Here is a 72089-nt window from a genome sequence, read left to right on the forward strand (position 1 = left end):
ACATAAATACATAATATCAGTACAAAATAATATTGCAATTTTAAACAAATCACTTCGCCTCGAATATGGACCGCCTTCCCTTTTCCCTTCCTTCTGATTCATGATTTTGTCTATAAATTAATGAACATCTTGTAGTAAGTAGCACGTGATATTGATTGACTAAACACTACAAACGCCTTGTTTAATGCCTAAATAATCCGAAATATGTTATTTATAAAATATTAGTTACACTAGATCAGGTATGTTGTAAAGTTGTGACAAAAGTTTTACAAAAACTTCACAATAATTGAATCTTGATTTTTTTTCTCTTAGATTAAATGATATCATAGATTTCTGCGTTATCAGCGTTGACGTCCCACTTTAGCCTAAACATTGCTGCTCAATAGAGACGTTTTCCTGTTCTGTGCAGCACTGTTGATTTGAAACTATTTCAAAATACAATTAAAGTCATTACTTAACGTTCCTCTATTTCGGAATAAAAGTATTGTCGACACAAGATGGAGCTATTAGCAATAAACAATCTGCGCAATTTTTATCATTATAATAATATTATTATATTGAAATAGAATTGCAACAAAAATCATGATTCTGATATAACTTATAAGAAATTTAAAAGATCGTTATAAACTTAGGCTGCCTTTCTAAATTTCTAAAAATATATAGTTTTTGCGTAACAACGACATCTTGTGATCTCATACCTAAAGTTTCACTGTTTTGTTATTGTGCTACTGTTGTCGCAAGATGAAGTTATTAGCAACAAGCAAACTGCGCTTTTTTATTATTATATAATCATAATAACAATATCCTGTAGTAAAATAGTATTCATAGAAAATCATGGTTATGATATAATTTTTAAGGAACTTTATATTTTATTTAAAACCTAGTTAAATTAAAATTTCTAGAAATTAGTTTTTTTTTGTAACACTGACATCTTGCGATCTCATATCTAAAGTTCCTATTTTGTAATCGTGATATGGTCGTCGCAAGATGAAGCTATTAGCAACGAGCAAACTGCCCTTTATTATTATTATAGAATGATAATAACTTAGATGAAAATAGTTATTGCTACAAATAATCATGATTATGATATAGAACTCTTAAGTCCTCTAAGACATTAAACATTTTAATTTAAATACAATGCCTTTCCCGCCGTGACATCTACAATCTACAGCTACAATCACTGCGAGGCCAGATTTGTTCCAATAAGAGAAAACCAGGTAACTATGGCGATTGTACTACCAAAACTTATACAAGGATACTAGGACATCATACAAATCACCGACAACGAGTGCCCTGAAGAAAATTAAAATAAACAAATCAGCAGAAAGAGTAGAGTACTTTCGCTGAAGATCTAAAAAACCTAGGAAAAATATATCTTCGGGCGAGTGGCCAAAGGACTGGACAGAATGGCTGCTAATACCGCAACACAAGACAGTTATAAAGAAACGCAACTCATAGAAAAAAACCAAGCCAAGCAAACAAGCTATTCCAATTCTACATTCCCATGATTATGTGTTTTCTTGATTATTCCAAGGCTTTCAATTGCGTAAGGTGGGATAGCTTATAGAAAATCTTTAGAGATTTCATATCTCCTGTTATTCCAGAACACTGAGAGGAACCGATGCCGGTCAGCGAGAGTCCACGGCGTTCAAACCGCAAGTATGGGTTTGACAGGGATCATCTCGTTCCTATTCTGTTAAATACTTATGACGAATATATCATGAAGGTAGCGCTGGAAGAATAGGATGACGGTTGCCTTTGGAGGCAACAAAATCAGCAGCCTTCGATACGCTGATGACGCTACGTTATTTTACTTCACAGAACGGGAAATTGCGGAACTGAGTTGAGCAAACAAGTGAAATGGTCGGTCTTTATATTAAAAGGGGGAAGACAATTATGAGGATGTTACAAGGGAATCAGTAACCAAATTACAACAGCAATGAGTAAACTCACCACCATGGCAAAATAGAAACGTGTCGAATACTACCAAGAGCTGCAGCTCGTCATAATTATAGTATTTTCCATATTTTAAAGACAGAGGCATTCGAGATGCAGTGTTAGGGGAGACTGTTGCGGATGGACTGCAATAAGAACCAACTAACCTCGTCCCAATCAACTAAGTATCACAAGACTGTTAACTTTCATTTACAAACTGGTGCTTAGCTAGATTATCTATATTGCCATGAGGATATGCTCAACAACCTGGTAACAATAGGAAGGAGTGAGAGCAGGAGAGGCTTAACCGAATTAAGACAATTGTAGGTCTCAACATCCCTAACGCCCTGAGCCAAGCAGAGGATAGAGCAATGTGGAGCAAGTCTACGTATTGGATTGGGCTTTTCAAACGCGCTCGACCTTCAGTACACAATATACAAAATCTCCAGCTTAACCACTGGAAGGCTCCAGGCCTGCTTAGACTGGTCGAAGATCCTCCCATTAAATTGGAGAAAATGCACATTACTCTTCTTCCACATGTCTAACCATGTAAACGGATGACTGCTTTCTTTAGATTTCCCTTGAACTGCTGACACACCTCACATGGTTGTTTCAATTTTAATAGCCGAAGATGCAGGACATACCAACCAGCTAACGAAAGTAATTTTAATATGTGTTGAAGTAGTATTTAAGATGTTGTTTTATAACAATAAATCAGATTAAAATATTGCTCTGTCTCTTTCCTCTTTCGCTTCCTCTCAAAGTAGTGAAGACTCCTTCAAGCTCTTAAAAATCGTGGCGAGCTTTCCCGATAAATTTGAGATAATCCCACCAACTTGAACCTCTGAATGGTGCCTTAGGGTTCCGTCTGTTACCTTAGGTTTCTTGGCGCAGACATTCCGTACTTGTGTATATATATATATATTGTGTATAGATATTCACTATTTATGTGTTAGGGTAAATCTGTAGGGCGTAGGGTCGATATGTTCTTAGTTTTAAGATATCCGATATCCTCTTATATATTTAGTTATTCAGTGCAGCTTGTCATATACACTACACATAGTCCTGACATTTATTTAATTTAAACACACATTTCACTGTATACTGTATATAGGTGATAATTGGATTTTCTCATTATGAAATAAAACAACATTTCTATGACCATACATTTACTTATTAGACACTTAAATACAGTTACATTATCGAGTATACAATGGATTGATAAGTATTTGAAACACCAAAAAATTACCTAGGTCACCATATTGATTATGTCGAAAAAAAATTAAGAATATTAACAAGAATAGTGTACTAGAACTACTAGTACTAACTAATAGTTTACTAGTGTACTAGAACGAAGTTAAGGTTAAATCTTAATTACATATTATTACCTATTTTAAAGTACAAATAATTTCGTACAGTAAAACTAATTGCCACTAAAAAAATGGTAAGCAATTGAACATATTCTGAAATGTAATAAAACAAAAATAGCAATTTAATCTCCATAGTAGGTATAGTTTAAAAAAAGAACATTATTTTCGAAGTACCTTCGAAATTTAAAATGTGCATTAAGCATAATAATATCAGACTATTTTATATTAAGAAGGGATAGCGTCCATAGAACATTAACTACAATTTAAAAGATTATAATATGTTAATCAAATTAAAAATGTATTTATTATAATTAAGTTAGTTTTACCTATTTTTTAAAAGAAATAAAGTTAAATAGGGTTCTAAGGTTCATTGATTATAATTTGCGTTAAATTAAATTATGTATCTACTACTGTTATTATAAGTATATTAAAAGCTTAATATAATTCTAGATATGCTAAAATTTATAAATCCGTAAGTCAGTATTTTAAGAATGTACTTTTTTGTAAGTACTTACGACAGCTAATGATAATATCGAAATTTATATCTATGATATTTTTTTTATTATTATTGGGTTAATATTATATTTTATTAAATACTGTATGATTTTGAATGTTTATTACCAATATAATAGAGACAATTCTGTATGTAAACTTGAATGGATCTGAAAGCAGAAGATAGACCAGTGGTCAATGCAATAGTAAATTCGACAGTCAAGATTTGATAAATAAAAAATTATATAACCACTATGATAATAAGCGATATTTGCTGAACGTCGAAATAAGACTTATTTATTTATACTAATAAAGGAGTACAAGCATTTTATGAAATATTATCGTTACATGAACTGCTGATCTTATATTTAGGGCCCGTGTTTTTATATCCAGAAACCAGTCGTAATTGGTAGGATATAAACAGACCATATGGTAAGTACGACTTATTAAATAACATCAATATTCTACAACAAGTATTTAAGAGTTGAGATTCATAAATGAGAAGTCTTAGAGCTAAGTCGAACTATGACTTCGGTATGTCAAAACGCTAGATCTCACTCCTGAATTTTACCCTACCTATTATTTATTGATAAAAGTGATATTTATTCTAAGACGTTTAAACTATTACGCTCTACGCTAGAAAGAAGAGAAACAGTTCCCTCTTAATTTGAGAACTGGCAGTAAAAGCAAATGAATGATCGACCCGATAAAATCCGAGACCGATATCGATCAAATATAATATTCTAATGGAGAAAAATTGTGCCGATAAAATGCAATAAAAATTAAAGTTATTTATCCTGAAAACGATTTCAAATCATTTTACACCTTGATGATTAAGGTCGGTTCACAGACGGTGGAGGTATTGAACATAAACAACAAGTATTTATGATATACTGTACGTAGCATAAGGGTATAACGTACATTATATAGATTTAATAAGAAATATAGTAAAAAGGAATTTAAACCTAAACCATTTGACGTATGGTACTATTTTAAATGGCAGAGACAATTGAGACGCAAACAAATTGAAGCCGTAATTTCGAAGATTCACAATTATGAAACAGTATTTTTGTGAAACTCGTACTAATGCTTACGAAATACAGATAATAAGTCGTTAGACGCAGGAGTCGCTTAATCTGAATCCGCATGTAGTATGCGCGACCTTTCCGTTACGTGTTTGTATTATTTTACTTGTGTTTCCGAGAGAGCCCTTTACAACAGTTAATATTATAATATTAATAAAATAAAATTACACGCTAAATATTTAAGAACTAAATATTATTACGCTAAAGAATATTTTATCACGTTTTAATCTTTAGTTGTAGAAATTTCAATATTCCGGAGGAATAACGAACTTCAATGGTGTCAATTAAGGACAGCAAATTTTAAATGAAACCTCAAAATCAATTATTATTGTAACAAAATAAATATACATTTCAATATCCCGGAGTAATTACGAACTCAATTGGTGTCGATTAAGGACAACAAATTTTGTCGCGAAAAGAATAATATAAGCTTAAAGTAAACGTAGCCTTACTGTTTGGGGCTTTTCTTTGATTATAAAACCGTAATATATACGATCCGGGCTTATGTTTTTGTTTCAGGGCTTTAAAGTTGAAAGAGGTCGATGTTGTTTGGCTGCTTTGTGATAGACGGACGGCGGCTGGAAACGCCGCTTTTCTCGGATCAGACATGCGTGAAACTGGCATGTACAGCATCGTCCTGGGAGATCTGGTTTCCAGCCGGGAAGTACTGAAAATTTATATGTTTTTAACCACAGCTTCCGAGAACCTGTTACATTAGTATGGGATACACACGTAACATATACAATGTCTTGCAGACAGCGCCTACAAATTATTTACTAGCAAAATCCTATCTATATTATTGCTTTTCTTATTTCGATAAAGTTCAAGGCATAAACAGAAATATTTTATAAATTTATTGGAGAAGATGTTGTGTATGAGTGAGTTCCAGGTCTGTTTACAAAATAATTAAAAAAAAACCGTCTTTTGTTTTGTAAAAACAAAACACCTTGAATCTAAGTGTGGGCGTTAATCCTGGACTAACCCAAGAGCTATAGAACCGGCCTTCTATTAGATAAACATGTCATCAATATTGTCGTAAGATATGGGAGAACTTATTAATGTTATATAACCTAACCAAAATATAATTCTATCATTGCACAAGGTTTCAAAGTTGTTCCTATAACGAAGTAATAATTTGCATATGTGGTCGCTTATTTAAGCAAATAAATATCAATTAACCGTACCGAGAGGTAAATAATAGACATTAATATTCAATGAATTTATAATTAGGACATCTAGTTGTATATTAAATTATTACATACAATAATAATAACACAGTTGTTTTAGACTGATTTCATTTGTCGTCTATTATTGGGCGTCTTACATTATTTTTATATATTATTTGCACATAAAAAGCTCTTGAAGCAGGAAGGTTCAGACGTACGACTTAAGTATGTCGCACACTGAACCACGAGCTTATTCGAAGTACCAGAGTGTATATTTTTTTTATAAAACATTGCATACAATAAATTATTAGGGAACTAAGTTTTTGAATTATTATTTAAATATATAAGTAGTTATTATGAGGAAAAAAGGGCAGTTATTTTTTTAATCTCTGGTTGGTAAATATGTGCGACAATAAAACATAAATAATAATAAACAAAGGGCCAGTTATTTTGTCAGGTCAGATTAGGTTTAGGATGACCCACTCGTAACTGCCCATTTAGTTATTTCACTGCTTAGTCTTAATTATATGTTCTTTAAATTTTTTACGATTCATTTTTATTTATTTTACTGCTAAGTTTTAACTGCCGAATTAAATATGCATTTTGTAATTTTCAACTTACAAAAACTACTAACTAGTCTGGCCATAAATACTGTTACATTAAAACTTTTCATCTTATTAACTTTTTAAATTATGAATTTAGAACACGTACTACCTACATTAATTTTAATAACTGCTTTCCTTTTTGCGCCGTTTCACATATTTTTTCGTGTTCATTTTCAAATTACAATATTGAATGGGGTGTTAAAGAAAATAGGATTACACTGATCGCCTTGCACAAAGTGGGTCCGGGTTATATTCTAGATACTTCAAAAGATTGGTATCAGCCGTATTTTTGTTCATCGTACTATCAACTGATACAACAACACTTCGTCTGTCAAAGCCCAGAAAAGATCGGGGCGGCTGCGTGCTTTTAGGACTACAAAGGCTGTTAAAGCCAGAATTCGTCGGAACCTCGGACTCTTTCGCGTATTATAAAACAAGACCTGAAGTTCAGTGCTTATCGTCGCTGTACTTAGAGGACATACCCTATCATATAATCAATCTTTACAATTTCAGAGAGTGGATCGATCAAAACGCCATCAGTCGCGATACACAGATGAAAACCACAGAAATATCCTATCAGCAATAATATAATCCTTTTTTTTTAAATGTACCGCGGATTTTCTATCAGGATTCTGCACCTGGTCACAAGTGCAGTTGAAACCAACGTTACAGACTTTATAAGAGCTGAAGACTGGCCCTCACCAGCCAGACCAGACCTGGCCCAGACCTCAACCCTATAGACTTCAAATTATCGTCAGTTTTCGAGGACGTGACCTGCTCTAAACGACACGGTGACATTGCGTCTCTTTAAAAATCTTTGGAGCAAGCAGTGGCGAAATTTCACTTGGAAACAGTGCGTATATCCTTAGTTGGTGGTAAATTTCGAATAGAATTAAAGTAGAATAGAATAGAATTAAACTTTAATAAATATGTAGGTGAATATTATAAAATTTTACTTTACTTCATAAAAAAAAACCATTTTCATATGTAACAGAACTTATGGCTGGACTATTTATATACTCGTTCTCAATCAGAGCCTATTTATTATATTAATTTTATTTCCAATCGCTTAGAGGGTAGGGCTTAAAATAAGGGCGACACAATTACACTGGGTTCGACACACATTGAAAGGGAACATACATAACTTACGACGTGGCACTAAAATAATTTCCGATGAGTGTTTCCCGCCAAATCTCTTCCTAGTAGGAAGTCAGTGTACTATAAGTGCACAAATTGTATTAGAATTATTTAGTATACCCTAACCAAAAAATAATAATTGTGTTATATAAAAAATAAAAAAGTTTTTCAACTCCTACGACATCTTAACAATAACGGAGGTTTCATTATTATGATTGACATTATTTAGTAATCGTATTAGTAAAAGTGTATTCAAACTATTAATTAAATCCCAGAATACAAGTGACCTGGAGCCAGTGTGGGCCAGCAGTTTTGGAAAGGGCGTCCTAAATATACCTATCTACTAAATATTAATATTGAGCATAATGTGTTTGTGTGACAGTAATATTTTCTTTCGTTCGTTTGACCACTTTAAGTTAAATATTCAACAGCAATTCTCCAATCTACGACATTTTATACGGTTATATTATCACTTCGAGAAAGAGTTACTCAAAGAATACGGATCTTACAATGACATTATCTAAGAAATAATATATGTCGGAGGAATGGCGCTAATACTTCGTTTAATCGATTTGCCAATATTACCAATATTGCTAATATTATTTAAAAATTAATGACTGTTATTAACGGGTTTGAAACAAAACAAATAGTATGCAATACTTACACCACCAAACGCAGCGCCATTCCATCCAAGCCTGTCCTGGTCCCGGGACCTTTGAGGTGTCTTCCTCTCAGTACGCGTCGGCGCCTTTGTTTTAGCCTTCAGTGCAGCGCTTAAAGACACGTTACTGCGCACCGCCTCGCTACGTCCATGGTGACAGAACTCCAATAACGCGACGCCAAGTGCTAAAGCCAGCCCACCGACTAGCACGTAAAATATTCCCGCAACTTGACTTAGTGACATCTCTGATATTTCCGAATCCTGAAAATGTTTTATGCCTTGTTACGAAAACACGTCTTAAAATAACTTCATATCGTTTGTTAGTGACAAGTAATTATACAAATTCTATTTTTAATTCAATTAGCAAATAAACATTTATAATTTCAAAGCGCTTCTCTAGACAAAATGGCGTCGCACCATTTCATGTAAACACGTAAAAAAACGTCGTGTTTTTTGTTATTTTTAATTGTCATTTTAAATCACATAATATATTTAGATTAAAAACAGGCTCCGACGAAATTAAACTTCAATGCTGCTATGCTGCTTCAATGCGATGCTATTAGGGTTACACGGGCAATATTTATAAGGAAGCGCGTTGTCGGCGTTTCCACTAATCTTGACTTTGGCAATAACAAAGATTCTTCTCAATATCACTTTTTCTAATACTGTCATATGGCCTATTGATAATGCAGGCTTGCAATGATTCAACCTAATTTTATTTGTCGAACTTTGTTTTTATTAAATGTCATATTATGTGACCCATTGACTTGTGAAATGTGTATTTTATTTTATATGTTTTATTTATGTATGTTAGTGCCAGGAGTATTTGTGTAATTTGTGTGTAAATGTAGTGTAGGAAAGCTGCCCTAAATAACTAAATACGTTTATAATAATACAACGGTATACTAATGTTCAAAGGAAATGTTTAGATTGAAACTGTTACATATAATATTTATTTATCAAGAGACAGCTGATATGTATTCCTTTAAAAGTTTTGTGCTAATTCACAAATTCCCTTCTTTTTTTTACTTGCCTTATCGTCGTTGTTTTCACATAGGGGTTTGTTAATATACAACAACCATTTATGCCAAAGCTTCATGATGACTCCATCATTTTTCAATTCGACTATGACGAGGTTCAGTGACTCCCTGAAATTATAGTTTTCATTCATAATTATTAGTTCTGTATAAGCCCCTACATAAGGCGTCTAAAATGGGCTAACTTAGATAACCCACCCCCCCATGTACCCCCATCAATTACTTGGATTAATTAAATGTCGATAGAACTATGATGATTGTCAAAATAACTTTACTAATAACTAAACTCCTTTCATACATTTTATTAGTTGCGGTATCGCTGCTATAGTGATTGTCAAGTTATTTAGAATTTCATAGGATATCTATATAACAATCTTTGTGGTCCGGGCCTCGGATTTCTGTATCTGTTTCGTTATCATTTGTTTTTTTGTCTAAAAGGCAAGTAGGTAATCAGCCTGTGCCTGACACACACCGTCGACTCTTTGGGTAAACGCCGGCCATGTTAAGTGCGCATATAGACAGAAAATACATAATTGCAAAGCCGGGGATCGAACCTATGACCTCAGGAATAAGAGTCGTACGTTGAAACCACTATACAAATACTGCTATATCATATTCCCATTACTATATTGAATTGAGAAAAATGATATTTGAGAGACATTTAATTCCATATAATTATTTCATTATTTTTGTAATATTTGCAATGCGGTAAACGTGGACGTGGGAACTATCTGTAGACAAAAATGAAAGTATATGGATCAGGAACCAAGTTGGTATGAACAATTATAAACACTATTAATGTTTCTAATACTATCGAGCCATAAATAGTAAAACCTAAATAAATAAAACACGCATTATTATTAAAACCCTCAAAAGCCTTATTTCTCTTAAAAAGCAATATCAAAAACGACCAGATACACTCATATTATCCAAGTGTTCCCTTGTGATTTAAGCCATCGTAAAACCACATCTGTGATATAAAATGTAAATTTTTACGTGTTAAAAATGGCATTTGCAAATCGAGGTCTCGTAAAAGTTGCATATATTTCAAACTGAACGTTTTCAACCTGGAATAAAATCATGAACAAGTTTCGTATATCTGATATGAAATATAGAACTATTATGATGTGAATATAACTTATCAAACGATTTGTGTTAGCCATGACATTCCAAAAGTGCAACAAAGAAGAACAACACCGTGGAGCATTTTATTAATATTAGTAAGGCATTTTTACGAATTGTTAACGCGGCCCATGGACAGGTATTTGATTATGGTTTATGTGATTGATATACACAAGACAGAATCACATCACGAAATATCTAAGGCCGCTTGACATAAACAGATTAAAATTGGTTTATAGGTTAGCGGACGCTAAGAAAGGATTTACGATAGGGATTAATTAGGTCTGAGGGCATATTATTTTATATTAGACCCCTATTTCTTCCGCATTATACGCGAAGTATCTTTCTTACATGTATTTATTATTTAAAACACAAAAAAGTATAAATATGCAAATGTTTTGATACTCACGTGATACTGGACCCTTTTGAGAGCGCAATACCGAAATCAACGTGTTTGTATCGGCAGATTGGTGGCGTTAGGCAGGATCTTTCATATCGACTGTCAATAGTATAGGGGGGATCGTTGACCACTTCCGGATCCTTTACAAAGTCGTTGTTTGGAAGGAATTGACTCTGCAATTTTATAATTATAGCTCCTAAATGATAACAAGGTCGATTGGTTTTAAAGAGGGCGAAGGGATGAGATGCTTTCCAGGTGTTAAGGTGTACAACTTCTAATACTGGCTCACTTGCCCGAAGCTGGACTTAAGTAATCAAAAAAAAAGTAATAAGTGTTGTATTATTATGAATTTATTGAAATCCTAAACGCTTCATTACACTGATACAAAGTGAAGCCATACAAATACTAACAAAATGTTATTTAAATAGCTTGGAGTCAGATCTCTTTTATAATAATATTAAAATAAAACTAAAAATCTATTATGATACGAACGGTAATCTTAAACATGGTATCAATGACTTCATAACAGTCGCCATGGCATCGCGTCGCTCATACGAAGGTTTTATTGTTACCTTTTATCTTTAAAAGTGGATCATTCTTACTTCGAAATTTATCTTCGAACTATAGGTGAGGAATTGAGCTGGCTCCGTGATCCGCTCTATGATAAGGTATGCAGCTAAATTGGCCGTGTAGGAACATACTAATATCAGGGCGAAGAACCACCACACAGTTCCCACAATACGTCCGGATAGAGATCTGAAATAATAATATTACATTTTAAATACCCGTTCGTAAGTCACTCAATTATTTTATGTAAAAAATTGCAGCAGATACATTTAAATATTCGTTAAACGACGATAAATGGCACTTTCGCACTTAACACGTAACAATATGTTAAGAAACGGTTGAACTTATAGATTATGTTAATTTAATTTAAAGGATTTATCTTTATAAAGTTTTGCGAAATCGCATTTGAATTGGTCTCTAATCATAATTCAGAAACAATACATACGGGATTGCGTCAAGAACGAACTTCTGAATATCAAGGTAAGATAACATGTATAATAATAACATGAGCAAGAATGGTGACAACTGACGGTGAAAACCAGTGTTGCCAACAAGCCTCATATAAGACACGCTTCGATGCCGTTCACGGTCTGATCAAATCACGCTGCGTCTGCACTACTAGTTTCAGCCAGTCCATGACCGACATAGGTTTCTCGAAATAATCTGATAAATTTTACTCGACAAAAATGGCAAATTATTATTTTAAAATGTTCGCGAATTTCAACGTTTATACGTTTTGCTCAGAAAAAACGCTGAAAAGTTGGCGATAATTAGTATTCATAATCAAATGTTATAAATCACACGCATAAAGTTCTTACCTTTTTCAGAATTCTACTATTTATCGTAATCTCTCTGCACGACCGAAGAAAGACTGGAGTTTAAACAAAAACGTATTCACACTGTCGGTACAAGTCATGAGTCATGTATAGAAAAAGCAGGTGGTGGCCGTACGAAATATCGATAAAAAATATAGGGGAATATGGAAATGTATTGTACATCAATTCAATGCTAAAACATAAGCTATAGGGTTGCCAGCAAAAAAATATGCCAATCAATATAAAATTATGCAAAATCTGCCATAAAATATGCTAAACTGGCATCGCTGTAAAGAACTGTCTCAATGTCCAATCCTTAATAAATCAAATTCAAATATGGATGTCACACTTTTCAGCGTATTTGCTCTTACGTTTAGTATTTCGTCAAACGACAAAAGATGGAGCTTTACGCTTTTGAAACGCGATATCACGTTAATGCTAACTTTATACATATATACTGCTGCATTTTAACTTGTGCCTTCCAAACCGAAACAATTATTGTTAATTTTTTTGATACCACTCCATGACTTATTTGTTATGCAAGTGGTACAAAGGTAAATGTAGACACTGCTAAAATTTATAATACCATTCATGATTCAATTTAGGCATCGATCTCCAAGTATGCGCGAAGTAATAAGTATACGTAAATTACATTGACGTATTATCGATACATTTCATTCTTTTGGTAATGAAAGACAAAACAAAGGAAATTTGAAGTATTCAATACGATATAAGTGCTTTTTGGAATCAGTTTTATTTGTTTAAAGTACTGGGCCTGTACGAGTATAACGATGTGGTTGAACAATGAATAACATGCTTTATCGTGGGATCCAACTACGGAATGAATTTATCTCTTGACAAATATATAGCAAAATATCGGTCACTTGTGTAGTATTTTTATTACTTAGTCAAAGCCAAGCTCAAACGATGACACCAGAATATATGATTTGGACTGAATAAAATAGGCTGTAGTACTTGTTCAGGACTCCAAGAGCTTCAAAAGCGAATCTAGGATCTTCGGAGTCCGAGTCAGTAGGCACTCTAGGTGGTTTTGGTGGCAATTGCCTACCTTGCCGACTGAAAAGCAGAGGCTTTGCCTAGAGTATGATGAATCCCACGTACTCTCGTACTATACTTGATACTGGTATCCATTTCCGCCTGATATCAATAGAGATGCGGTCAGTTTATTGTAAAAAAAATTTATCGCGTATTATATAACTACATTACTATATTTTCGTTGTTTCAATGATGGGTAGTTTTTAATTTTTCCCACCCTATAATGGGTTAACATTATAAATACCTTTAAATTAATTAAAACTGCTTAATTCATACCAAAACTATTGTTAGTCAAGCGGTTTTAGGGTGCAACTTAATACTTGAAATTCCGGACTTATAAAACTCAAAATTCGCCTGGTTGTTCATTTATCTATATAAAAAAGTTGGTTGTTTGTAAAGTCGGTTTACGATAATTGTACGTGATAACTTCATTGAGAAAACATTGATGAATTATTATAACTAAATTATCATCATTTATACAAGGAGTAATTGAAAATTAATAAATTTTTCGAAAATGTAACATATATTTGCACTCGTTAATTTATTATTTTTGAAATAAAAAGCGTGTATAAAATATGTATATGTGAGATTGATCGGTAATCAAACTATTAAAATGCAAGAATTATTTACCTTTTCTGCTATTGGTTTTGTAAAAAAACTATGGAATTCACATTAACTTTTCAGTTAACTTTATAAACAGTTGACAAAACAGGTCTCGGAAGCATCAGCCGATGGAGTGGAAGAGAGATAACTGCATCACAAGCCAAACGCTTAGGGCGCCTACCGCTTGGTCTACGCTTTCGCTTGAACGCTCGCCTCAAGCGGAACGTGACGATGAGTCATATTTTTCGTGCGTTTAGGCGCCTTTCATCGATTTATAAGATGTCACGTCAAAAAAAAGCTAACCTAAAGATTTTATAAACCCATATAGGGTTATTATAATATATACAAGTCCAAGAAAGGTATTACATGGATGTCGAATGACCAAAACACAAGAGCTTGTTTAATAGAATGTTCCTACTTAACATGCCTATGTGTTACACCTGAATCCTATACATTACGGGATAAGCCGACGTTAGGCATTCCTATTGACTATGCACGCTATTTAATTAGTGTCTTGTCTAATGAATCGTTGGCAATACGCATGTACACAAGATATGTTTAAGCATATTCATAAATATAACAGCGTCTATTACTTAAATAATTTTATTAGTTAACAATATTTTTGTCCTGAACAGCATTATTAAGAGATAATGACTCGATGATATCGGAAATCCCTCATGGACGAAGTAAAGCATTGGTCTCCTAGAACGGGGAAGGATCAGAGTATCAAGAAAGTATGTAGAAATAAAATTTAAAAATCTTTAATTTGAATACTATAATTTAAGTTGCATTAAGTTATTATGTTTATACACGACTCCTTCAGAAAGCCTCCTCCTCCAATCTTCCACTAGTCTTTCATCGTCGCTACTATTTTCCAATGGTATCTCTTTTATTTCACCTTTCCAGGCTTTTGGTGGGCGACCTCTTCTTTTTCTGCCCACTGCTAAGGACCCTTTTGACCCATCTACCATCACAAATGCGGGCAGTGTGACCGGCTCATATCCACTTTAATTTTTTGACTGTCTGACCACGTATTTGTCTTTAATATTGTATATAGGAATACCAATTAGATATTCTTAAAACGTAACAAAGTCTAATATAAATAGATTTGTTGTCAATATAAGGTTCCGTAAACGATTTTACTGAAACAATGTTCTATTGTAGACTCGATTTAAGTTGACGCAAGGAATTTAATATAATCGTCTAGCCAATATTGACCGCAATGTATAACATTCGTGTTCCTTTGAACTGAGTATTTCCAGTTATTTGATAGTGTTTCAGGAAACACTTTCAGGTTAACTATAAAATATGTTGTACAGCACATTCCTACGATTATTTACGGATATGACACATAAAATGGAAATTAATTTAAATAAAATAATGTTTATACAAAGGCAAGCATCGCAAGCAATGTGACCAGTCGTAAATCCGTCAATCATTCTTTGTCATGTTAAGTAACACGAAATGTCATAAAACACTTTCTCGGTCCTTTAATACATCTATCATACTGCTTTCTAACAGATTAAAAAACATGGAAAGTGGAGGCTATCAATTTGATGTGTATTTTGGATATCCAGACCGAGGATCGATTTCAAACGATTCGGATTTACAACCATTTTGACTAATAACGCTAATATATATAATTGTCTTGGTAATACAATTAATGAAATAAGAAATACTGTTACTAAATGCTATAGCACATTTTTGTGTAGAAATTTTCTAGTACTGTTTACAACATAGTAAATCTTTCTGAAGTCTTTTCAATAATAGTTATATTTAAACAAACGGCGTCCACAATAAGAAAGAAAGCATTCAGTACGAAAAATGCAAATTAGTTATGGCTATTGAGATATAATGTATCACTATTGTATCTTCATCGTTAGTATAATGTCTGTGTGTCAAAAAGTCAGTTTCCGCACTGAGACGCGCATTCGGTCGTTGTGCGTTGGTAAGAAGAATGAAACAACTAAAAACACTAATGCTACAAATATTGTATCGAACATCGTTGAAAAGCCCATTTTAAAAGTAAATGTTACAGAGATTAGTTTTGGATTGCTAGGAAAGCAAAATCATGAAAAGGTTCTAATACATGTTTCCCTTATTATAAGTACTCACCTAGGAACCACATCACTCCCCTGCTGCATGAACGAACCCAAGGAGAACCAGAAGGAGTTCCAGATACTGAACTCGTTGTGCAATATTATCTGAAAATTATTATTTTTTAAATATCCTGTCTAGATACAAAGGCTTAACTTAAATTGCGATCAAAAGGGAAGACGGACTGTGTCTGTTAGATTAGAATGACCATTGACAAATCAGAAGCGAAATCCGCCATTGTTTGAAAAGAACTTGCGTTTACTTCCAAGATCCCATAATCGACAGTGTGTGATTGCGCGTAAACTATACCCACGCATTGGTCTAGCAGAATAAAAGCCCTGAGCGTCTTTGATAGCTTCATGATGATGATGTAATCAGTACTAGACATAGCACGTCTGCATACCCACATAGTAATTAATAGACAAATCACACTGCTGTAAAAGAGCGCACAATTCCAAATACAGATATGTGCCAAAACTTTTACATGACCCACCCAAATTGGTTATTAAACTGACCAAACTATAACCAATATTTTCACACATATTCATAAAATTGGAGTGAGTTAACTACGAGTTCTGTTTGTAAAAAAAATATGTTTGAAGTTGCAAATAACATTCTGCACATAAAAAATAAATCCTTTGATAAACCTGTTAGAACTGAACGCTTAATGAGCATGCTAACATATTGAACTAGACAAATACCTCATTAGTACTGCTAACAGGATGATCCAACTGCGTGTCAGATATGGACACAGACTTCCATTCATGTGGTGAAAATCTTGATACGAGAAACAGAACAATGCTCACTGCGAAGAAACTGAATAGGACGCAGAGCTGAAAATAACGGTATGTTATATTTACATAAAGAATAATTTTAGTTTGAAATAGGACCTAATAGTAAAATAAAACAGACACAAATGTTAACACCTTTTGTGTTTGTTTCATTAGTAGCCGTCTGTGTTAGACACACCGTCTGGTCTTAGTTATTGGTTTCCTTTCCCTTACTAAACAAGTAAATATTCGTCTCGCCTCCATCGGACAAGCAAAAAAGCTGGAGCGGCCGCAGCGTAGGCGGAAAGTAAGTAGTCCAACATCGTCCCCCTTGGAGTGGAGACTCTTAGGCCGTGGGGTTCAAGTGCACAGGCGCTAATTAAAGATTTAATTTGGTTCACCGGTACTATCTACAGTACCGATGAGCCCAGAGCTGGTGATTTCTACGCTCAACGAAAAAGTATCGCAATATAGTGAGGAAATGCTGCCAGCGTCACTATATATATATATATACACCTTTAGGTCACTACCACAGGGACCAAACTTATTAAATTTATTTTTATTATTTCTAGGGAGATTAAGAAAATTGTATACTGTATATTTGATTGTTATGGTTACTAATAAACAATTTGTTATTAATAAAAAGTAAATAAGTAGTGTCCAGAGACTTACGGCAATTTTACTTACAGATTAGGATAAGATAGCTTTTATCGAACCCACATATCAATTATTAATACGGGACGTTACTTAACATTGTATTTGATCTTTAATCCTACACTTACCCATATTTCCTTAGATAAAGGCCGTAAAAAGCTAAATGTATCGCCGAGTTGTTTGGGCGTCTTTGTCTGTATAATCGGATTTTCAACAGATAAAAATGGTTCAGTAAAATCTACTACCCTCTCTCTTTCAGGTGTTATTGCTAATGGAGCCAGAGTGAAATCAGCTTCCTGTGGAATAAAATATACAATCGTCTTAACGATGGTAAATATCTAATTAACCTTACCTAAGTTAACTCTATAAAACGTTTACGAATACAATCGTTACTTACTCATAAAAATCAGTCTAATCCTTTAGCTGGCCTTTTTAGGAATATAAGGGAGGGGGAGGGGGTAAAAGATATAGATTTGGAATACGGCATCGTTATTTGAATAAAAAAAAAGTATAATAGTTGTTACAAAAACTATGGTAGTAACATTTTTAATTTAATTAATATTTACAATTGAATAAATCTTCTCAGTCCATTTTTCACTGAGCAGTAGTTAAATAATTCTTATTCAAACTTGAGTATCGACTATAGAAACGACACACAAAAGTACGCAAGTAACCCAAACACTAGATAAGTAGATTGGGGAATTCTTACCTTTTTTAGAATTTCGCCTACAAGCCCAGACCAACCATTTTGCGTCTCACTACCGAATTGGCCGTCAGTGACTATTTTTATTTGATCTAAAAGTCCATACAGTTTTTTCTCATGTTAGTCAGTATTATATATTTCATGAGTGTAGTTTATATATACGTATACATGAACAATGTAAACTATTTTATATATATATATATATATATATATATAATAAATATATATATATATATATATATATATATATATATATATATATAATCGTATACAATAGGTTTAATCTCTAAATATAGTTAGCGTATTATATTGCAAGTTACCGCTATTGATAGCGGTAATTCTTTCTGATACTATAATGATTCAATAAGTTCCGAATATGTTAATCGAAATATATTTTTTTATCGTAAAATAATATGTAATTCTTTCGATTCACTTGATCTTATTTAAATATTATTATAAAACAAAACAAAAAATTTAATCTTCATAAATAATTATTGTTTTCTTTCAACGATATAAAGAAAAGTGTTTGTATATTTTTTTTGACGATGTTCAAACTACGATTTTACACATTACCTATTTAAAACTAAACGATGTTCGGGTTTTAAATCGTCAACAATATTTGAAATAAACTACAAATACAATTTTCCATTGTGTCACAATTAACGACTTACCATTACAAAAATATGCCAGAAATACGTACATTTTATTCCCAGTCTATTCGAGATAAAATCAGCGAGATCCTTACAAAATCCATGGAATAGTTCCTCTCTTTGTCCGTATTCTTTTGGTGCTATCATTAAATAGGGCTCTTGTAGGATTGTCGTAATGGTGTAGGTTTTATTTGTGTCGAAGGAAGTTGGCGTGTATAAGTCAGTGAGTTTCGGTGACAGCATTGTCAGTCCGCCTCTGTCTGACCAGGTTGCAACCTAATGAAAAAATGCAGTCACTTTATTTAACGCCTAACTAGACTAGATAGTTACCAATTCAAGTGTTATTAAGGTGGTTAGTATTAATGTTAGCTAACCAGAATAATATAATAAATTCAACATTACCAAAGAGGTTTATGTACAATATTGTTGTTAAATTACCGTCGTTAGTCTTAAAAGGAGGATGGTACTGTGAAAATTATTTAGGTTTAATAAGAAATAAATTAAGTCAAAACTTAGAGTGTTAGCATGTAACTGATGTGGAAAGTTTTACGCACCTTGAGATTTTGTGAGCGCCATTATGTTGGAAACTTTCTTAAAGATTTGACTTTCTCACCCTATATAAATTATTTTCATCTTATTTTTGCTTTAATGAAATCATAATAATCATTCTTTTCCAATAACCGCGTAATTAAATTTTCATTTACGATTAGACTTTATAATCATTACGATTTAATCGTGAATACATGTTTTATCTTTTACAAATGTTTTACATAAAATAATAGTTCGTGCTACGTATGAAAGCCATTTTCTCATTTCAAAATATGGTTTAAAATAACAATAGAACTCACTTTAACCATAGCGCTCTGAACAGTCATTTCAACAACTTGGAGAGTAAAATTAGAGCGATGTCCCTCTTCATTGAATGATATATTTCCGGTTAGACCCTCGATATCCGTCTAAAAGTTAAAAAGTTTTAATAAATCTCGGTGATTTCGACCCGGATCCATAAAGTTATGGTGGTCATTGCAGCTGTTCCTACTAATGTCACCAAGTTCGTAAGAACTTCAATCCCTTTTTTACTGTGTAAAGGGCCGATATTTTCCGAAGTATTACGATAGGACATAAATAATAGCGGGTTATTACTCCGCCCTTTTATATACCTCGACCTACAAAGGCAAATATATTTCCGAGAGATTTCCGAAAACATTTTATTACAATGAATTTTGTTGCATCTTTACTGTTAAATCGGGGTTGTATTGATAGGCGAGAGCTTATCAACGAGATATACATCTTGTAGCTACAGATATTTCGAGTTTTCTTTCTGTTTTTACACAATAAACAAAGAAAATATAAATATATATACATATGTATAAATGCAATAAGCCGCTTTATCAATAATATATTCTCTCTTCTAGGTAGACTGAGGTTTTATTAATTCATCTTACTAAATCAATGAAATTTATTTAAAAAATCAAAAACATCAATGCGATCTACCTGAACTTTTGTCATAATATTGCACAAATTCTCATTTGGTTTCTCTCTTGTTACTTAATTTAACATGGAATCTAGTTTAAATGTTAATATTTGGAGAGCCACTAATATTTGTATTTTATATAGCATATTTTCTAATAATTTAATAACACAATGTTCACAACTAACCTTAAATTTAAATATTCTCACTAAATGGATGCAATTCTTTGGGAAATATACTATCTTTAAATCGATATGTGTTGGTTGGTAGTACTTGATAGGTAGAAATAAAAAAAAATATTATAATGCAACGTTATAGTACATTATACAAACACAGTTTTCGGTTATTACAGGGCTAGTTAGAAATTCTATTCGCAGAGCTTCACCATTTTCTCGTGTGAGTTATGCACACCTGAGTAGCCTACTCGTTTACCGTCCGACTAGACGTTTATTATAAGAGACCTCCAAACGATCTGGTTTGATTCAATAAACCAATATCTGATATTCCTGTACATACATATTGTGTTTGGCAGTGATTGTGTTGCTATCAGATCTGAGCGAAAATGTACCTTTACCAAGACCAATACGAAAATCATATACGAAACCTAAGGGAATAGTAACGACTGGATTTGGTTTGTGTAGAAAATTTGAGAAGCTTCGAACTAAATAGAAGTATGAACTAGAGCTGTTAGAATATAATTTGTCTAAATAATACAAATTGTTTAGACATTCGATATGTTATATATACTGACATATCTTTAGCTCAGGAAGTTGTTTGTATTGAGCGATGTACCAAGGTTTTGTAGTTACCAATGGTTTAAGAAATTCTTTAAGGAGTATGTCTCCATTACGTAAAGATACAGTTTTTATATTTTTAATGATAGTAAATCCTACCTTTTTGATGAGTCGTGAAATTTTGTCTCCGTGCTCGAAAGGAACAACCCACCCTTTGCCAGGATTGCAATCAATTACTTTGGTAGAGTTGGCTAATGTTGCTGCTCTTCTCAAGGCGGCTCTAAATGAATCAGGTTTTTTTCTATATAGACGTCCCAGCGCATCCATTAAAACTTGAACGCCGTCGTACATCAGTGCTGTTTGAGCCTGTAAAATTGTTGAGTGTAGGATTTCAAACAACAACAAATGTCTTTCATTACTTTACGACGCTTAACACGGAAAATCTAGACTGTTTTGTATGTAATTTTCCTATTAATAAGAAGGTCCTTTACAGCTTAGCTGTTTAAGTTAACGAAGGTATTAAATTCCAATTATCCCCTTTGAATACCGTTGCTGTTGAACTTATCTCAGTTCAAGTAACCGAAGGATGAAATTTACAATTCAAAACGTTTAATTTAATATTAGACGTTCTTTTAAATAAGAATAATTTAATACTTTTTGTAAGGATTTTTTATGAAACAAACAAATGAATAATATAATTTTATTATTAATTTTTAACCAAAATTGTAAATGGAATATCAAAATAGCTTTTACGGGATGGGATTATTGTCTGTGAAAACGAAGTACTTAATTTATTTTCATTTGTCAAACTTCATAATCTCTTCATATTAAATTGACAAACGGATATTAAGGTATTGTATAGGCCAAAAACTTATAGAATTTTAAATTATTATTAAAGAAGTGTTAATCAAATAAAAATAAAATTACATTATTAATTTTCAAATATTTTTGATTTGTTTAATGCTTTAAGAAAAACACTTTTTGAACGTATTGAAGCTATGTATTATTATTAAAAACTTATAATTACATACATAATTTTAAATTTTAACTTTTTTTCTCGACGTTTCGCGTGCTTTTCAGCTTGCATGGTCACGGTGACTAATAATACATAGCTTCAATCCGTTCAAAAAGTGTTTTTCTTAATGTGTAAAAGCTATGTTAACAAAAGACAATACACAATATATACAATAAGACAATTGTTTAATGCTATTTATAACTTTATAAAGACAGTTATTTGCCTTATGTCGGTAGCGTCATAACAAATTTTAAGCTTATTTTTACAAATAGAATAATAATAAGAAATAATTTAATACGAAAATATTTAAAATTAGCCATACCCCGTGTAACCTTATTGTATCATATATCTTATTTATGACATAAAAAATTAAAGAAAACCACCAAGAAATATATGCCGGATCGGTACATCAATTTCTTTACTGCTAAAATTGTATTGATAATGTATTCATTTACGCAAACGTGTAATTTACGTGCGAAAAATTAAATAATGGCTCGGTCTCGAGAATAAGGGTTTTACCACTTACATTTTAGTAAACAGAAAATAAATATTTAAGTTTACCAGCGAAAAAACGCGTGATGATTTCTATGCAAGAACTTCTATCGAATGAAACACTAAAACTGCTACAACTAAATAAAAACGTGCAATTTCTTGACAGTTTCCTTGCGAAAATAATTCAAAGAGATTTGGACACACGTGTTTACATAGTCGCTATTATAACTAGTGTACAGTATGCTAGTCAGTTGTCACAGTTAGACATACCACGCTCAAACAGAAACGCTCAATGTATACAATGGTTGTCTAAACATACCCGTAAACCCTTAATTTATTTGCGTGTTACTCAAATAATTACACTTTAGAATGCTATATAAGGTTGAGACTTCATATTTAACACCTTCGATTTTAGTTACGATTATTGTTTATGATCCCAATAATCGTACCGCTTTATCGATATTGTGTCAAAGATTTATTAACATGAGCTAAGAACAATGGGATAAGGATGGTAATATTTAATCTATTTCAAAAAGTAGGAGGTTATCAAAACTAACTTGTCATTTTTACGTGTCACAAGTTTGTTTTAGTCGTTATAGAGTCATTATTTTGGTGAATTACTAAAGATATTTTGTTGTACCTAGTATACTTTTATGTCCCTTATAGATAAAAAAAATATTTTTTTATAGTTTGAACAAATATTTTGAAAAAATATTAAATAGAACTATATCATACTCCAATGAACAATAATTTAGTCCCTGATTTATATAATTATCTTCAAATATAAAAGGTTTGTAGAGATTTTTAACTCCAGGCGAAAATACGTACGTATTTTTATGAAAGCTTCCACTCGTAGCCAGCAAATACATAAATTAATAACTGAAAGAAAGGTGCAGAAAAAAATGCAAATAATTTTATAAGAATTTATGTGAATCACTTGAAACAGAGTAGGCCTAGAGTAAGTGACTTTCAACCCTGTATATTAAATTGTATTAATATACAAGCGTTAGTCTAGTAAGTTATTATACAAGAAAACCTTACGAGGTATTGTATTTCAGAGGTAGCCTTTCACTTGCCTTTAAAGAAAACGAAACGAAACGCATTACCAATGAAACGCATTGATGTGTATGCCATTTGGCCTTTTCTATATAAATTAATTAATAAACATACTGATATAGTCCCCTTGAACCGTGGATCCATCCTCTTCAAACCCTCAATGAACTCCTTCACGACCCGCCGGCCGTGATCCACGATGCGGAATCCGGTTATATTCACTGCCCCATACTCCGTAACCTCATTCTCCCATTGATCGTCCATAACCTGTTAATGGGAATGCCTTAAATTTTCTCTATGATATTAATATAAAATATGCTGCCCGTGGCCTCGTTTATATGTAAAAGACGCACCGATAGAATTGCTGTGTCTTGCTTATTGATATTATTATTTTTACTCCACACAAATACACGTATTGTGTTGGCTCATCGCAAATGAAAAATATTGAATACGTAGGTTATCATAAATAGTAAATTTAAATTAAAATTCTTTAAAGGTTCACTTAACGTATATTTCTTTGATAAATTTCTAAAGCTGTTCTTTAGTATAATTTGAATTTGTTTTCGATTGTGGATTTACTATATTACGTTCTATATTTATTAAGTGGGGCACTCCGTGGCCATCTTTAGTAATTGCTCATTGGGCAATACGCATTAGCCTCTGATAACTGAAAGTGTAGGTCTAACCGTTCGGACATTCAAGCTTACTTAAGTTACATTGAATTATTTATAACAAATAGGGACAATTAAACTGAATGATACAAGCTTAGGCCCGCAATGATGAAGTAAATGGAAACCCATATAAAAAAAAACACAGAAGGGTAGTCCTTCCTCGTTACCATGTTTTCTCTTTTTGCAGATTGAGGGAGAAAGCAACGGTTTTTAATTTCGTTATAAAGATATACTTTGATGAAACGCAAAAGATAAGTCGCCATCTCCTTTAACACCCTCAAATTAATGACGAAATAACATTCAACGTATCGATCGATCGTAGAGAGGTGACAATTAGGGGTTGTATGTATTTTTGTATGTTGTATCATAAAAAATAAAAACAATGTTTTTTTCTAAAAAATAAAAAATTGGGATATAACTTAGGGGCTTGAAATATAGATAGTAGCCGATTCTCAGACTTGATATGCATAAAAATTTCATAAGAACCGGTCGAGCCGTTTCGGGGGAACGAACTTTGTGGCACAAGAATATCATATATATATAGAGATGATAAATGTCGAGCCTGATATTTAAAAATAAAACTCTAGGATTTTAATACACTTATTTAACTATCAATACATACAACTTTTATTTAAAGTCCAATAGAGTTTGAATGTATCATGTTATATTTTTTATATACAAATTCAAAAACTAACTAATTAACAGCTTGGACGTGACTGAACTTAAATGTAAGCGCATTCGACGTTCATTTATCTTATTGTCTCGACGAAGTTTAATTTAGTTTATACTTTGTAATTAGAAATACACCGATGAATAATAAGCATTTTCAAAGCAAGACGCGCAAGAGGCAAACAAAATTCCACCACTAAGTCACCATAGCAAACCTCTGGACATACATAATTACGGTTTCTTGCATCCAACCTTACCACATAATTTCCAGTTCAATTATTAAGTAAATAATTAGTAATTAGTTAACGTTGGCATTTCCTAACCAATCCTTCTTTAGGAAGTTCCAAGTTAATTAACTGACAAAACCCGGTCTGGATCTTTCATTACCCGTAGCTTGGGTCAATATCTAAGCTAAATTCAATAACTTACGTGGAACATATCCAATTTCAAGTATATTAAAAGGATTTATTTAATTTTAGTACTAAATATTGTGACAAAATTTTAACAATCCCCGATAATCGGCAAGTAGGAGCAACAAGTAATGCTGGTTATGATTAGTGCTACTTGAAAGTCGAGAAACTGATACTAAGAAACTGGTTTAAAAGTTTGTCCACTTGATAATTGAAGATCTATTTTTTTATGAGGGTGGGCCTCATTTCTCCACACCCTTCTTTTGTGGGAGACGAATAACTTTACTTGAAAACCGTGGGAGACCTACAATAACTTACCAAACCAGTGAGCAAGTAATGATACGTTCGACGTCCCAATTCCACCTTTCTCACGTGTTCCACAAGGATGCTCTTTGTGTTTTTTGCATTGCAGTCCAGAAGTATTCGCTTACTGCTCCACCTGTCATTTTCTTCCACCCCTAAGAGAAGATCTATGGCTTCTGCTGCGTTGTTAATACGCTTCACTAGAGATATCTTGAATTTGGCTCGCCCTGGCTCCATAGATTGATACAATTGTTGCAAGCGCAACAGACCTGCCAAAAAATATTCAATAACTAAACGTTTTATAAAAAAAAATCCTTTATTTACAAAGCCTATCAACGTTACCAGAATTTTTTGCCAATACCGTGTATTTGCTGTATTACAATATTTGTTTTAAGCTGATCAATGTTAGTTCTAGTCTTATTTGCTGAAAAACCTACATATACATCCGATTATTTTTTCGAAAGGATTTTTAGTTTTTTAGGTAAAAAGTAAACAGTAAATGAGTTTAGTAATTAGATAGGTGTCTACATCGGATATCAATACAGGACGTACCCAAATACGGATAGTATATGCTGAACTTGTCTCTAAGGTCTTAGATAGGTTGTTATTAGAGTCAGAGATTATGGTACTAATTCGCTTTCGACGGCACCATATAATAACAACAATTCAACTAGGACTAACATTTAAAACAGGTCACTGCTTGCCTTGAGTTTATACACTGGTGATCATCTTGGTATAGTTAATAGCTTCATTAAGTCAGTAATAGTATTATCATCGACAAAACGATCCTTGGATTGTTCTATCGTTTGATCATATTTGGCAAACAATCAAAATTGTAACAAGAAATTATTACCAGTTTAGGCGATAATAACTAGAAGAGAAATTGTGAAAAACTATTGTGATTTGCTGGGCCAATTTCAACATACCCGCGTCCGTTGATTGATGTCGATTCAATTTTACGCCAAAGTGTTTGCTTTATCGGATGTATTCATCGTTCAGAAAAAGCTATTACATTGTGGTCGTTGTTTGTTAGGGGAAATAAATTTTCATGACAACTCCTAATATTTGCGCTCAGTGCATATTAAATTTTGAACCATTTTTGCTTTGGTAAATTTTTATTATATTGGAAAAACCTATGAACCAGCATTTGCAGTTTAAAAATACTGTATTTCACAGTTGTAAATATTTATATAAATTCTAGGAACGTTATGCATACAAAGATACTTTATCCACCTAAAATATTTAACGTTCGTACGCAAATGTTAATAGAACTTCATTTTGGTGACACTAATTTTTTTTGACTTTATAAAGTTGTGATACCAATGGTTTTACCAATTTGTAGATTTATTGTCCTCTTAATACGGTATATTGATATCAGAGAAATTGCAACGATAAATACTTCATAACTTTAATATTTTTTATAAAAGTACAAATTGGCCGTTATCTGACAAATAAGTTGGTCTTAAGACGCCCAGAACTTGTTTTAGGTGTTATGTAACTGTATGCGCTAAGTTTCTCACTGCCGACGACTTTCCCGTATGAGATAACCAATACTTCATCCAGACTGAAACTAGGGCTTGAAGATTAGGCGTTAAAGCAGCGCTGGTGCGATCCGATCCTCCCTGAGTGCTAGATATAGATAGGCACATCTCTCTCCCCGCTCAACTTTTAAATTGACTTCAGTTTCAGTCCGCGGCGTTTGAGAATGTGTATATCCTGTGTGTTTACGTACACGTAACGAAATTGTACGCACCTCATTTACGCCTCATTCGTCTTACGTTTATAGTTTTGACTTTTATAATACAATAAATTTAAAGTTAATGTCGTGTTCTATTATTAGTGAAGGACAAAAAAGTTAAGCATATTTAAGCTATGTTGAATACCAATTAAAGGATTATCTTGGTGTCTTCGACAGGTTAAGTTATGACCTGGTCTCACGAACTGTGCACATCTTTGAACTACGTTATTTCCACTAACTCTATAAACTCAACTCACTAATCATTAATCAGTTATAGAAAGCAAGTAAAGAGTAATTGGAAGACTTTTAATCAAACATATTGTTCGTAAATTGTTAATGATGGGAACAGGCTATGCTACATAGTTATATACGAGTATATGCTTTAGTATAGTCATAGTCAATGAATAGAATATTCAATGGGCTTAATATATGGGTATATATTTTGTATAGAATGTACATTCAATCAATTAATTACATTGTGTGTGTGTTTTTTTTAATTTATAAAATTTCTCCTTGAAATTTTTCTCAAAAATTTGCTTTTATATTTCATTTTTTTAAATTAATTTTTAAGAGGAACGTTTTGCTTTTACTCTGCAGAACGAACTACTGGTTTTTTTAATATGTAAATAAGTTCACACTTTTTACCTAAACATATTACAACTGAAAAATAAATTGATTTATTATTGTAATCAATTTTAAACTTATTCATATTTAAAAGAATTTTTATTTATATTTATAACAAACAGTAAAATTTAATGATCAATTCCAAAGTCTTAATTAAATTGAGTGCTACTTAAGTGTTTATTGTTAAGTGATACAAACACGCCTTGTGTATTTTAAACATCACATCGCGTGGTCTATGTTGCTCGATACAATTTAACACAATTTGGCCAAAAATTTGAATTCCGTAATCTGTCGCTGAACTTTTAAAACAATTGCAATTGTTTTTGAAACTTGTTTGTCTGAATTTTTTTAACCATTAAACTACTCGTGAAGCATCAAATTTGTTGTTCTATTTGTTTAACAAGATATACTAAAAATGGTTATAAATTTAGCTAACAGCCCTTATATACAACTGTTTCGCTTACAATCTTGACAACATCATTATACTTTGAAACACTCTTTATTCTTAAATAAAATGTAACATCTAGTAATACAGGAGGTTTTGTACTCTGAATTAGGTACCTATAATTGTATATAAAGTTGTCAAATGCTAACAATTTAAATGTTGATATGATACATACTTAAATCTTAATTACTTTTTAGATATTGGAATTTTTATGCATTTTTTCACGTGTATACTTTCATAACCTTATTACCACTATGCTAAAAACAATCTCGTTTCCATATAGCTTTAGAATCTTTAATACTTCAGCTGATATCACTAACGTATATAACTTCCTGTAACACTAAGTGTACCGTAAAATATAAAAGCGATAAATGTCAAGCGCAAACAGGCAAGTTCTACAAAAGAAAAGTGTAAGGATCAGGCTATGATAGTAATCAGCGTTTTTCTATAACAATGTTTCATTTCTACCCTCGTAATAGTCATTTATCCAATATTTATATTACGCTTTAAGAGAAGAGTACATTTGATCTTTCTGACTGAACTTAGTGACTTTGTCGAATACGACAGTCCTGTACATCTTTATCATATTTATCTGTAAGTCTCGACTATAAATTGTATATTCAGGGGAGTTAAGTTCGGTGGCTGTTGTAGGAGGGATATTCAAATAAATGAAGCTCTTTGTTTGAAGTTAAGTGTCAACTGTCTTAATCACTTATAACATTAAGTTAGTTATTACTGTAACTTTATGTATTTATGGGTTTTTAAAACTAAGTGACACGTCTTTTACCTATCTATATTAATATTGTAAAGAGGAAACATTTGTGTTTTTGTATGTATCTTTGTAATGTTTTCGCACAAAACCTACTCGACCGATTTCAAAAATTATTTCACCATTAGAGAACTGCATCACTTACAAAAAAAGTAGGGGTAACAAAAAAAACAAAAATTCAATAATATAACCCGAGGTGTGAAAAAAATTATCCATAAAATCAAAGTTTTGCATTTTTAAATGAAATTTTGTTTTTATTTTCAACAATCAATCTGAAACTCCTGGACTCATTAAAAAAATATTTAATTACCTACTTGAAGTCAAGAATTTTTCAATACTGTAGAGTATTTTTAAATTTACTAATTTTGGACATTCCACGTAAATTTTGTTACAAATTTAAAAATGTAATATATACATGTTCGTTGTAAAATATGTAGGTATAATTTAAATGTTGATTAGATAATGAATGTAAGCGCGTATCTAATAATCTGAAAGGAAATAATTAAAAACTAAGTAAAATAAAACTATTATGATAACTTTTATCTATAGTCCGACCACATGATCGGTATCTCCTTAAGTGAAATCGCGGGGAATTGCTAGTAAAGAATTTTATATTACAATTTACGAATGTATTAAAATTTACTAAAAAAAACTGTAAAAAAAAATTCTATATGTGTGTATGTAATTAACTAACATTAGATTATTTAACTGGTGTAACTGGGATAAGACCCTAAAAACAAGGATTTGCGTTTAAAAACAGAAAAAAAATATTGTTGCACAAAATGGATTTGCGACATTATAACATCGCAATACATTTGGGGTATGGCGTTGTTTTATCTGATTGCGTCTCCTAAATTAATCACTATTAAAGGTGGTTATAATCCCCCTGTTTCATGGACAGTAAGCGCAAATATTCGATCAATATAATATGATAAAAACCTTAGAAGAGTTTTCTCGATACTATTTATAACTCCATACTTAATCGCTTAATCAGTGTACTCAGTATAATGGAATTACGACATGGTTAAATAATTTCTCTAGGAAAAACTGTGATGCTATGAGTAAACGCTGTCTCATACCTATGAACGAATATGTACTATGTCAATCTATGTAAATCTATATAATCATGTTATGTTTATGTACATACATAAATGCAGTAAGTGAAAAACAAATGCAATACCACATCTGATCGATTAGTTATGAGATTATTTCACAGAACATCTCATTATTATCAACCTTTACGTCTGATGTGTAAACACTGCCTGTGCAGAAATGTTTTTTTCTTCCTCCCGCGAGTTTATGAACAGTGGTGAGAGAACAGAGTGGGAGAACATAATGAGGAACTATCATATATAAGTCTTGGACGACGTGTGATCAATGAAGTGTAACGCTGATTACTTACTTACGTAACAACATATTTGAAACAGACACAAACGTACAGCCCACTATATCATTGGTAGATCACTTTATACAATCAGACGATGTGAGTGTCAATAGTACCTGTGTTTTAATAATATAATCATGTAGTGCTGGGTCTCAGATTGCATCGGTTCCTTTGATGAATTTTATATTCAGCTTCCCTCACACTGTTTGCGTTCGTCGTTGGAACAAGTGTTAATTAAGCATATAAAGAAAATTCCATTGCATTTTCTATTTCCATTCAAACAACCTTAGGGTTGTGAGTCTAAGTCACTATTAGACGTGTATTACAAAATAACGTAAGGGAGAAGAAATCGGCATAGATAAATAGCGTATATATACAAATTGGTACGTTCTATTTTCAAAATGTTTATTTGACGTGGTTTAATACGGACGCATTGTTTTCAATAATTAAAAATTGTATGATAACTATGATGTTCCAAATACAGCCCAGCGCTTCCTAAGTTTTCCATAGAAACATTTAACACGTATTAACTTAACACAAACAAAAATGTCTATTAAGAAAATGCTTGTTAAAGTTAAATCAATTGCTGACACTGTCAGTATAATTTGGTCGAAGAGAGAGCAAACTGATAAGGCTTATCCCAGTTATATCATTCATCACCTGTTACTACGCTATACAAATTAAGTATTGATTTATTGTTAGTGTTTAGTTACAAATTACGCGTTCTAAGGTCGTGTCTTGTGATCTAAGCACTTAACACCATTGTTGTACTTGTTTTGTCTTTTATGCATGTACTCCAAATTGCTGTTTACAGTTTCGTGCCTAATATTGTCTTCTGTTTTTTAGTAGTCCTACTAATACTTCTATAAAAAAACGTCACGAAGATGTGCAGCGTTTTTGTCGAAGAAAAGGGAGGTAGCGATTGAGACCGATTGAGAAAGAGTGAGAAAAGGCGAACGTAGCATCAAGCAAATAGCCATGCAGCGAGACTAGAACCACAATTATATATAGATATTTTGATAATGTTGAAACACTAACGTATATTGCATATTTTATTTATCATAATGCTTTAGTCACAACAATACCAATAGAAATTGCTTCGAATAATGTAAATATCGAAGAAATAAATTAAAAAAAATCTATAATTTCCATAAATTTTCAACACTTCATATTTTAATGACAATTAAATTATCTAAGTCTCTTAAATCTAAAGTTTTAGATTTATATAAAGATGAACAAGACTGAAAAAAATGTTTACCAAATTAGTTTCACTTCTGACATGTGAGCTTTGTACGCTGGCACTATATATATCTTGAATTTGTATGTCTGTCATATTTTTTATTGATAAATAAATAAATACTAAGCGTATATTTTCAAACGCAATATAAGAAATCAGTATAATAACATAAAACCTAAATAACTTTTTACTCAAGTTATGTTACCTAACAAAAGTTAAGTTAACATGAATATAATTTAGTAAATAATTAGAAGCGTAAACCAAATGTTAGCAATCATTGCGCGCTTGAAGCCAAAATTAACCCTTGTCCACACTCATAAATTGGTTTCATACTTGTTTTCGAGAATAACCAAAAATATCAATTAATATATAATATAATTGTATTGAAGTGTCATTTAGAGTTATGAACCCTTAGATAAGCTAAGTTAGTTTTTGAGTCGCAACCCCATTACTCCTTTTTATATTAGTTATAAGCTCATATTTTAAGCGATTAAAAGTAGCTGACATCCAGCTTCAAACAATGTTTTTTTATTTAACATACATTTGAACATGCCTACGAATACCAAACTTTTAAAAAAATTCAGCGCAATGATTAAAAGAGCCAGAAGTTGCTAATAAAAAATGTTAACATTAGTAATATGTCGTTTATTTTAATTTTTTAGTATTTTAAATAATTAATAAATATAAATACATATAAAATAGGATTATATTTTTATTGTTTTAAAAGAAATGTTTTAGTGTATACATTTTCTTTCAATATTAAAGCAAAATCCTCAGTATATAATCCTTAGCAAAACAACAATCGCATTTACGTTTGCACAGAGATAAGCGTAAAGTTTTATTTGCACAGATTACAACTTAAAGATCTAATATATGTGTTATTTTAAAGAGATTATTAATATATAATAGAATATTTTTTTTATATAACTGGTAGCCTGGCAAAGCACGCACTTATAATAATAAATCGAGAATCGCTGATTAAACTAATCTACTTTAAGACGGAAGTTGTAGTATAAAATAAATACAAATAAAGTCTAAGTAATTAGGTTAAGAGAGAAATTGTCAGATGAATTAACTTGAATCCTAGACCAGCGATCCTTTCAATTAGTTAATTGGTGTAAGTTTTATTTGAATTATAATATAAATACGCTTTGAATAATAATGTCATAGGGATGATGCTCGAACGAGTAAACTTGGAAACAATAGGTTAGAATTGGAAAATTCTTTCTAGAATATTACAATTCGAAGATACGCTACCCCACCAACGAGGGCGGAAAATTTATGATTTTAAAAAGTAAAATTAGCTATTGAATTCTTAAGCTGCGAACTCTGTATTAATGGTTAAATTAACGCGAGACTTATGTATGCTGAAAGGGACGAACGATTCCTATTAAAAAACTCAAACAGCGGCTGCGATTTAATTTCGTTTGCTAAACAGCTCAAGTTGAGCTTATAAAGTCACGTGGGATTTTATTAAAAAAACATATTTTATGGTAATACATTTTTTTAAATAACGTATGGCAAATAGCCAATGTATTTACATGCTGAAGTGTTTTTATATGGAAAAATTTTCTGAGTAGTGCCGTCAATGTGATGAATGAGATGCGCCAAAACAGCGTATTCGTTCCTAAATAAATGGTTTAAACAAATTTATTACCACAAAGTCATCATTGTCAAGACACAATTGTCCCTGATACGATTACAATTTATAGTCAAGATATATAAAATTACTCGGAATTTATAAAACAAATCACATCAAGGAAGCTATTAAATTATATAATAATAATTATTATTATACATATGTAGGTACTTTATAATCCATACTGAGTTAATATAAATGTGAGCCAATTATTTTGTTAATTATTTTTTTTTTAATGTTGGAAGGTAATTAATATGTTTCATATATGCGGGTAGATTGTTAAAAATAGTTTTGTTTATTTTGAATGGTAAAACGCCTTTCGGCCTGTTTTGGCGTGCGTAGCCGGAATGGACGTTTTACTAGCGATACTTCAAATATATGAAGAAATATGATACAGTTGTCATATAATATTTCTGCACATAATGTCTTCCGTAGGTTGTCATGTTTTTCTATAAACTATTTTTTTTTAAATATTTTAGGTATTTTCTTACCATCATGCGAGTCGTACACATAAATAATGTCTGTCCATCCATAGTGGACTATGATGTCAACTATTGCTTTGTGGTAGTCGGGCCGCATGCTCACGGCATGGTCAATTAAACCGGATGATGGAGGAATAACCTGATAAAATAGCTAACATTAGTTACAGTTCCATACACAATTCTCAGTTTACTATATATTATATCATAAAGCACACGAATTTATCATGAATTAAAATTATTAAAGGCAGGATTTGTGAGATTTTATTTTTATTTTGTAAACTTAAACATTGAAATTTAATAACTGACAATGTTCTCTGAACAAGTTCTACATCAGAGCACACCTTTGTTTGCGAGAATTCGCAGAACGAAAGCATTCATTCTCCTGTCACCTAATAAGGAAAATACCGGCACGAATAAGTTTCATATTTGTTATGCTTAACACTTTATTTATAAACAATTTAGTCATAATTCTTTGGGCTATTTTAAATACCAGGAAAATTACAAGCGCTATCAACAAATGGCGTCCTAAAACCTTAATCACCCTTAAGTCTGTGGTCAAAAGTTTTTAATTGAAGTGAGAAAATTTCCAGCTCGATACAAGATTATAACTTTTTTTATTTTTTTATAAAATAGGGGGCAAACGGGCAGGAGGCTCACCTGATGTTACCGGTGGTGTCAAGTGATCCCACCATCCATGGACACTCTCAATGCCAGAAGGCTCGCAAGTGCGTTACCGGCTTTTTAAGAATTTGTACGCTCTTTTCTTGAAGGACTATAGTTATAATTTAAAAAACGTCGTCTCTCTTATGTCTTTTAACACCGCAATCCACTAGTCTCGCTACACGTTGGGACACTTTAATAACAAAAATATAAATTGCCAAGTAAAATTTAATATTTTTTTACTGTTACAGTGCTTACCTTCTCGGGGAACCATGGGGTAACGAATGGTATTTGAAAAGTGTTAGTGTATGAGTGAAGTGTATCAAACGATTCCGGGTTGACAGCGCCCAGCATGGCGAAGACGCCTCGGGCAAATTGGGTGCAAACTGTAAACAAAAATCATACATAAGTAAATTGTTGGTTTTATTATATGGTAAGGGTATGGCTAAGCGTTGTCGTGAATACACTGTGGTGTGATGTAAAACGCAAGATCACGACAATGTAGCTTAAGGCAGAAACACATTATTCAACCTTGTGATAAGATAAACGGACGTTTTGCGACGTTTTGCGACGTTTTGCGTGTCACATATACGCTCTCACCACCCGTGCGCCTTCGATTTTTGGTTCCAACGACATGCGTAATTTTATCCCTCTCGAGAAAACGTCAATAATTTCCAAGATGAGTAGATATCTACCCCGTCAGGTCAAACATCTATCGGAAACCAATCACGGCAATTGCGCCTCTGCAATTTCCGTGTCCTAGAATGCTTCCGGGCTTGATTAGGCTAAAAGAATTATGCCAGGTTGAAATAGCGGTCAAATTATTGTACATTTACTTAAGTTTATTAGCTTAGCTTCTGCAAGTAGTCATAGGAATGTCTCAGACAATGTAATTGGTTGCCTTTAGAAGTCCAAGTATTTAGAGTAACAGTGATACGAAATATGAACATCATTATTTATTTTCCGTTTTTAATATTGTAACAAAACAATCTTTCTTCTAAAGAATCTATATCACAGGACGCTTAATGTAAAATTTATCTAGGAACGCGATCTTAGTACAGACACATACTCCCTTTATTCATTGGAAATAAATCAATGGAATTAGCCTCTTTTAACTAATGCACTCTTAGTCTCTGTGTTTAGACTGTAAATAAAATAGATCGCGCACCCATTAATACGCTGAAATGATACTGATGAATGATAATAGATGTTCATGTTTACTCCGGAACAAGGTGTTCGCTTTGTGTGCAAAAAATCGTATCCCGAAATTAAATATCAATCAAGTAAAGGAACTAATATTTACTGATTTTGACGTTAAATAATTGGTATATTTAAATATCAAAGTTAAATGTTTTCTACTTGTGCTGTACATTATTAATGTAATTATCTATAAATATGAATTGAATTGAACGTGATACCTAAATTTTTCTTTAACTCTAATACCTCATAAAAGAGACTGCAATGACGTAATGTGGGAAATGCAATGAAGGCCTCCTTAATGGGGCAGTTTCATTATGTAAACATACGTTCCACTACAATTGCATAGAAATTACAGAGGGATGATATCGAAAACTGGGCTACAGAACATCAACATGGCGATGCCCTGGATTGAAATCAGGTTGAAAATATCTTCAAAGAATTAGTAAGCCAGATAAAGTTAACGAGAGATAAAATTTCTGGGCTGCAATCCCAGAAAGTGGTAGACCCTAGCACAATTGTTAAGGACTTTGGGTTACGACTCCAAAATATAGAGGTTAGGCTCCAGTTTTTTCCACGTCCTCTTGGACGTAATTAATTTTTAAAGTAAAACCGCAATTTATTATTTACAAAGCAGAGTTGATGTCTTAGAATGTGAAAGGGACGCGGTAAAGCAATGGAATAGAATGAAGAATGTTGAGCTGAAGGGAATGCCGCAGACGGCAAATGAAAATCTGCTTGATTTAATAGTAAGCATGGGATCTAAAGTAAATTTTGCCATCACGAAACAGTTAAACTTTATAGCCCACACACCATCGTCAGACTCTAATCACCCAAAGCCTATTGCGTCTGTTTTAACAGCAGGTATGTTAAGGAGAACTTTGTGGCTGCTGTCAGATCATGTAACAAGGAGAGGGCATAACCGCCCACCTATTAGGACTTAGAGGCTCTGCCAAAGTATTTGCTTATGATTCTGACTCCTAGCAACAAGATTCTTTTAAATAAGACAAAGAAGTTAGCCAAGAAAATGGACCTGCGTTATGTTTGAATCAAGCGCTTCAAGATTCAAGCACGAAGAATTGACTCGTCACCCATTTTCGTAATAAATTCCGACAAGGATCTTCAGAAAATAACGAAAGGAGGAATATGACTGTATTTTCACACGGTGCTTGGTCTAGCTCACTTATATATATTATCGTCATTACTTTTTATTATTACTACATTGCAGTAAAAGTTGATCACTGGCCTCACTAGACCTCTCTATGTTTCGCGCTGGGGTGGCCGGTTTGTCACAGGTAGATACTTTTATACGATTGTTAAACACAACTCTGCTGTTACGATCATAATGCTGATATTATCCTGTACTTCCCACCTTGCGAAATTAATCTCAAATCGCATACTGAGGTTACTAAATAATTTGCATGATTTCATTGGCTATATTATTTCACTAATTGTGATATTGATTTAAGACTTTCAGTAAAATTAATGGAATTGGAATTATACTTCCTATCTAAATTGTTTCATATTCCCACACTCACAATTATACTGGTTCAAACCAAATTATTTACACGCGAATACCTGACATATATTTTTACGAATTATAAACAGAAAAGAAACTGTTATTTCAATGTGAACTTATTAATTACAATATTAGGATAAATAAATTAATCGTGTTAAATAAAGTAACTATAAATAATTTAATTTATTTCAAAATATTAACTCCTAAAATATCTTAGCTTTCGGAACATCATCGTTACAACTCAACTTCTATGTAATTAATATTATGTACATTATTAATTATTTAAAAGAGAACTTTTATCGAACGGTTACGTATATCGTTAAAAGGGTTTTATTTTTTAACAAGCTTCTGTTACTATTCTTTAGAAATATTATTATTAAATTTAGTCATAAAGTTATTATTACAGACTCGATATATACTTGGTTTACGCGGTGCAGCAACTTTCTTAGAAATTAATTACTCAATTCTTACGACGTTATATCGTTAATTGAATCGCGTTTTTTGATGGCGTCTATGACAATGACATTTTTGGTAGGTATATGTTAGATCTAACGTAGAGTATGGACCAAAATTCCAATTCCGTTTATAGCAATCGTATAGAGCTCATACAAAATAAATTCATCAGACATCTCCAATATAAAGCTAAGATTTTCCTAGTTGACTACTTAAGAAGATGTAACCATTTTCACATTCTTTCTCTCTTAGTTAGGTGTGAGATATGGTGTGCTTCCGTGTGTAAAATAGAACGCTAAAAATATGTACACACCTAAAGTTAACACCAATTACAGAGGGAACAGCTTTATGGTTAGGGCGGCGAGTAAGTTTAACAATTTAACTTGTGATATTGACCTGTTCGCCTCAAGTGTCGGCAAGGAGAGCTCTGACATTTGAGTTCCTCAGTGGAATACATACTGTATCATAAGGTTTTATAAGTATAGTTACTACTAAGTTATGCTAGATTTTTAATTAGTTAATTGCTTTCATTGATATACTCGTATACTTAGTCTGGCCATAAATACTGTTATAATTGAATTAACAAAATATTACATTGGAATTTAGAATCTGTCATTTATATATCATTGTTCATTGGGTTTTGTCATTTTCGCCAATACATTGTACAATATTTTGCGATATTAAATTGGAATGTGGTTATAAAGAGAACTGATTCGATGTGACTGCATTGCACAAAGCCAACTGCAATTTTTAAAACGTTAAACGTTACGGTATTTGTAAAATGTTTGTGTACCGGGCAATTAATAGATACAACGAGACCTCCTCTGTTTGTGACAGAAAAAGATCTGGCCCTCCATGTAGTGTCTCAAAGCAGTAAGGGAAAGTATTCGAAGAAATCCTGACTGAAAGCAAAAGATTTTATTTCGGGAGATGAAAATAAAACCTAGAACCATATTGCGTATTTTAAAAATTAGGACTTGCAACTTATCAGAGACGTACTAGTTATTTCTTAACTGATATTTAAAAAAGGAATAGGGTGGTAAAACTGAAACAACTACTGAAGTGGTATGCAAAGGAAGGTTACAGAAAAGTTTTGTTTACGGTTGAGAAATTCAAAAGGGCTTTAAAAGTACATGTCAAAGTGAATCTACTAGGCTAAAATTGGGACGTGTATCTCGCTCGTATATACATAATATTAAGTTTCTTATGTAAATAAAATACAATTTTGTAATGAGAAAATAAAGTTATTTAAACATTAGCTATGAAGGAGTGACTGAGCCATACTTTCATGAAAGAAATCGGCACAAGTGTATGATGATAAGATACCATTCTTGAGAAGGTAGTAAAGCCCCTTAATAACACCATGTTCAATAACCAAGAAGTTATTGAACGCAGTCTTGGTTGGAAACGAACGTTTTGGACTTCATCAGAGATAAAGGCTGGCTGTTGTCTAGTCCCGATCGTAATGCGCTAGATTATGATTTATAGTCAGTTTTAGAGAGTACGGCTTGCTCTAAGCGCCATGATAATTCAGTCCCTAACACAATCCATACGATTGGCAGTGAAGAATTTTTCCATTGAAACAGTACGTGCTTCTAGAAGCTCTGATCTAGTGATATCTAGCCTCAAACGTGTAAAGGACTGTATTACAGCTAATGGAGACCACTTCGAATAAGCTTTTTATATTTTAAATTGTTTTATATTTATGTATTAAACTAATACACTGTAAAAGTAATCAAAAATATTTGTAATAGAAAATTTTTTTTTTTACTTTGTTTCAGTATTTATGGTTAGTAGTATTAAAATAATTTTATTGTTAAATCCAGTTGGTTTTTAGTTTTTAAGTACATGTAAATATTTATTTAATGACTTAAAAAGAACTTTATATTTAGTAAGTCTTTCTCAAGCTGTAAATCTTTTTCAATAATTAAAATAAATTAAAAAAATATCCATGTTGTTATGCTATGATACAACGAATATAGTTTATTAGTTTAAAATACTCTACTGTGTCAATTTGTTATATTTTCAAGACGTTGCCACTTATAACTAATAGTTATTGTACCCAATATGCTCTTCGCTATTTGACCCTAACAATTACTTTATTAATTATTAACAACCCATATTATTTTTATAGTGGCGAATAAAGACAAACATGCGTTTCTGAGTGAAAAATAATTAAATAAACTTTTATATGTAGATTGATTTGTAATAATAATTGTCAATAACGGTACATCACCCACGAAATTTAACGCACAATTACGTTAATTAGCTAGTAAAATAATTTTTATATTGTATTTAATACGAACATTGTTAATGTTAATTAATTACTGCCTACACACTGAAATAATTAATTGTATAGTTATGTGTCTTTCATAGCAGTATATTTATAATAAAATCGTTTGTGCCGTGAATAAACTTTTACAGATCGGCACACGTCGGCAGCCGTACTGATTTTAACAATGATACCATATTTGCATTTTATATTTTCATGAAAATGACACACAGTATCGTTCTATTTTCCTTCAAATATCCAAAGATTTCCATTATTGATAATTTATATTCCCGTTCGAACTTGCTGTCTGGTGTACCACGACAGAGCGCATTTAAACTAAATTCTTACCGCAAACCTTGCTATTATGAATCCAACTGCGATACCAGGAATTCTCGAAGCGTTATGACTTAAACTTTAAGAGAAGGTACGGTTTTCTACGCACTACCTTAAAGCTCGGCAACGCACCTGAAACCCTCCTGGGGTTGCAGACTTTCACAGGCAGCGGTAAGTACTTATCTTGCGCTATTTGTTTTGTTTTGACAATTAAGACTTACTCATACAATGTAAGAACTAAATGGTGAGTGTGTTGCGTATTCTTTTTATGGAGTCAAACGCGCAGGGGGCTCACCTCATGTTAAATGATACCTCCACCTATGGACGGCAGTTGACGGCATGGAGTCATATGGCCAGTAGGCTCGCAAGTCCTTTGACGTCGACGTTTTAAGAATAGGTACGATCTTTTCTTGAAGGACCCTAACTCAAATTGATTCTGAAATACCTTAGTGGGCAGCTGGCTCCACATAATTGTAGAGCGCGGCAGAAACGACCAGTTGTGGAACGATGGATGTCGAGTGGTTACGGATGGTATTTTATATTCTGCTTTGACGTCCGATGATGAAATCCTGCTGAAGGTCCGAACAACTCCTCTGAACACACTCCATGGTAAATGCGATAGAAGATACAGAATATAATCAACATTTCTACGCAAAGCCAAGGGAAAAGCAAAGGGAAAGCCGCAAGGAAAGTGACTGGTCGTCGACGATTCGAATCGCTCTTCGGTGAATGTGGTCAAGCGGAAGGAGCTGGTACCTGGGAGCTCCCGCCCACATGTAAGAACAGTAGTCCATATCGGACCGAAGTTGCGGCTTTGAGCTAGCGGTAGCACGGTGTGAATTATCAAATAATCGCTCATCAGCTGGTGGCCGTTTGGATACCTCAGGAGCTGGCCGTTAACAATGGTATCGTAGTATTATATCGCAATAAAGTCGGTGGTGCCTTCCCTTGGCCATCCAAAGTGAAGTTCGACGAGAAGACAGCCTATAAGATTGGCCTTCTACTTCGCGGTATGGGCCAATGAGTCATCCTCCTTGTGCAGTGGTGACAGAAATTCCCTTGAATAGCTTTGGCAAGAGAACAGAAGGCCCTAAGGGAGGTGGGCCGTATAACGTGGCCGACTACGACGCGTGTTAGGAATAGAGTAAGAAAGGCCATTAAAAATATTGCAAATAAAACATAGAAATATGTAACCCTTAAACCTGGTTTGAAGGTTACAGAGCTTAACACAAAATAAAAAAGGTATACCTACCGACGAAAATTTCGCAAAATAAATAACGAATTTCAACAACGGATAATGTTGGAGAAAAAGTTAAAAAAATTCACAGCTTCTTTTGAGGGATTTGAGAAAAGATATTCTTATATTGTGAGTGTCGGTAGAATTCCGGAAAGTTCCCATCATTAGGACAAATAACGCGGATCCGACGTTCATCCTCTTACGGACAATTTGATATTTTTTGTTGTTTTAATTTCCGTGTCAGTATTTTTAAATTATTGTCACCAATATACAAAATATGTATTTACCTGTATTTTTGTAACATTTGTTACACCGAAATGGTAAGATAAGGGTTTTGTCCATTTTTTTTTGTTTACGAAGTTTATCTACATATCTTAACTAAGATAAACATAAGGAACAAATTCTCAAAACTTTAAATTTGGAACATTATATGAACTTTAACTCGGCTTTTGCGAGAACAATATACGCCGCTAATCGGCAATCTACCATGCGGTCTAGCGTTTAAATCACAGGAAAACCCATATAAGGATGGCCACTGGATTATTATTATTTAGTCCTTGGATCTAGAGTAATATTAGTATAAATGTGCGGTTCCCAACTGTAAAATTGAACTTTAAAATACGTTTTTTCTTTTTAAGCAATTAAAATTTGCTAATAAAAACCAAAACCGGAAACATATTTATATTCATTTACTTTGAGACTCAAAAACTGATGACAACTTATTAAGTATCAGGGGGAAAACGGCCTGGAGGCTCACGCCGCCCATAGACACTCGCGTTGCCAGAAGACTCGTAAGTGCGTTGCCGGCCTTTTATCAATCGGAACCATATTTTCTTGAAGGATCCTATCAAATTGATTCGAAAATACTTCAGTGGGAAGATTGTTCCACAAAGTAGTGGTGCGTGGTAAAGACTGCCTTAAAAAACCCTCAGTTGTGGAATGATGGACATCGAGGTGATACGGGTGGTATTTTGTATTCTGCCTTGACTGATGACTTGATGATGAAATTCATCTGTAGGTATTGAACCGACCAACTCCTCTGAATACTATCCATGGTAAATGTGGTAGAAGATACATATATACCCCACATACTACGCAACGCCAAGGTAAAAATGTGGCGCCAATGGACATATATTTCTTATGACTAGTAAAACCCGTCAAAGTAACGCTGAAATTTTAAGTGTTATGAGGTAGCGATTCCGAGGACTTATGCCGCATAAAATTATCTCACGTAGAGCTTATTAAAGTTTTGGGTATGTAAATCGTGGACTCTTTCCAAACTTATACTACTTTAAGTGTGCTAATGGTGCACATTATACTCTATTTAAAATTTACTAAAATAGTAAATTAGTTAACACCAGTTTTCTCTTCTATAATTATAAAGAGAAGAGAACTTTAAGGCTTTGCACAACTGACTGTGTTGGTACGGTGAAAAAAAAAACATCGAAAAGGAATCGGCACATCTTAGATCAACATATGTCAGGCTTCTACCACAAACTTACGTATATAAGAAAATGGTCAAAGGAATAGATCCAAGTCAAAACCCATATATTTTCTGCTGATGAATTATTATTCATATTTTAAAAGATACTTAAGAGTTGTAATCACAACATAATAGATTTAATTGTAGTCTTACGAAGACGTTTATAAATTATTAAGGTAGTATGTCATTAGTAGCACTTGGTTTATTAAATGTACAGAAAACAATGCTTTAAGTTTATAAAAATACACTACAATAAAAACCATTGCAACACTATAAATAAATTAGATTGAAAGTGGTTAATTTTAACTTCAGTCCACTAACCGCTTGAAATGAAAACCAGACACACGTGGCTTGTTTTAATAGAATTGGTTAAGTAAAAACTTTTGTACCTTACACATACATAATATATAAATGTAGCATACATTTATATTATATAAAACGTTTTACGATGCATCCAACATGATAAAATGTTAACTTAACATGTACTTTTGAATTGAAAAATATGTCAAGTCCTTTAACTAGTCAGGCCATAAATAATTTCAACAAAAAAGGAATCTTATTAAAAAATATCTATCTTAAATAATTATAGGAATCTTAAACGGACGTTTGTCGTATCCTTGATATTGGTGAATTTTTTTAGTTAACACCAGTTTTCTCTTCTATAATTATAAAGAGAAGAGAACTTTAAGGCTTTGCACAACTGACTGTGCAAGTGGTTGTGTAAGTTTCACATAGTAGTGGTGTGTAAAACTGCCTTAAAAACGTAGTTGTCGAAATGATGCGAATGGTATTTTGTATTCTGCATTTACGTCTCATGATGAAACTCATGGTATTAAAAAAGGGTTATAGGTCCGAACATCTCATCTGAACACTCTCCACGGTAAATGCGGTAGAAGACGTATAGGGACCCCTCATCTCTACGCAATGCCAAGGGATCAAGCCGCTCGGAAATTGACTGGCTTTCGATGATTTGAATAACTCTTCATTGAATACGGTCAAGCGGAATGAGCTGGTACGGTGGAGCTTCGACCCAGGGATGAGAACAATACTCCATATGGTACCAAATGGTTTCGCCTTGCTGAGCAGACCAAGCTACTTAGAGGCTTACTTAGCCTTTCCTTCCAAATGACTACGATACTGAACATCATTCTATAAGAGAAGATAAAAGACGGTTTAAGGAGAGTGTCTTCGAAGAGAGGAGTAACGACGAGGAGGATGTTATTTTAGCGGAAAACGCGCAAACTTGTGTATTTTAGGAGCTAAATTGGACAAGTCTACCCTAGTCTCCATGTAGCAGAGTTTCAGAGACTTCAGGCAAAAGTTTGTTCCGGTACTCATCGACAACTACCAGAGAAATACATGCCAGGCTTGTGGTAAGAGTATCGGCAGTGCTGTCGTCCGCAGAAATGAGTGTTTTGTAAGCAACATATCATTCATATGCATAGCAACGAATGCCTCGAAGGCTTCGCTGTTTCCAAACTTACCGCCAGCCCACTACACAAGGTAAACGAGATAATCACCAGCTGAGCACCCACAAGTTGGAGAACAAGGAGCTAATAGGCGATAGTTGGACGGATCAGAACGATCGCCCTTCAGATGTATTGAAACGGTATTTAAACACTTATGGATAATATATGATATGTAATATATAATAATGTCGAGCGAGTACAGGTACCGCAAAAGGCGCATAAAATCGGAACCTAATAAGGAGTACGTAGCACAATCGGAGGGATGCAATCAGGCCCGCTCGACTTATGGATGTCCAAGGTAGATAAAAATTTTCGGATAGCTTATTGCCGAGGCATCGTATTACACCGCAATAATGTCGGACGCCGGTCATTGTAACTCACTAAATTACTGCACTAGTACGCTATCAATTCGAAAATACTTCGAAAGCCATCTGCCTTGGAGAGACAAATTATTTACTTAAACGAGTATACTTACTTAGTCTTGATAACTTAAAGGCATCAGCTGTATTGATGACATCCACAAAAGCCTGCAGTTCAAGACGGCGGACGCTGATGTTCTGATTGTGAACTGCCATCGCATATTTGAATACATTTTGAATCTCCTCGGTGTCTTGATCGAAAATTGCACCTGAGAATAAACAATATAGTTAGTCAGTATGAATATAGCATATAATAAGATAAGATTGATAATATAAGATTTGATGTACGTGTACATGGGTGGCAAGTACTTCAAAACTCAAATATAACGGTAAAATTACTGTTAGTTTCAATTTAGACATTATTAAAGTAAATTTTAACGGATATAATGGTGAATTTCTTACGATATAATCATAACTCAAGGTTTGAGTGCTTTTCAGAAAGTTCAGTCAAAATTACACATTTAATTGTGCGCGTAATAGCCAAGTAATTTTTTGAATGATCAAGAATATATTAGAGGAAGCCGTGGCAAGACGCATTAAATCTTAAATCTTCTGAGTGAACAAGTGTGCAACTCTGTGCGCTCACAAAAGTTACACATAGCATTGTGGAGACAGAAGTCAAACACATTTTAAATTATTGATTGCGACACAAGTCTAGAAGATGTCAGTAGGACTTCTCATGAACATCATTAGACGCATTCCTTGACGCATATTAGACCCAGTTGCATAAGCAAAGAGAGTAATAGAGGAATGTTTTTACGTAGCTGCCCAAAGCATATTGCTACCAAGTCAAGACAAGGGTCTAACTCCAATTTAAGGTATACTGAGATATTAAATGCTAAGGGCACAAAGTTTAATTCTGCAGCAGAGCGCTGAGAAAGAAAGAAAAAGGTCTATAAAAGTTGATTTTCCTTATAACTGTTTAGAATTCTAAAGAACAATTCGTATTTCATTCGGTATATTAGACAAACTATAGTTCGTAGGTCTTATATGTAAAATAATTCGCTATTGAACTAAAGTTCTATGTTATATAATTTTTGTACTAGGATCAACAATATTTGTTTTCAATTATTAAAATTTAAATTAAATATTCCTCCACTGAAATTATTAAAGAACAAATATGTATAGTTCCATAATCATAACTTTAATAAAAATTATGTTTAAAAAAATATAAGCTGGAGTGCAACTAAGCAAAATCATTAAACGCGATTTCCCAAAATTACTTTCGAATTTTGCCTTTGTATACGAGTCTGATATACTTGTGCTTTATGTATGTGAAGTAAGGTATGGTAGCTCCTCACCTCTCAGGAGCTCTGTTCTACTCATATACGAAAACATATATTAATTTTGATATTAATCGCTGTTGATATCAAACAAAATGAAAGTACAAAATTATATGCAAGATTTTATAGTTTGTTAGCGATTTGAAAATAAGAAGTACATATAATATAATAAATGGTTGTTGTATGAGCATTTCATTAAATATATTATTTAGTCACACAGACACCGTGCAATTCTTAGCTCGTTATTTAATTATAATACAAATAGTTTTGAGTTTTAACATGGCAATGGTATTTCAATTATCGCTCACTATTTTCAGGACGCAATGCTCATTATGCACTCTCGTAAATATCGCATATTAATCAGTAATGTTTACACAATTTATTGTGTAGAGTGTACTTCAATTTTGATTCAAAGTTTTGTAATAATAATATTTAAATTTTATATTAAAGTACACTTTACACCTATAGAAGCTATGCAATGAGGTGTCACTTGACAAGTACAATACGGAGTGGTCCAAATCATGCAAAGCAAGTTCTCGAGTCAAATCCTCAATGCAAAAGGAAACGTTGCCGCCAGAAACCTAGCAACGTAGCATTTTTGCAGAGTTGACGGAAGCTGGGATGACGTTTCTACGCTGGATGCCCTCTGTCCCACTTGGACTTTAGGTAAAATTAGTCAGGGCCCAGTGCCAATATCATGATCATCGTGACAGGGTTTCTTACATTAAATTTTCCATTCCATAAACTTTAATGCCCGATTACTTAACGACTTACGGAAGCAGCTGTAGGACAGTGAAATACCTTTTTAGCTGTCGATTCGATTTATAGTAAACTTTAAATCTTTACTATGGCTTACACAATAATTTACATGTTAATTAACGAATTTTTATTGTGCATCATTCTGCTATTTCTGCCTACCAAGTTATATGGTAACCCACAGAAAATCCCCTCTTAGTCATAGATACAGAACGGTCTATAAGACCTGGCAAGGAAACCTGCGCTTACGCTAACGGTTTTTAAATCACCAAGATTTTACAAGACGGCTAGCCATTCCCTAACAAGATCACAATCTTGGCGATAAAAAAAACCCCAACACTCACTAATAATTAATACATGAATAGTTATTGTCATACATTACTAGGGATGTTTGTAAATAAAACTAAATAAAAGCATATATTATTCGTTTAGTAAACTATATAAATTATCAGAGCACAAATCAATACTCATTCTATTTGTGTGTCATTCTTTTTGTTTTAATTTACTGTAATTGTAATAATTTTTTTATTTCATATCTTTCGTTGAATTCACAAATGGTTTAAATGATACTTTTACCAATTTTCTAAATAAATGTCGCCTCGTTCTAAAATTATTTTTATAAACCAGTTCCAATGTTAAATGAAATGTTGGCCTTTTAATAAAATAATAATATTCTTAGCAAATCATCAGTAAGCAATTCAATATTTGTTTATCTTTATTTTAAAACAGTTACAGTAATTTTCAATATAAAATGGAGTTGAACTATGAGTAATACGATATTATAAACTTAAAGCTCAATTTCAATATTGGATTTAGCTTCGCCGGAGTGTATTGCAAAGCTTTTGTCTCGTGCACACGCACTAAGCGTTATAATATTATTATGACTATTTCAATAAAGTATACCATGTTTAATACAAAAATATGTGTATTTTTAGCTAACCAATTCTAGATACTGTCAGTACGGTTTTTCTACCGTAACATGGATTTATATTACATATAAACATATAGAAATTGGTTGGTAAGTAACAAGATCTAGGCGTACCACGTCCACGTAAGTACCACGTCTTTCTTATGAGATAATAAGTTAAAATATAAATAGTTGTTGGGAAAACACGAGAGAATCCAGCAAGTCCAACACTCCGAATCACAGTTGTGATTTGACATTCAGTGTCACTACCCAATGTTAAAAACCTGGTTATTGGATTAGACATGACTTAACCCATAGACTGATCTTACCCTCAGACCCATAAAACGAACGGCGTATGTACTCTGTACTTTTCTAAAATAAATATTTTACTCGAACCAGTAATTCCTAGAATTAGCACAAAAATAAATAACTCTTCAGCTAGTAATACTGAACAGACAAGGACGTTATTTCAGGAATTTCCAAGGTCCGAGCAACCTTCGCACAACTTCCTCCTGTATGAAAGTCACGGGTGTGGAGGCGTCGAATCAAAGTAAAAATATTCGGATCCAACGTCAGATCTGTGCTGCTCTATAGGTGTGAAACATGGAAAGTCACGAAATACTTGTCGTCTCGCCTTCGTCAACATCTGTCTTCGTATACCAGGAATCTACTAGCCCGAGAAAATAGAATAGCGATGCAAATAGAATTGGATACGTCACATATTCCGTAGGGATCATATTCCCAACAGGAGCTTAACTAGAACTCGCTAGGAATGCGCAAAGCATGGCGGTCCCTAGAAAACCTGGTGTCGTATAGTTTCATCATCCTTGCCTCATTTGAGGCAAACAGAGCCGGAAAGACTTTAAGCGAGCTCAAGACCGAACGCGATGGAAGCTCACTGCGTTTGCTCTCTGCCCCATCTAGGGGTTATAGAAAATTAAGTATAGTAGTATTATTATGTATCCGTCCAAAGTATTGTTTTCAGTATTGTAAGTGTTCTTAAGGGTTATTACCAAAAATAAGTCTATATAACCTATATAAAGTTGACAAAAATAGGTTTGTTGTGTTAAACTTAAACTTCAAACTTATTCACAGTATTTGTTCAAACGATAACCAATAAGAATATGAGCAACGCAAGAAACCAAGAAGAAATAATATTGCAATAATGTAAAAAGGTCCATAAATGGATTGCCTAAGACATTTATTAATTATATTTTATGCTCAAGTAAACTTTAAAATGGCGACGACATAATGGCGGGTGAACAGCGCCACCTTCCACATTAACTGTCATGGAGATGAAAGATGGGCGAAAGAGTCAGAGCAACATGAAAGAAAGAGAAAATCGATACAAAATTTTCATGCTACGGAAAGCTTTGAACAAAGCGAGAAGGAGCGAAAACATATTAAAACATTTGTTCAAGTTTAACAGAAACCAATTTATATAAATAGATGAAATCAGTTAAATAATAATTTCTCGTAATTATTTATTTTATAATAAAGTATAACTTTAAAAAGATACACTAAGCGTAATACATAATACTAAAATAGAATACAAATATTATAATAAAAATATAAAACTCTTGAAAACTTACCAACAGCAATTTTTTCGACAGGAAAAGGCTGTCCCGATATGCCGAAAATATATAACAAAGAACCGACAAGAACAATCACTGATTGTTTTTTAATCATTTTGTTAAAATTTAAATACCTTTTAACGATTTTATCATTGTATAAAAGACGTTTTATCGTGATTTTAATCTCACAACGGGATAACGCGATGGGATGCTGCGTGCAAACCTGAGACTTACAGACGACTGATGGCCGTCGCTGAAACGGGCAGAGGGGAGCTACCACCGCCCCCGCTGCGAGCATTCTCTTTATTCGTGTTAGCCTTATTTTCAATTATCTTGGATAATAATGGGACCTATGTATAATATATAAGGTAAGGTAAAATATCTTTAATATTCCAATTATTGAATCTAGTCAGACTCATAAATAATATATACCTTTTCAGAACTTTTTATCAGAGATATATCTCAACAATACAGGAAAAGAATCATATTCCAAAAATCGCTCTTTTCGTTAGCGAATTTTCGCAGAAATTCCATCGAGAAACAAGGATGCTGCGCGCGTCGAATTTGATCAAATGCCTCACCCTACCCAAACGCAAAACCCTTTGCCACATTCAGATTGTTGAAGTTGAGTCTTATTACCTGTATATATGGTTTAGTATGCCGGAGCCAGAGGTAAGGCTTATAGCACTCGGTTTTATAATAAATAATATTCTTATTATGTTTTAATTCGCTTGTTCGTTTATCCGTGTATGTCTGGATTAGCATTGTATCAAATAAGCTAGTTATTTCCTCTTTGAATATAAATTACGTATTGTGAGTTTAGGATTGTTTTTAGTTACTTGTAACTTCATGTTTCCCTGGTCTTGTTATATAGTCGTGGGAAAACGGCCACAAGGTTCAACTAATGTTAAGTGATACCGCCGCATGTTAACACTCACTATTCCAGAGGCTTGAGATGGCGTTGCTATTGTCCATTGCCGGTGTCCATTTAAAATTCCTAACTTGAATTGGTTCGAAAAGACATCAATGGGCTACTGGTTCCACATATTAGTGGCACACGACAGAAAATGCAGTATAAACGTTGAGGAACGAAGGACGTCTAAGATAAAACTCAACTGCAGGTTAATCAGAACAACTCCTCTGAACGCCCTACATGGTAATTGCGGTAGAACATATCTTTTGAATTTATAAGTATTGTTGACAAGACGTTATACAATACATGCCTAGGCGTTCTCAGTTTTGGGGTCGTGTGTCTGATTCCTGTTTCTGTAACGTATTTTATATTTTTATGAGCTCAATTTAGATTTATACTTATGGCGAAGGTCAGTTATATAGATAGATTTATCTGAAAGTATAATCGCTACTACTATAAGTCAAACAGATAAAGTTATAGATAGCTGGTAATCAGTAATTCTTTTAAAAATCTTTACTAAAACCGGACTTTTGTTAATCTCTCTGACACTTTATATTTACGCTGTGATTAAAAAGAACAGCTGTAACGGTGCAAGTAGACTGATTTATTCTTTATGAATAAAGGTACTCCTCGGCTCTGAATCTTAGACTCTACAATAGTCAACGTAGATAAAGGCTTATCACTGACTTACCTAAAGAGTCAACCTCACATGGGACTGAAACAAAAATAAACAAGAATTATAACAAATAGAAGCTTTCCGTTAAACTGCCAGTCAAAATTTTCATTTCACGGACTTGTTTTAAGAGAACAGAGATTATTAGATATTTAGATTTCTATTGTTAGCGCGCCGAAAGCAGGTTGGAAAAGTTACAGTACGGATTGATTTGAGTGGAACTCTCATAGTTTAAAGATAACCATTGAGATGAGAAAATTCGTACCATTTTTATAGAATAAATGAGACGAATTAGTACAACAGTTTACACAATGGTATTCGTCTGAAGCATATTTAATGATTATGTGTACTTTTATATTCCAAACATAATTAAAAGAAATCTAAGGACCATATATATATGACTGTACTTTGCGATTTAACTAGATTTTCGATTTATTTATTACGGCGACACATCAAGCTTCAACCGCATTAATCCGGGAAAACCTCCGGAGATCAGGTAATGTCCTTATATATGAAATTGTAATGGTACTGGCCACTTTGACATCAAATATCTCCTCTTTGGTTAGTAAGTCCAAATTATTATTTTTTCAGTTCGTGCATTTGTTTTTTGAAAAGCATGATTCATTTCATTTTCTCGTTTTATTTTATTCTTTGCGTCGCTCTATTTATAAAAAGGAAAACATGAAATATCGTGTTATTTACGAATGCAAGTTTCACCGTGGTAACGGTGCTATAGAAACGGTTCGATGGATTAATGATGTGTATGGCGGCGGTGTCGCAAAAGAAACTACAGTGCGTTTTTGGTTCCAACAATTTCGTTCTGGAAATTTCGATCTGCAGAATAAATCATGTGGATTTGATGTGTATAAGTTGGCAAAAGTGCCAGTGCAAAAGTTAAAAAAGTAGGAATGGTACATTTTTTGATTCATTAAATATTATATTTAATACATTTTACATTTAATATTCTATTTAATAAAATCTTCTTTTTGTTCCTTCCATAAAAAAACGCCAATCTCATACGTAAGGACCTACTCGTATAAACAAACGTCACGGTATTCATGGCCACCGGTTTTACTTAGCATTAGGTGAGGCTCCTGCCCTTGTCCCCTTGCCCCTATTCTGTAAAATTATTAGTAGTACAAAAAAATACAAATTCCTTTAAATCACTCGCGAACCGTAAATTCTTGTCACGTTACGTCGCAACATCAATTAAGCAGGATTTCCAACGACTTACATTGTTATTCATTCTTCGACTCTTAACGAGAACAACTTAGTATATCATAGCGAATGAAGTCATGTAAAACAACGCAGTATTTCAGTGCTTGTGTCATTGATAATTTTTAGGTGGTCACAGTACCTAATCGGTACAGGGTTGCTCTTTGTATTATACTATGTTAATATATATTTGTTATATATTTAAGAGGATTTCTTCAACCATTATTGGATTTAACGTAAGCGCATAATCTTGCCGTATTGTCTTTAGCAAAATAATAAGATTTGTATACAATGTTAAACATATCTAACAGGTAATTGTAATACGACGTAATTCGAATTGCCATAAATTCTGCGCTTTTTGATTATAAGACAATTATTAACTCATCTCGGGGCAAACGGAGTAAACCAGCAAAGGTACACACACTCGCCGTGGACTTCACAAATGTTAGGGGGCTCAACTCCAACATCGTGAAAACATCCAATATAGTGGAAATGACGAAACTGACCGACTCATCGAGCACATTCAAATGGCTACATATTACCTGCTCGATAGGTTTCCGTCTGCTGAAATCATAATTAACTGATTGGCTCGACTGTGAAACCACGTGAGAAGATCCTTTCACGACTTTACTTTAGCCTACGACTTGACGCATATGGTTCCTGCTATTACGCAAATACCAGATGTGGTCATTAACCCTATTCGTTGAACCTTCTGTTGTCTTCGTATACGGAGAACCTTGTCTCTGTTGACCTGCCATTGCGTTCATCGGATCATTGCGTGGTCCGCAGCACTGTGCCGTTCACGTGCCCTCGCATCGCGGGCTGTCGCTGCATGTGGCACTATGAGTCAGCAGAAAGGGATGGGATGCGGTCTTTTTTGCGTCTAATCCAGGTTCCGGTCCTTCAAACGGGAAATTGTTATGGCAAAGTCAGAGCACATTGCCAGATTTGGTCTCTCCGAGAAATTATGCAGTTGGCCTTGCTAATTGGAGCATTTAGGTTTTCATCGACGGAGCATGTTTCAACCTATAAAACCCTTGCTTGCGACCCCAGCTAGTAAGGCTGTGTCCTATACCCGACCCCGTTTATTCTGCATATCAATGAAATCTTCAATTTAGCAAGCACACACACAGCACACATTTCTACGGACAACAGCACTGGAGACACTCTTTAGTGTAAAGAGGCTAGTGAGCCGGTCAGGTATTGCTCGGACAGTTGTCGATGAGTCTTATGTCTCATAACAAATTCAAACTCTTTCTCTCTGTCTCTCTCTAGTACGTGGAGTTTCGGACTGGGACAGATTAAATCTAGTCCAATTTAAACACAAGAAGACACAAGTTTGCGCGTTTTCCGCTAAAAAAATAACATTTGTCGCTACTCTTCTCTTCGATGACACCCTTCTTAGAACCTTAGCTAGCATCTAGATACAAGGCGTTAACACATCGAATGACGTTCAGTTTTGCGGTCATTTGGAAGGAAAGGCTATGTTATTTTATAAGAAGCTTGGTGTGCTCAGCAAGGCCAAACAGACTCTCTAATCTCTAATAACTGCAGCTGAATTTCATGCTTCGGATGTCAAGGCAGAATACAGAATACCATCCGTATCATCTCGACCTCCGTCATACCATAACTGAGCGTACCGCGCCCCACCACTATGTGGAACTGGCTGCCAATTGAAATATTTCCAAACCAAGTCTACTTAGGTTTCTTGAAGAAAAGAGCGTACCAATTCTTAAAAGGCCGGCATCGCGCTTACGAGCCTTCTCCTTGTGCGAGTGTCCATGGGCGGCGGATTATCACTTAACATCAGGTGAGCATCCTGCCCGCTGGCAAATTGTAACATTAAATTTTTTTTTTGTGAAAAATATAAGTTTTTGCTTCAACTTGAACTTGATCCCTTTGGAGCAGAGATTCTTGGGCCCTTGGGTTTAAGTGCACAGGCACTAATTAACGATTCAAGTTGACACCATATAGATGGTACCGGTAATCCCAAAGCTGGTGCTTTTCTCGGTCAATAAATCAGTATCACATCGACGAAATGCTGACTGCATTAAAGGTACACTGTCATATAGCCAAACCTTTTTTAATTTATTTTAGTTCAGTGTTTGTCTATTTTTCATTATTATTATTATGTTTATATTTAGAATGTTTATGTTTTCTCTAAAATAAAGAAGAAATTAACATTATTGTTTATAATACTTTCAGGTGATTTGTGATAAGCCTCCAAAAGCGTCTTTATACAAACATGCACGAAATTTCTGTGTTTAAATGTGATAATGAAGAGGCAAAAGACTCAGCGGCTCAAAGTTTGAGAGACGGCGTGCATGACGCTGAATAAGTAATGAATATTTTATACGACAGTATTTGGTTTTTTTTAAAACCATTACAACCAATGAATTATAGTCCTGACTCTTATGTGAATATGTTAATTATAGCTTCTTTTATTTTGTTTATGTGTATTTTAACTATTGATGGTACTAAGCAGTTGCCTAGTAGCACATAACTTCACAAATAACACTTCACATGACTTATACGTGTTATAAGTGAAGTTGACTAGAAATAAACAGCAACGTTACAACCTCTTATTTTTGGGCCTCAACATTCCTGTTTCGCGTTCATTTAATAATAGGCAAGTAGGTAATCATTAACTTCCTGACACTCGCCATTGATTTTTTGGGGTATTACACCAGTTTGCTCAAGATGTTTTCTTTCACCGTTCGACTGAGTGTTAAATGCGCACTTAGGAAGAAAAATCCTTTGGTGCACACACCTTATTCGAATTCAGGACCTAAGAATTGATAAGCGACATTCGAGACATTAGGAACGGCTTTCCAAGACATTAATTAATTAAGAACTGATGGATAAATTATACGTCGTCATATTGACGACGACGTCAATGCTTTTGGTCTAAGCGAAGACAACACGATCGTGGTAAATCAGGCTTTTCGACCACAATTGCTGAAACTCAAAATGTTGAGTTACATAATGTAATAAATTCGCATTTATATTGGTGAAAGAATTTTTATTCAAATAATCCCTTATCAAATAAAAGACACGCTATTTCGCCTGATTTAATAATATTATACCTTTAATACATCCCACGTGAAAATATCATTTTGTAACCATTACTAGTGGGCGATAGTGGGCGTCTGTGCTTTCGACTGTATAAAAAGGAGGACGTTTTGTATCTACATTTCTATATTATGTAACTTTAATAGAACCAATTGTTAGAAAAAGATATTCATAAAATTCTTTAGGTAATATTTCCGATAAATATGAATACTCTATTATTGTGTTTGACTATGGTATGGACGTATATAAAAAGCAAGAACAACACTGCTTACATTATTTGGTTTTACTTACAAAGACACTATTATATTTCAAACTTTATAGCTGATATTTGTATGAATAAAGCACAGCTTGATTGTATAACCTAAAAATAGTTTAGTTTGGACAAAGTTTAATCATTCTATTGTTAGCGAAACTCAAGACTATAACGGCTGATAAACATGACTCGGCGTTTCTATTTTAAAAAAACGCTGTTGCTTTGACCACTGTAAAAGAGTACCACCGAGGTCGTGCTAATTGTTTGTAAGCTTTGGCAGTAGAAAATAATATACTATATGAACGTTCATTAGTGAAACATACAGTAGAAGTACCTGGCACTTGGCCTATTTTCTTTTAATGTAAAGAGTTTCTACTTATTTGTTGTTTCGTTGAAAATTCGAGCAACTACATGTTCAATGTTCATAGTGCTTAATACTGTCTTCTATTATCCAATTGGTACTTTACGAGAACTTTTTATCATTGAAATCGTTTATCGAAAACAGTGTGTGCTAAGTGCCTAATATCAGTGCTATCCGATAGGTTTAGAAATTTAAATCTATTAATCCATTAAAAGTGTAGCTTAAACTACAATGGACATTAAATTCTAGACACGTTTCAGTTACATAAAACGCTTTTGGGTTTTTATAGTGAATCAATATTTTACATTTTAAAGTGTGTAATTCTCCGCCATGATATAGGTATATTAATAATAAATTTCCATTTTAAAATCACATATTTACAGTAAATAACAGTACAATAGCTAACATTTAAAATATACAATGATATTAAAATAACACGTACGATTTTAAGTTCCAGCATAAAGGGTAAGAAGAGTTTAAAATTTCAATTTCCGATCTTCAATATTACACCAACTTTGCGTAATAAAATTTTCATGCATATTAAGCGATTTACAGTAAAAAAACATTACTATTTCGTACATTTTGAACGCATCGAACGCCAGCGTCGAAACTTCGTAATCTTAGAGTCTTGAAAATCTTTTAAATGGCGTAAATTAAAACACGTGTAAAAAGTTCAAGTTGCTTGTTGCACGTATTAACTGAAGCCAGATTTAAGTTTACAAAACTAATTTACACTCACTCCAATTACGTTCAGTAATACTCAGTTAACATGTCTGATGCACATCTACGTCTCATTTTATTTAGTTACTAGTTTGGCATACAGCTTAGCTCACGACCGATTTAAGAGATTTATTGCATTTTAGACTATTTTATTATACAACCTACAGGCACTTACGTGTGAAAACATTTTAATGAAATAACGTGAGATTATCACTAAATGTAGTTTGCATATAAGATAAATAAAATAAGGGAGGGGGTGATATTTAGTAAACGTTTTTCTTTTAATATTAAAACAAAAGAGGATACGATTTTCGTTGAGTATAGACGCATAGTCAAATACAAAAACAACTCTTTTTCTATAAACAGTTTGGTCAGAAAACAAAAAAAAGAAACTCATGTGAAATCCCTTTGATTGTGATTGAACATCAGCACGCCTTAACATGCGACATAATTAGTCATGGGTCCGTTGATCCAATTACAATGTAACGCAACGATTCGTCGATAGAAAGAAATATATTTTCTTTGATCAAATCTTCATCAATTTCAATAGGACGTAAACGCCAACTAACCTCTCAAGTGCTGGTACATGATTCGTATTCAACGTTCGTACCTCTTCTACTCTTCTTATTCTCCGTGGCATGCTTGTTAATAGAAGATGCCATCGTCTATAGTACTTGTTACGCAATCATTAATTACATACATTTTTGTTAGATGATTTAAAATAACTCTTTTGCAAGCAGTTTTAAACAATAAATAACCCTGTACTTTTGTTTTTCAAGTTGGAATTTCGAAATGTTCAATTAGTCAATCTTTTGTCACGTTGCTTTCGTTCCAAGGTAACACGAGTTTAATTTCTTATTCGTTTAAATACGTCTGCACTCCTTGAAAGAAAACAAAGGCAGTTTTTGGCTTCTTGAACAAACACGCAATATAATTACTTACGAAATCACCTCCGTTACAAAGTCATATTTTCAGTTCATATTTTATATTTCACTTAATTCACATATATTGTATCGGATTTGATTTTCACTGAATTTATAAAAATCAAATGGAATTTTACTGTGAACAAACTGATATACGTCGCCTACACGTACTCGTTTAATTGAATTCTTTAACTATTCCATTTATCCTTATTTATGACTGGTATTTGTGGACTACAGAATCAATGAAAATTGGGCAAAACGCGCTATCTTTCATTTTACATGCTAATCACCAATTTAGCCCACCACTCCATAATGACCCTTCGTTAAAAAAATACTGCAGAACTTATACGACAACGCAAATATTTGTATTGGCATTAATTTATGTGTCCACCGAAGCGTCGACTTTCATTACAATTTTAATATTATACCTAAATAAGTTTCTAAGAAAGTTAACAAAGCATATTATTGTTGCCTAATACAAAGAGAGAAATGTCAAAATGTATGTAGTAGGCTTTTATTCGAAAAGGCCCATAGAAATCCTAGACCCAAAAAAAACAATTTAATTTTTAGAACTTATACTATGAACTAATACTTATATTAAGAAATATTAACTAACCAATGTTTTTAGGGCTTAATAAAGCTTTAATATTAATAATGAATTTGTAGATGCGTAAAGTCCTCCAAAGTCCTAAATAAATCCTCCAAATATGTAGCATCTTTTGAGGCATTTGATAATCTTTAATAGTAGTTTAACATATTAATCCAGTTCAAAGCAAGTTTCTTAAGTTCCCAGGTAGAATCAGATTTGCGAACGTTAAAAAGCAATTAAGCAACAAAGCAATACATTGCCAGGCCGATGAACTTTTAAGTGTAGAGACGGCATTTTTCGGGAACATTTGGCATGCAGTATCGTATTTTCCCCGTGAGTGAGTTGTTAATGGCACAAGTATGTTGTTTTGTTATATGTTACGTATGTTTGGTAAAAAAATAACAGTAATACAATAAAATTTATTTATTTATCTGGCCAAGAAATCACACAATTCCAAAAAAGTTTATTAAGTTTTAAATGATTTCTGTAAGTACTTTGGTATTGAAACCCGAAAATGTAGACGTAAACAATATGACCTGATGTTTTTGCAAGCTATTTGCAAGGGTTTAACTGTCCTATGTTATTGTTGCCTTTACTTTTCCACACCCCTTCTGCATAGGAACAAGGCAAACCTAACTATTTATAAATCCTCGGCTTTGTTATATGCAAACTATTTACGTAACTCAGTCATGTATTGTATACCTTCAGATATAGCACAAAATACCAGCAGATAGATATATAATTATATATTAATGTAACTAATAAATTCCTTTAAAAATAATATTAAATACTTTGGTATCATTTATTAGATACGATAGCTCTTTTATATTGAGTATTATTATGATCAATGCATCTTACAATTTTCTTTTGTAAAAGTAGGTTATAATAGGTAACTTGTATTTGAATGTATAATAAGTAGTAGGAATACTGATAAGCAAACAATTAAGAATCCTAAAAAATACCATATCATAGGCAAATATAATAGTACTTTTTTATATTGTTCGTACGTTAGCGATCATATCTGTTTCCATATACTTTATAATATACAATTTTAAGGAGTCTTATTAAAACTGACAATATTTTAAAATAGTCGTCTTATATATGTAGGTATTAAGTAATATCTAAACCATTAAGCATTAATTAATTAGCTGATAGGTGCTTTTAAATTCAAATGAATCAGGCTAATAAAATTATCAAACTTATCGGGGTTAATCAATTTTCCATGAATATCTGAATAGAGCGGATCAATTTCATGCGTGTTAATTTGATTAATAATATCTTTCGGAATCCTCTTTGCTTCTAATTGAAATAATATAACCCTATGTAATTATATATTAAGACTATTACAATTATTTTATATCTAGTTTCAAACTGCAACTAAGGCCATTGTATTTACAATAATATACCAAAGTCACATTTAGTAAAATTGCCTTAAAATGGTTTTATTTAACTAAGTTGTAACGTTAGATTTATTGAAAACTATTCAAGTGTATGCCTCTCTCATTTGACGGCTAGAACTAAACTTAAACTTTTCTTCAAGTATTTGCGAGACTTAAATCAGAATAATATAAATCATATGGATGGCATCATATATACAAAAACATTTACATATTCTACGAATTCTCTATTCGACACAGATCTCAATATTATATTGATTAATTTCTTATAAATCGAAGTTTTGTTCCTCATGTAATCAACCGCGAAAGCGCAGGGCACAGCTTGTAACATCACAAATATAACATATGATTCATAGATATAAAACTACATCGATGTACCAGTGTAAATGTTGGTGTCTTTGCCAACATTTACACACTACAATATTTATTAAGGGAAATTTCTATACAACTATGAAATTTAGTGGTCGTGATCGCTAACGCTCTTCTCATATCCTTAACTTAAGCAAACCCCAGGCGAAGCATGACCATGCGTCACTGCACACATGCAGCCAGTGATAAGCCGTGATCTACAACCTATGTTATCATCCTTGAAGGAAATATTTTAGTGTTTCAATCGAAGTTTTTCCTTGCGGATTACGTGCGGATCGTGAGCTGATATCAGTTTAAAGAATTGCTTCTTTCAACGAAGTATTTTAATTAGTTTTCTTCAATATCAAAAGACATAAATCTCAAAGCTGTTATAAAATTATATATTATTTAAACAATGTTAGTGTTTCAAAGCGTCTTTTCGGTCTACTGCATGATGAAGACACAATAAGAAATTTAAATCTCTTTAATATCTCGGCTTATTTCAAGACTAAGCGAGTCAACAAGTTGCAGTACGGTGTTTTCATCTTAAATACGAATTAAATTTACCATAAGAAGAACTTTCATGAGTTTGTCATTAAAGTAAGTAGCTCCGCTTTCTGATTTTCAGGTCTGATATGTATGTTTTCTCACGATGTTTACCTTCACAGTAAAAGCAAGTGGTAATTACTTACGTAGGAAGATATGTGCATTTGTGCAAGCTTGATTTGATTTCTGAGATAAAATAAATACACATCAACAATAACACAGCTAGCTTACTCGATGAGTGGATTATTTTCTTAGAAAATCTATGTAAAGAGCCTGTTAGACCGGTTGTTCACCGCTACCGTCACCAGGACGTCACAGAGAACGAGATTATTTCGGGCCGAGTTTAAAATGACGTGACGGCGATCGTGTGTCCACCGCGCCAATATATATGTGCTCAGTTATAGAAATATAAATAAATAATAATTAAAATATCGTATTTGAATTAGAACAAAAACCGGGTGAATGGCATGGTCCGACGGTAGTGTGTGGACAAGAACAAAAGTGTTTTGTGTAGCCGGCAAATCGGCCCGTCATAAAACCGTGACGAGTTCTAACGGTCCCACCGAACTACTCGCAACATCGGGTGACGGCTGTGCTGTGGACACATGGCCATTTTAAATTGTATGCATCGCTAAATCGGCGCCGTCATCTCGTTCTCGGTGTCGTCCCGGTGACGGCGGTGGTGGACAAATGGCCTTAGAGAGAACAGTATTCGTATATGGATCTCAAGTGTATTTCAGATAGTCTTTTCGTTTTATATTTTGTATTAATTATTTAATTTTATTTATTTTACATATACACTTTGTTGCATACAGTAAAGATATATATATATATATATATATATATATATATATATAATTAAATGTAAAGGAAGTCAACCGGCGGCCATATCGATTTCGAGCTATCTCTTCCAGGCAACAAATGTGAGAATAAAAAAGAATAATATGATAAGGCATAATTTATAGACAAAATGAATGGATCAAAACAAAACAATTAAAACATGTAAACAGTTAACAGGACAATATATTAAAACAAAGGCACATAAAAAGGAAAGAGTTCACACGAATCGCGATAATTTTATATCAGTTTTTATAGATATAGATGGATCTAATCGAATATATATTTATGTGTTACCGCTTACAACTTACTTATTTTGTGTACAAATTGGTGTGTCGTTTCGCATTTAAAATCTAAAACTGTTAGCTAATTAAAGATTATCAGTAATCTGGTATTTAGACAGTTTTTACAACACATCAGTATTTAGATCTAACTATAAGATATTTAGTCCATTTACATTACATTCCTATACTACTCATATACATATTTATTTATGTGGTGTATTATCCCAGAGGCATATAATTGGTATTGACATAATGAACCACAATCGTTAATCCGATGAAAGCTCTGTACGTTAAATGTAACGTCATTTACAAAATATGAAATCCTATAAAGGATAATATTTGATAAAATGGAATAAAAATTGTGGCTTATAAATTTTCTGAACGATATATTTAGGTCTACATACATTTTAGTTAATACAGGAAATACTGACACATGCCTGACTTCATTCTGAACATTATCCTTACTCTAACTAGTATATATATGTACTGGATGTAGCATGTAAATTTATTCGTAAATATCCTAATATGTCATCATCCTAACACACTAAAATTCACATCACATCAATCAGGGCCATTGACCACCTCAAAAAAAATTATAATTTTTTTTTAAGAATGCAACAAATAATTTGAGGTTTACCAAAATATTAAAGAAATTATTATGTAAGAAATGTTATGACACCGTTACAGAGTATCTGACTGATAGACTTTGATTTCTTTATAAAAGTTTTGTTTATCAATAATGTTAAGTACATTCTCCTTTTTGCAACGTAAAGACAAAATCAAATGTAATAAATAAATAATGTATCTACTTACAAGATTGAATATGTATAAGAATATAGTTAACTACAATGCCTAACTTAGGTCCTTATTGTAACACAATTATAACCAGTCACGTGTAAAATATGAAAATTCGTTATGAATGCAACAAAGATTTCTCTATGACAGATTTTTTAGTCACATCGACCAACATATATTTTAAGAAAAAAGATCCTGGTTGGAATTAATGTTAAACAAATTATAAATAAAAAAGACGTATTGAGATAGGAATCTTGGTAGTAAATATAATAATTTCAAAATGACCTTGTGGTTGCAATTCTTTACTGAAAATTCAGTTGATTAAAAGTCAGTTGTTTCTGAGGAGTGGGATGTATACTTCTGGCACGAATTATACATAAAATATTATGATATAAAACAGATTCTACTGGACATGGTAATGGAGACTAGATGTAATATAATGTTATACAACGAAAAATGTATGTCTTCATAATAATGTAAAATAGTATTCTGTGAATTAAATACTAAAACGTTATTTATATTATTTTGTTTAATTAATTATAGTTCATAAACTATATAACTTCGGTTTTTTATGGCGTCGGGTTCAATAAATTTAAATTCTTCGTACTGACCCTAACATCTGCGCCACTCGAAATTTGATTTCAATTAAGGAACCAAGAACTTTTAATAAGACGCAATCTCTTGCGGTCGCGGTAGGGATCTTTAATGTTTAAGATTATATATATATTGCGAAATGAAAAATAAATTCATTTCTCGTAGAAATTATGGAATTGATGTATGTTAGGATAGGGCCTATGCTAGAATCAGACTGTGTCGCTTTAACTGCGGATAGATAACGAATGTGTTACGATTTTTAAAATCATATTTTATTTATTCTCACTCAACAGTCGGTTTGTGGATGGGGCGCCACTATATCACTGGTTATGACTAAAGGAGTGGGGATACTAAAGGCGTGGGCTCGAGTGTTTAAAATCCTTTGAATCAGGTGGACTTAAAATGACATGTTCGCATTTGTATCTTTTTAAATTACTTACTATGGGTTTGCCGTGCGTAAATTTTACTCGAAATTTATAATAGGTATATTCTGTATACCATGTATATAAAATATATACAAGATTATGACTGCACCTTTAGTGTTGTGGGTATCGTACTCCAATTCTGGTTCCAATCTCAGGTTTATCAATAAGAATGTTAATGGAGAATTTTAAATCCAAAATTAAATGAAAATATTATGAATAAGTACTACTCTGATGCTGTAATACTTTTCACACACTTGTGCAAAGTCATATTATCAGCCATTAGCCATATTTTCATTAACTTAAAAAAACCGATCAATGTTCCAAAAGTGGTTTACCTGGAGATTTTGTTTACAAAAAACTTTATCTAAACAGCTCTTCGGATAAATCTTTTATTATAAATCATGGCAGTGTATGAATTATTCATTCCATCCGAAAGAGTAAGGGAAAAAATTCGCGTCAAGAAGGAATTTCATCGGACTTCTTTTCCACCCAAAAATGTGAGCCTTCAAACATTAATTGATCAAGCTCCGATGGCACAAGCTTATACGGTTAAAATTACCTAAAAACGCGGAGAGCCATGCAAAGAAGTCTTCTAAAAGAAGCCACCATGAAATAAAGTAACTGGTTATGACTAACAGAAAAGAGTAGACATAGAGAAGAAAATGGATATATTTAAAAAAAAAACATGTGTGTATACTTATGTACACGTGATAGGAGATATACTTCTTTGGCGTAACAGGATAAAAGAACGACTAACTACGAAAAAAACGACTCCAACAATAGAAAAAGGTATTTAATAAATTGAAAGTTTTATTATAACGCATTATCTAGTTAAATAAAGTTTATTTAAATATTACAAAAACAATATTTCTACATTATTAAAGTAATGGACATTTTTTATTTCAAAAAACTTGACTATGCTAACTTCAGGGTGTCGGTTCTTTGTGATGGTGTGCGCGCGCATCGAAAAATGTACTCTCATCATTTTTCCCTAACGCGCCAAAATAAGTATAACTTCAAAAATACAATTCGTTTAGCATATATGGCTACATAATTACCTAATACAATCTGTAAATAGTGACTATGATTAATGAAACGGATGCAATTTAAGGCACATCCCTAAATAGTAGGACCATTATCTATGACTATTATCACCTTTTTATTATGGTTTTAAATAAAATAAGTTAGAAGAAAGAAGTTATTATAATTTTTGTTGTTGATTTAAGCAAAATACAATTTGCTACTATACGGAGAGTATGTATTATATATATTATTATTATTATACGGAGAAAAACATTATAAAAGTATTATCTCAATAGCTACTAGCATATTACTTTGATATGTAAACGTTTATATTGATCACCGATAAAGTAAACGCAGTAAAACATAAACCCAAAACACTCGCAAGCCGTTCCCCGTGTAGCGCCTTGTAATAGATTTTGCCGTAATGCGTCAAACAAACATAATTTATGATCAGATATATTTGGCAAGTGCTGGACCTCGTCTGAGCACGATAATTCCACCAGAGGCACGCTCTAACATGCGAAACAAATTTATTACATTCTATGCCTTTTCACTAGCATAATTTTTTTCCTAGAATAAAGTTCATAAAAGGGAGTGATTAACATAAATTACAAAATAGCCTTTACAATAATTATCGCTATTAAGTAGTATTATGTTAATTTATGTTTCTACAATAATAGTAAATAGCTTAAACTAAGGTAATAATCATTGACGGTCTTAGTGTTCTATAATATTTTAACACTATGTTGAGATACCAAGATACCGTTCTTGCACTTTTATTAACTACACTAGGTTTATTAACTCAAAAGCTTTAGGCGTCCTCTTCCTGTTATATCAAGAAGTTGGCATGTGAAGTTATATTTTTTTCAATTTGTTTCATAAATTTTTAAATATTTATAATTTATATACGAATACATACAAACTAACATGTCTTAGTGCACCTATATATTTTAGTGTCTATGTGCGCATTAATCACTTGTTGAAACGGTGAAAAAAAACTAATAGCGTGCGTTAGTTCGTCCTTATCACCTATGTCATTTTACAACAAGGAAACTAATCCTACTTAAACCAATTGAAGTTCTTTAATAATATAATTCATTCGGTATTATACATCCTCCCTGGCTCAGTGATAAACAAATATGGCGTATAGTTAACTCGATTCGAGAACCAGGAATATATGGTGTCAGTGATATTACTAATTTTTCTCTCTTTCTCAATATAGATTTTCATTTGTCATATGGTAAGCAAAATATAGCGGACACTAGTATAGAATATTATTATGTTACAATGAAAAGCTTAAAGGTTGGTTAAAGCGTTTACGTGCAAAGTGACACGAATAAAGACATTCATTTCAAATTCGGGGCTTATTGTGGGTTTAATAAACGAATTGCAACCTTTTGACTTACTATATTGTATAAAGTCGGGTGAAAATTTAACTCTAAAATATTCCATATTGTGTGCGTCAAGCGAAAATAGATTTACGACTTCAAGTTTATTATTGTGTTAGATTGGAACTTATGGCTTAATCACTACACATATTTAAAATAAAGATTTCCAAAAAAAAAACGAAGTAAAAACTTATATATATAGATGAAAAACTGCACGTTACGTAAAAAAATTGCAACTACATGTTTTTGTTACATTTGTTTTTTTTTAAATTAATTATTATATATAGTGGAGTCTGTCTGTGCAAACCATATTTGTATTCTAATTGTCATGGCCTTCAAATAAAAAAAATTCAGAATACATCGCTCGCTATCATTTCCTGAGCTTTTTACTGGTCCGTAGCTCGTAGCATTCCCCTAACCGACAAAACGTGCGGGGAGGCGCTACGCGGGAGGGCTGTGAAGCTCAGCGCTCTACAGTTAGCGTTTGCCAGCTACGAGCGTCTGACGTAGCTACTTAACGTTCGGCTAAACTTTACCGCGTAGTTTAATAGCGCGGAAATGTTCAGTTGCAATAATAAAAAATATGATTAAAATCAAAATGTTATTCCGACTTTTAAAACTTTTATTTTACATGTATATATTGTTTTATTTATATTTTAAGAATTACGCGTTGGCTAAAAGAACTTTGGGTAAGTGAAATATTTTTATTGCTTGCGTATTGTTTCTTTCATCAATTTAACTTTTAATGTCTACAATTTTTATAAAAATAAAACTGTATTTCCGGTTTTATCATTTAACTTTTAACGTTCCAACAAGCTGACGTAAAGTGTATAAGAATTTAATTGTTGATTTCTTTCGGACTTTTTAACATATTTTACATAAACAAATGCAAGTTGTATGTTGAATGCTATATTATATATTTAAGTATTTACGGATTTTTAATTATGAATGCGAAAGTATCCAGCGTAAATAATTCAGTACTAAAACGCAAAAATCAACCTCAACTATTTTAGGAAACAAATATCACAGATTTTTTTAGTATCTTCTATCTAATATATTATTATTTCTATCTAATATATTATCGCGGTCAATAAAAAAATTACAGCTAGTATTAGAATAGACTGCAATTGTACCCGTAAAATTAATTCACCATAGGAATCTCAGAGAGGTATAAAATTCTGATTAATTTAAATGACTTGCCAAAAGTTGGAAGATCACGGTCTGGTGTTTATTGTATCATTATTCAGCCGACACAATATAGGGGCTCCCCAAAACTTCACAAGGATTTACATCTCTTAACCCTATGACTTTGTAAGTTTTGCTGAATAAACATTTCAACCTTATATATAGCGAAAAGTGATGAATTGCCATTGAATTGTTACAAAATTTATATATATTTCTTCAGATAGATGTATTATAATAGCCAAAATATATTACACACACATTTAACGGTTATTTGATAAACAAATAATTTAAAAGATAATTGATAAAGCTCTATAAAATTTACATAAAAGAGATAATACTTGGGGTTGTATATTGTCTATCTGGTTTTTTATTATATGTATATATATAATATGTATATGGTATATAATAATGTAGCTGATAGGTTACTTAAAAATAAAATATTTTTACTAAATCAACAAATAGTTTATATATACACTTTGGTGTGTGATGCGATTTTTTTACAAAATTTAAGATATACGAAGAATTTTATTTAGTTTACGTTTTATAACTTATATTATATAATTTAATCAACAAAAATGTATCATTGTAAAACAAACACTCGGCGATTAAAAAGAATAATGGGAAGATTTTAAAAGAGTACCGAGAGCTTTTTCTCTTGGCCTACACCCTCTGTCTTCTTTGCCGATGAGTAGGGATGTCTGCGTTACAAATTTAATGACGTGGAATAAGTGATACCTGTATCTTATATTTTATAATAAACATATTTTTATTTTCTTGACAGTTCTTGATTTGGGAACTGATACATGAATGTAAATTTAGCCCTTTTTTTACATTTACATTTATAAATGTATATAGGCACTAATATGAATAAATAAATTTAATTTGTAATGCTCAGTACACTCACAGTCAGGCTATATAAAAATAATCTGTGTTTATCTTTAAACATGTCATTTTTTTAAAGCAACAAGTTTTATAAATATATTAACAAATCAGTTTAATTATAAATGATGTGATAGCGATTCCTAGCGCAAACGTTAACCCTTCGTAGGTTTGCAAACATTTCAAACTTGCACAAATAGATCGCGTTGAATTTCCTATAACTCCTCAGTCATGAGAAGTTTGAGGTCGGTACATAACAAAAACATATTAGTTCTAAAGCTCTTAATTCTGTGGAGGCCAACGGCCTAGATTTTATGTTTGAGGACTTTCTTTAATAGTTTTATAAATAAAAATGTTTTACAAATTTTGAAACAAAGTAGGATAAAAGAAACACATTTATTCTGAAAACATATTAGATAAAACATACGTTTCAATGTAAATTTACAATAAATAGTTATTTTAAAAATATCACCATAAAACATCTGAATAAATTCCAGAAAATCTTGTTTATCACACGACTAGGTCTGAATTAAAGTAGATCACGCATTATCCCCGTCTGGTCAACATATTAGTAAGTAGTAGCCTGCCCCGGCTTCGCATGTTGGTTATTTTCTTCAAGTAGTTGTAGTAAGGTAGCTTTCTAGTGAAGACAGGTTTTACGAATTTATTCCCTTACTTTTGTGTTTATTATATACGCGATACAAAGTATTTAGCATATTATTTTATATCAGTAAATGTTTCAAAGTTACATAATTTTTGGGAATATAAAAGTTAAAAAAGTATAAACAACACAAAATGGTACCAGGATAATAGAAAGTAAATTTGTACGATTTGACGATTGCTTGGGATTTGTAAAATTCCAGATTGCTCACGACTGATTTTCAGTAGTTGCCCACGCATTGACACCCACCACTATACTTATCAACATGTTAATAATAAATCGAAATATAGTACAGTATTTCTACCTTGGGAGAAAATATAGCGAAAATATATAAATATAGTCTAAATTTAGCGAGTTAGTTAAATAATTAAATGTTTAATATTTCACAATTTAAAGGTAGAAAATATAATATACACAAGACAACTTACAGCTCGAAAATCTTTAAACTTTAAATAATATTAAATTTGTATGGGTTTATAAAAAAGTGTATTTATTTTTATGTTTAATACATCTCAGAGCCTCATTAGCAAGTGTGATAAAATGGTATATCACACGACTGATTTTCAGTAGCCGCCCACGTATCGCCCACCGGGACTTTTGTCAAAATAATAAGTAAAAATTATGATTATATCTGACAATATAAAAGTAGTAAATATAATATTTTCTACATATTTATTTTGGTATTCAGGTGAACCTAAGTATCAATATAAATAAATGTTTTTTTGATGATATTCTTAATTTGTTTTAACAAAAATTACACATATACCGTATCAAGTCAAATTAACTTATCTACTTAAATGAAATAACTACATTACAATTCTCATGCCATATACCAATTGAATGTATACAATTATTATACAAATAATACATACTATCAATAAACTCGATTAAGGGATGATGCAGTCAAATATTTTTTTAACAATTAACAATTTAAGTTAGTTAACAATGTAAGATTTTTATCGTGAACGATACACAAAGCTATATATAAACAATTTCAGTATTTGAACAAATATATAAATCCTAAAAATATTGCACTGCCGCTACATTATTACGCCGGGACCGAAGCGTGTACTTCCGACCTATGTCCTATGTATGCTAATAGGTCTAGGGCTAAGCATAATATTGTATCATATTAAGAAACAACATATTTATGATTTAGTATGTAAAATTAAGATATACGTCTTCAAAATAGGTGCAAATCAAATAATCTACTGAACAAAATGTTATTACTAACTCTAGTGTATACTTTGCAAACATTATTTTTTAAAAGTTTCAAGATAAATTTTATCTGTATTCTCATAATGTTCCATATCTCTCCCCTCGGGAAATGTGAGCGTTGAAACCTAACTCAAGTTTTGATGGAAAAAAGGCATGGATTAGAAAACTTTTCTGCTATGGTTACATTATAACATAGCTTACGGTGTAAAATATTATATACATTATGTTCAAGCGGTGATGGCTATTGCGTGTGACTATCAATTCTAAAGTAGTACGTCGCAACCCTGGCTGCTACACATAGATTTTCCATAGGTACGTAATAACGTTGCTAGTACGGTGTTAGGAAAGAACCGAGAATCGGGAAGGCCAAATGCCTTGCTTATAAAAACATATCAATGGGGCAGTTCCTGAACTCTGTAATCTTCAATAATGGAACTACGGAAAAAATTAATAATTTAATATCGTCATCCGGAATTTATCTAAAGATTTTAAAATAATTAGAAAAATAATTTATAATAAGCTAAAACTTTGTATAGATGTCGCACTTCTTGTGGCGCGTTAAAATGATGAGAATAAGTTTTAACGATGCGCGCGCATACCGTCACAAAAAACCGACATCCTGAAGTTAGCATAGTCAACATTTTAAAATAAAAAATGTCCATTACTTAATATTTTTTTTGTGATATTTAAATAAACTTTATTTAACTAGATAATGCGTTATTATAAAACTTTCAATGTACCTAATCCCTTTTTTTATTGCTAGTGTCGTTTTTTCTTCAAACATACAAAAAGGCGAAAGATAAAAAAAAATAAAAGATTTTTATCTTGTTACGCCAAAGAAGTATAACTTCTAACGCGTGTACATAAGTATGCACACGTGTTTATTTAAAATATCGATAGTAAAATGTCTAAAAATACGTAATTAAAAGGTTGGAAACACTAATCTGCTAACGCTAAGTCACGAAATACGAAATACTCTGGAATGGAACGAGCTGTCGAGGTGACAGCCGGAGATGAAATCAACGTATTAAATATATCGTGGAAAAGTCCATATAACCCTGAGTATTAAATTCTATTGAAAAACTATTATTGAACATTTTGATGACGATAAAAACGTTATCGACACGCCGAAGAAGAGAAATTCATAATGTACAAAAATACCGCATTCAAATGCCTACTGATATTGTTTTCACCGCACCACTCGCGTATATCGATGTCATAAAATTTGATTTGATATCGATATGTAATACGTGACCTTTCACCTATTTATATGTTGGCTAACAGGATAAATTGAAGTCAATGTAATAATATTGCTTTTAGCTTAACGCATAATTTGCTTATGGATTTCGTAAGGCCGCACGCCGCTACTGTTAAATAAATAAAATCTGTTTTATTACTAAATCATAACAATAATATGTTTTTTAATTAATCATTTCATTAACTAGTACAATAATAGTTTTCCAACACATTGTTCGAAAGATTAGGAACTATGGAAGACTTTTAACGCTAAAGTACAAGTTATAAGGATTTTCCACTGCACATTCATATCATGGTCTACCATTATCTTTCCTAAGAAGAGTTAGTTTCCTTTCTTTCCAATTCTCACCCGCTCTACCCCCTCAATTAAGTATCTGGTAATAAATGTAAATTTAGATCTACCTTTTTTTTAATGTTATCATTTTCAAGTGTATATAATTATCAGTTTGATAAATACATTTTAATTCGATTTGCACCTTCTTGAGAATGATAGGAACAAACCATCCATCTACATTATGTTTTATATACTACTAGATAATTTCTTCTCTTCAAGTCCTTACGTAGTAGCTTCCTTAAAAAGCTGTCAAAGTTAATGCAAAGCGTTTCTCCTAAATACACGATAAGCTTTTAACAGTACGTAAAAGCTCGTAGATGTAGAAGGAAGCTCTCTTGAATAATCAAATTGGTTCAGTTTTCGGTAAAGGATTAAGTATAGTTTAGTGGATGTACATCTGATTGCGTGTGGTGGACTAGTATACTATACAGCAAATAAACTGCCAGTATATATATAGATTTTGATGAAATGTTGACTATAAGCGGAGACGAGAATGAATTAGATTATTAGATTTTTTTATGTAAGACGTGTGTACAGCAGAAAGTCTGTTGGATCCGCTAGTAAAATCTATATTTC

At 32.6% G+C, this 72089-nt stretch overlaps 1 protein-coding gene across 1 annotated transcript; it reads right to left on the reverse strand.

The window, feature by feature from the left end:
• Positions 1-3771: 3771 nt before the first annotated feature.
• Positions 3772-49833, reverse strand: LOC123718934 (glutamate receptor 1-like). The gene is made up of 18 exons (XM_045675936.1): positions 49642-49833; positions 45160-45312; positions 34980-35107; positions 34071-34200; positions 25759-26012; positions 23808-23957; positions 21290-21496; positions 19774-19881; positions 18976-19201; positions 18282-18367; positions 17701-17868; positions 16850-16981; positions 16167-16255; positions 11613-11766; positions 11020-11183; positions 9485-9599; positions 8455-8712; positions 3772-5549 (listed from the first exon to the last, which is right to left on the reverse strand). The coding sequence occupies exons 1-18, from the start codon at positions 49736-49738 to the stop codon at positions 5484-5486; spliced, it is 2685 nt and encodes an 894-aa protein (XP_045531892.1). The 5' UTR covers positions 49739-49833; the 3' UTR covers positions 3772-5483.
• Between the last annotated feature and the right edge of the window lie 22256 nt (positions 49834-72089).

Source organism: Pieris brassicae, chromosome Z (assembly GCF_905147105.1).
Source record: "Pieris brassicae chromosome Z, ilPieBrab1.1, whole genome shotgun sequence".
Taxonomy (NCBI): Eukaryota; Metazoa; Arthropoda; class Insecta; order Lepidoptera; family Pieridae; genus Pieris; species Pieris brassicae.

Coding starts and splice junctions, on each gene's coding strand:
- LOC123718934 (XM_045675936.1), bottom strand. CDS start 49,738: ATGATTAAAAAACAATCAGTGATTGTTCTTGTCGGTTCTTTGTTATAT. Junction 34,201..34,979: donor CCCCATGGTTCCCCGAGAAG/GTAAGCACTGTA, acceptor CTATTTTATCAG/GTTATTCCTCCATCATCCGG. Junction 19,882..21,289: donor TTTCACGACTCATCAAAAAG/GTAGGATTTACT, acceptor TTTAACTTTTAG/ACGGATATCGAGGGTCTAAC.